The sequence below is a fragment of the Pleurodeles waltl genome, chromosome 3_2 (genome assembly GCF_031143425.1).
Source record: "Pleurodeles waltl isolate 20211129_DDA chromosome 3_2, aPleWal1.hap1.20221129, whole genome shotgun sequence".
In the NCBI taxonomy this organism is placed as follows: domain Eukaryota; kingdom Metazoa; phylum Chordata; class Amphibia; order Caudata; family Salamandridae; genus Pleurodeles; species Pleurodeles waltl.
In genome coordinates this window covers 126,548,908-126,620,996 of record NC_090441.1, presented here as the reverse complement: position 1 = coordinate 126,620,996, position 72,089 = coordinate 126,548,908, and positions in this window count along the sequence as shown.

Here is a 72,089-nt window from a genome sequence, read left to right as displayed (position 1 = left end):
TTGTTTATGCCTGTATATGTTACCGGTTTGTGTCTCATGCTGTTTGGGAGAATAGCTCAAGGGGAGCTATGTTCAATAGTATAGATGATTCTGCTTTTGTTTTTTTTTGTTTTTTCCACGTATTATCTATTTTCGCTAGTTGATGGCACTCAGGTGTGTCCGCTCCTGAAGTAGGCGAATGCCTGATTCAGGGAGGCCGGGTATCATCTTTTTGCTCTAGTTGTTCTATGATAGAGTCCCATATATCTGCCCGCTTGATTTCCACCCCGCTATCGCGTAGTGTCTGTAGCACTTGCATTTCTGCTTTGGACCAGTGTAGCATGTCTTGTGTCCAGCGGTGTGTGCTTGGTGCGCTGGGTGATTTCCACTGTATGGCAATTAGGCATTGGAGTAAGATGAACGCGAGGTCAGCGCTTCTGTGTTTTTGCTTGCCTGTGCCTTTTCGTGTGCGTATTCCCAATAGGCAAGATTCTGGAGAGGGGAGGAGGGGTAGTCTCGACCAGGTGGCTGTTTGTGTCGTTGCTTCCTGCCACATACGATGTATTGTGGGGCAGTTCCATGTCATATGTACAAAATCTGCTTCCGATGTCCCGCATCTAGGGCACCCTGGGTTGGATTGTGGGAACATGCGTTTTATTTTAGCTGGGGTGAGGTAGGTCTGGTGTGGCTAATTAAATTGCGTGTACCGGAAACGGGCATTGCGCGATACTTCTTTCGTATTTGCTAGTGCCATGTTCCATTTTTTTGTGGGTAGGGGTGCTTGTAGTGTCATCTCCCATCTACTTTTTGCTTGAGTTTGAGCCTCGTCTGGGTGCTTTTGTAATGTGCAATATATCCAGGATATATCTGTTTGTGTGCCTGCTCCTGTCAGCAACTTGTGAAGTATTGGTGCAGTATTAGGTTCATCATTGCTGTTGCTTCATATATTGCGTATTGCTTGTTGTAGCGCCCTATATGCAAGAAATTCGCCCTTGCCTAGGTTAAACCTGTCCATCAGCACTTCATATGATAAGAAGTGCCCTGTCTCGAATATGTCGCCTTTTGTATTATTGCCTTTATCTACCCATGTTGTTAGTTTAAATTGTCTTGATATGTTGTCTAGCCCTGGGGTAGCCAGTAGATTCTGGGTGAGTATGGTGGTTTACGACCTGTCTGCATTACATATCGGCGCCATACCCAGTCTGCTACTTCCAGCAGAATATTGTCAATGTGCGTTGGTTTATCTCTACCAATGAGCCAGTTTATGGCGTCTGATTGTCCCAGCAGGGTGTTTACCATACGCCCCTCTGATCCGTTTGGGTTACGTGTCCAGTCCATGATCCAGTGTATTTGTGCTGCTGCATAATATAATTCGAATTGGGGTACTCCCAGCCCTCCTTTTTCTAATGGCGGGTAAGTTATGGTTAAGGCTACACGTCGGCGGCCTGTGTTCCACGTCAAGTCTGTCAGCAGGCTAGCTAGGGGTGTGAAATAGCTCTTGGGGAGTTTAAGCGGTAATGCCGAGAAGTAGTACAGAATACATGGTAGTACTATCATTTTGGCTATAGCTACTCTGCCCATGGGTGAAAGTGGAAGTGAGCTCCAGAAGGGCATTGAACGTCTTATAGACCTGATCGTGCGATCTAAATTGCCTTCTCTTAGGTCATGTTCGTTATGGTATATTTGAACCCCTAAATACTTGAAAGTGGTGTAACACCACTGTAGCTTGTGTGTGGGGAGTGCCTCTCTTTGGGGGTCTGGAGTTAATTGCATTGGGAACAGGCATGATTTTGCCCAGTTTACTCTCTTAACAGGTGTAAGAGATCTGGTAGGGATTCCGAGCGATCACATAAGTATATTAACGCATCGTCCGCATAAAGAGAGACAATCTTGTGTGTTTCTCCGTGGGGAATGCCCCATTTTGGTGCCTCCTGGCGCAGTCTTGCTGCTAGTGGTTCGATTGCTATTGCAAACAATAGTGGTGATAATGGGCATCCCTGCCTGGTGCCTCTCCCTATTATAAATTCCTACGATATTATCTCACCTGTCTTCACTCTGGCTTTCGGGTCTGCATATAGTGTTTTTATCCATCTTATGAATGTATTGCTGAAACCCATACTTTTTAGGAATCTCAGCAGATATGGCCAACCCAGCGTCTCAAATGCCTTTTTTATGTCTAGCGAAACCGCCGTCCTTGTATAATCTGATTCTGGGGTTTCGGCTATGAGTCGTAATAGGCATCTGATATTTGTGTGTGTGCTGCGGCCGGGTATGAAACCGGATTGATCCGGGTGGATTAGTATTGGCATTAATGGGAGAGGGCGGTTTGCCAGCATCCTCCCCAGTAATTTACAATCGGAGTTTAATAAGGACAGTGGTCTGTACGACCGAACATCTAGTGGGTCGCGTCCTTTTTTGTGGAGGACCACTATGATTGCCTTGCGTTGTGATTCTGGGAGGTGACCTTTTTTTAATGCTTCTTGCAGCATTTCTAAATATGGTGCCGCTATTTGCGTTGCAAAGGCCTGATAATACTCTGCTGGGAGACCGTCTCCTCCTGGGGCTTTACTATGTGCCATTTGTTTCAGCGCCTGCTGGATCTCTTCCAGTGCAATGTGTTTTTCTAATTCTGATAGTTATTCTTCTGTGAGCTTAGTTAGTTGGGGAGTCTGGAAGAATGCCCTTATTTGGCGTTCGGGCGGAGGGGGTTCTGCCTTACATAAGATGGCATAGTATTGTTTAAAGGCCTCATTTATTTCTGTCTTTGTGTTAACTATGGTGCCTTCCTCTGTACGGATGGCGTTTATGGTGGAGTGTTGTTGCTCTCCTTTCAATAGCCAGGACAGTAGTCTACTGGATCGGTCGCCTTCAGCGTGTATTCGTGCTGTGTAATGCGGTAATCATATTTTCGCAAGCGTGCATCGGTTTCAGCCCATTGTTTTTTCAATCCAATCATATTGTCTTCGCTCTCCCCATTCTGTCCCGCTGCCCTTTCCGCTTCTCTCAATCCCCTCTCTATATCATCCAGTTCCCTGTGTAGTGTTTTGCGTACTCCTCCTGATGTGGACATGCACAGGCCTCTTATCACCACCTTGTGGCTGTCCCATTCTATTGCTCTTGACGACGCCGTGTTTGCATTTGTTTTAAAATATGAGACTATACCCTCTGCTAGTTCTTCCCGAAAGGGGGGGTGGTCGCACAATAGAGGCGGCTGTAGGCGCCAAGTGGGCGTGCATGTGCGTGCTCTGCCCCAGTGTATTGCAGTAGCTAGGGGGCAGTGGTCTGATATTGTTTTGGCCAAATAGGTTGCCTTTATTAGCGATTGCGTGAGTTCGCTTGTGTATAGTTGTAGATCTATGCAGGTGTGTAGTTGATGGACAGGGGAGAAGAAGGAGTACTCTCTGTCAGTGGGGAGTAGGTTCCGCCATGCATCTTGTAGTCTTCTGTCTGACATCCAGTTTTGTAATGTTTGGGATAGTCTTCTACTTGGGGTGCCTTCCAGTGGGGAGTGGGATCTGTCCATGTTAGCATCTGGTACGTAATTGAAGTCTCCCCCCCATATGCTGGGTATCAGTGGGTCCCATGTTAGTGCTGCATATGTGGATAGTAGGAAATCCGTCTGTTTAATGTTAGGTGCGTATATGCCCGTTATGCATAATTGTTTCCCATCCAGTTCCCCTCTCAGATGGACATATCTGCCGTCTTTGTCTATTTGAGTGTGTACCACTGTGTAGGGGACATTGGGTGCTATCCATATCAGCACGCCTCTTGTGTTCGTCGAGATGTTCGAACCGTATACCTTTCCTGACCACTTCCTAGCTAATTTGTTTAGGTCTTCGGCTGTGAGGTGTGTCTCCTGCAATATTGCTATATGCATTATATGGCGTTTGAGGTAACTGTAAATTCTATTGCATTTATTTGCTTTAGCCATCCCTCTAACATTCCAGGTTAAGATATTGTATGTAGCCATATAGTTAATTTTGTTATGTTCGATGGTGCCATTGCTGTGATTGTGGTTCCCTGCCTATTCATCGCCCTCTCCCTGGGTCCCCCTTCCCTTGAGTGCGCTGTCCGTGTCCACGGTTGGGATATATATACTGGCGAACTAATACTAATAAAAACCAAAACCATAACAAACTGTCTGGCACAACTGGTGCCATTCTCTACGTTACTTGATTTCAAGTCCATTTGGTAGTCCCACTGGTTGTGGAGGCGTGGCCAAAGGAGATCTGGTGTAACTGCTGTACGTGGCCCACATGGATGATCTTTGCATCTCTGCGCGTCTCTGTCGTTCGGTCTTGAGGGTAGTCTGTTCGTATCGGTTTATTCGGGTGTTCTTTTGTTGTTCTCGTTTCCGGGAGAATGTAGTCTCTCCTGCATGTATTGACTTTTATCAATCCTTAGTTACCCTGGTTAAGCTGTGCTACTTGTTTCTGTAGTACGTTCCTTGTTTGTGTAATGTTTCAGTTTTTGATAACAAGTCTTCACAGTTTCATATGGCGTCAGCAGAGCGTGGGGTTGAGGCGGGGCCAAATATTGGTGGTGAAGAAGGGGGACTTGGGCAATCACGTGTAGAATTTGAATCAGAGTCTCTGTTTTCAGTTCTGGGTGGTGATTGCGTGGATGCGAATGTGGTTGCTGCTTTGAGGACCTGTGCTTGCACATCTGCATCCTGAGATTTTGATGGTCTATTTTTGATCCTGTTGTTGGTTTTTCTCTTTCCTCTGGGACGTTGTTCCAGCCATTCGCCGTTTCCATCCGGTTCTGTCACTGAGTCTACTAGGCCTTTGGCGTGTAGCCATGTCCACGCATCATCTGCTGATGGGAAGAAGAGAGTCCTATCGCCATCGATTACTCTCATTTTAGCCGGGAACAGGAGAGAGTAGGCTATGTTCTTGTCACGGAGAATCTGTTTGACTTTGGTAAAAGTGGCGCGTTTACGTTGGACTTCCATCGTGAAGTCAGGGTATGCTGTTATCTCGGCATTCGCAATGAGGACAGGGCATTTGTTTTGAAAACTTTGCAGTACCTGATCTCGCTCCCTGAAATTTAGGAACCTTGCTATCAATGGTCTGGGTGGAGCGCCTGGTGGGGGCGGTCCACCCGGGACTCTGTGCGCGCGTTCTATTACCAGTGACTGTGATGCGGTTTGTGGCAGTACTGTGTCTCTGAGCCATCGTTCCAGGTAGTGTTCAGCGTTGGGGAGTTCTGTTAGTTCCGTGAGCCCTAGGAACCTTACATTATTTCTGCGTGAGCGGCTCTCAGCGTCCTCAGCTCTGCGTTGTAGCGATACTATGTCGCTCTCCATGCGTTGAATTTGAGCTTTCAGCTCGGCTATTGCTGGTTAGGCCATTTCAAGTACCGACTCAGCGATGGTGACTCTCTCCGCCAGTCTCCGTTGGTCAGTGCGAAGGCGATTGACTTCCAGTACTACTGAGTCTATTTTCCCTTCTAGTGAGGTCTTCGTGTCTAATACCGCTTGTAGAAATTTGTCAAATTGTGCAGAGTGAGCGGCCAAGGTTTCAGACATCTTTTGCAAAGCGTTATTTTGGGTGCCTGTTTCTCCTATGGGTGAGGTAGTCTCAGCTTCTGTATTTGGTTGCGGTTTCAGAGGTTTTGGTTTGCCCATGTTTATAATAGTAATGGTAGCGGTGTTTATTAGTTAAGGTGCCAGTTGTCCGGGTCTTATAGTTTATTGTGTTTTGCTCGGCTGTCGTGGCTGGTTGCTGTGTTTGTTTCAGGGCCTCACTTTTTTATTTTTTATTTTATGCTCCCTATAGCTTTATTTTGTTTCTCTTGTGGTTTGCAGCCTGTTCCTGAGGGGAGTTGTCATATTTTAATGTTAAGGCCTTCTTGTTTTCTTTGCCCTGCTTACTTTTAATATTTTCCTTTTCCCCCTTCTTCTTTTCGTCTTTGTTCTCACTTTCTCTGCTCCCTGTTTGACCTCTACTTCCTACTTAGCCTCGTCCTTCTTTTCTCTGCCTTTTTGCAACTTGTTTCTCCCACTTTCCTGCCTTCTTTTTTCCCCCTCCGGATCTTCTGTGTCCGCCGTTTCTGCTGTTGCGGGGTTCGGTCGCGGGAGCGCTGCGTACAGGCCCGCACACTTGTGTATTTGCACGATTATCGTTTCCGAGGGGCAGCGCCAGTTCAGTGTTTTTCTCGGGAGGGTGCGTTAAATTGCCAGCGGTTGTCTTACCGTTCGGCCCCCTCGTCGCGGTCTGTCTTCACCTCACGGGAGTGGCTTCTGAGAGCGCGAGAAGTGCTGAGAGGGCGCGTCGCTGTCCCCTCGGCTCTGCGCAATGCACAGAGTCCGAGCGCCGCCCCACACTGTTACCCTCAATGCTGCGCACTCTGGGGATGCCGCTGGTGTGTTGTGGCCCCTAGGAAGGGGATCGTACCTGTGTTCGAGGGGGGAGGACGCTTCACCTCGATTCCCCTCTCCAAACAAGTGCGGCGTTTCGTTGACTGCCGTTACTCTCGCCGCTAGGCTCCAACAGTCGGAGAAGGCCTTCCCCTTCCCAACTGGGCTCGCTGGAGGCTCGGCGCAGCGCTGCTCCGCTGGATCAACTCGATCCTTGGTTTGGGTGTCGGACAACTCCGGAGGCACTCATTACCTCTGTGCAACCGATTTCCATGTGCAGACGGCTGCAGGGATGCCCATTTTTCATCAATTAGTGGTGGGCCGCCAGCGGAGCTCGGATCATGCGTTCGCTCCGGCCGCCATGTTAACCACGCCCCGACATAAAGGTTGTTAACAAAATCTTTCAGCTAGAATCTGGAAATGCACTCCACATCTTTCACGACCTATATACTCTGTACGTGTCCACACTGAAAAGGATACTTAAACCAAGTGTTTTCACCAGTAATCATCAAGAACAGTTGCAGAGCCTAGATTTACAAAGTTCTGCCATTTATCTTTCTCAAGAGGATGTGGATCTTGGACTTGCTTTCCGTAAGAAGCTGGAAGAAAGTAAACTCACCCCCGTTTCAAAGGATGGCATTGTGAAAAGGTGCCTGGAGTTCTTGAAAGTATTGGCATGTGAATATCAATTTCGCCAGAGTCACTAAGCATGCTTAAAAAGTTAGAAGTTTTGAGTCCCCAAAAAGTGCTTGCAGATTGCAAACCTCCTGTAACTGACTTACCACATACATTTTTCACATACCCATTGAAAGTACTGGAGTCTCAGTGGAGAATTATATACTCATGTTTATTTCCTGAGACTTCTAACATGGAATCCTTCTGGATGGAAGTGCATAACTACACTGATGCTGCTGGCAAACATTGCTTTCACAAGCTTGCAATGGGTGCTATAAAAATGTTGACACTCCCGATATCCAATGCTCATGCTGAAAGGGTATTTTCCCAAATGACGCTGCTGAAAAATGACAGACGAAATAGAATGGGCCTAAAACTACTATGAAATATTCTCTACATAAAGTTTGGACTGAAACGCATTGGAATTGAGTCCTATTCATCTGTGTCCCCCGCAATTGCTTGCAAAATTTAACAGCAGTATGTATGATTAAAGTTGAGAAATTCAGCCCTCCCCCAAGGAATGCATGCAGCTTGGACCTGCCCTTGCCACTGTTGGCTGCAGAAGGAGCCATGCCTGCCAGTCCTCTAGTGACAGGACCAGAAGAGCACTTTCTCAGATCTGCCCTCGACCACTGTCAGCTGCAGAAGGAGCCGTGCCTGCCAACCCTCTAGTGACAGGACCAGAAGAATACTTTCTCAGACCTGCTCTTGCCACTGTCAGCTGCAGAAGGAGCCGTGCTTGCCAGCCCTCTAGTGACAGGACCTTGAGATTGGAAATTTAATAGGCATAGATGGAGCAAGCATCATGTGCAGAAAGTATCACTCAGCATTCACCTTGTTGAAAGACAAGCAACCTTCCTTGCATCTTGTGTGCTGCATTTACCAGTTTTTTAAGATCATTGCTAAGAAAGCAATAAGGAGCATTCTAAGTAATGTAGAATTGATGATCAGAGAAACTTACAACTGGTTTTTTCCACTCGCCAAAACACCGGGCAGACTACAGCTATTTGTGTCTCACATTGGATGGAGGCCTGTCCCTGACATTAATTTTGCCTTGTGAAGGCCTTGCGCAGGACTTGTGATGGCAGATTGCTTAGAGCGTTTAATAGAACAATGATACCTTAAAATTACACTTTAGCACAATATCCTGCAGGAAAGATACTCCAGAAATGTGTCATGATATCTTAAAATTACACTTTTGTATGGTGCCCTATGGCTAGCACTGGTATGCATCAAGAACGCGCAATAGAATTTATCATGAGCAGAAAAACCTATTTTTCCTTACTTCGATGAAGACCGTGTCATTGCCATGTATTAGCTCTAGGACAGTTATGCCAGTACAGATGTAGAGAGGATCTACTGTTGAAGTCCCAAAACAATTTATGCTCATTTGCTAAGACATCAGACCTGGTAAATTTATGAATGGAAGTGTAAAACTACACTGATGCTGCAGGCACCCATTGTTTCCATGAGCTACTTTAATGGATCCTCTGCCACTGTCATGTATTAACTCTAGGATCACCACAGTTATGCCCGGAGGAGATGTAGAGACTGACACCCCTATTTTGAAGAAAGGCTGCAACAAGATTTGGGAACATCTGGATATCTCTTTATTAATTGGTGGCTCTGTGGAAGTAGGTGGGGGGAGAAAACCCATGTGCTTGTGCCTAAATTACTATAGTCAAGACCATCACACAGTTGTAAGCGGCTACCTTAGCTTTATGGGATTAAAACCGCCCTGTACAGAAAATTTAGCAAATCTGGTACTTAACGTTCTTGCAACCCTTGAGTGATGCCAAGAGTCATTCGCAGTTTCCCGTTACCAGCTTTGTCTACTTAAAAGTACATCTTAATAATGATGTTGGACTTGCTTCCTGTCTAAGGGTGAAAGGGAATTACCCTTTTACAGCCACATCTCCTTGCATCCTTTGTGATTGAGATTTACAATTGTCGAACACGCCATCATTCACATTCTAATGCACCTAGTGTGTCTGCGATCCTTTTTGCTGCCACTTCAAACTATATCAAATGGCTAGAAAAGGAGAGAAATCAGAATTGCATCAGAACCTGATTCAATGAACCATGTGTAGTTTCCCTTTACCACCAGCCATGTATGTTATTCAAGCAATATGATGTCTTAAAAGGTACACTTTTCTGTGGTGTCCTATGTGTACCCCTGGTATGCATCAAGAATGCTCTACGAAACGTATCAAGAGCAGGAAAACCTTTCTTTCCTTACTTCGATGAAGACGGTGCAATTGCCTTGGATTAGCTCTGAGACTACCACAGTTATGCCAGTACAGATGTAGAGATGGTCACTTTGTCTCTTGCAGTTTCAGGTAGTCTCCAGTCGTCTCAACAAGACAGTTATTCATTGAGCAGGTTATCCCAGCTGTCAAGCAGTTGCAGGTTAATTATTGCAACATGGGCAGGTGGGCTCAATATAACAAAAAGAGTAGTAGAGGTTTCTGAATCAAAAGGACTGAATGCCCTGTAAAATGAGCTGATACCAAGGTTGCATTCAAGTACTGCCATAACAAATTGCATGCCCATTCCAATGATTTGAAACAACCTGCAGCAAACAGAGTAAGTGATTTAATGAACCATTCGCAGTTTCATTTTACCAATCATGTTTACTTACCGGTGCATGCCTCGCACTCTGAAACAATCATCTTGCGGTCTAGGAAGTGGCTACTGCCCTTCCTTTCTGCCTGATAGCAAAGGAAAATGATCTGCCTGCTACAAAGGGCTCCAATGCCAAAACTGGTGTCAAAAGGACTGCTGTGAAGTTGATAAAAGCAATGTTCAGCCAAAAGCTGTGAATCCTAGAAAGGATCAAACCGTATGTGACTGAATGAACCATTCGCAGTTTAACTTTACCAGCCATGTTTACTTACCAGTGCATGCCTCGCACTCTGAAACAATCATCTTGCGGCCTATGAAGTGGCTACTGCCCTTGCTTTCTGTCTGTAAGCAAAGGAAAATTATCTGCCTGCTACAAAGGGCTCCAATGCCAAAACTGGCATCAAAAGGACTGCTGTGAACTTGATCAAAGCGATGTTCATCTTTCTGTCTCTAAACAAAAGAAAATAAAGTAGCTGCTACAGGCTTTAATGTCAAAAGGTTTGTCAAGGAAGGACTGCTGTGCACATAATCAAAGATTTACGTGTCTCACCAAGTCCAGATTTCCTACTTGTTCCAATTTGCTGCTCATCATAAGAAGTGAGTGACCATTTTTCCATGTTTGTTTCCATTTTTAGTGTGTAATGCAATGAATAATCTAGGCACTGTGAGTTTCACATATTTGCTTACAATAGAAATTTGATTTCTGCTTTAAAATGTTTGCTTCAGCCTACGATTGCATTAGTTCAGTGTTAAAAGTTTGGGCTACTTTTTCACCTGGGACTTGTTCATTTGGGCTTCGTTTGGGCTGGTCGTTCAACAGCTTTGGGCTTCAGAAGGCTTTTAAAATCTGGCAACACTGGTTTGTCTATCTTTGCAGTGAGGAATAAAAGTCTTAACTTCAAGAATAAAACAGTCCTAACAAAAAGCTGAAAACTGGATCCAGCGTAGAATCGTCAGAGTCCAAAAGGTAGCAGGCCAAGCGACATGAAGAAACACGTAGTCCACTTTTGGTCCATCACGCAGTTTTCTGATTGGAAACTGGAATAAAGAAAAATAACTATGTAATATTCATTTGTATACTGTTTGAATAAACATATTGTACATATTCATTTGTATATGGAATTAAACATGTTAATGTATTTGGCAATAAATAAAATCAACATAAACATAACTGCAGACAGTTAGATGAACATTTGATTGCTCATAAGTCTTAGAAAAAACATTTCTGGGTGGAAATCTGAACTAATGGGCAGGATAATCCTCTCCTCCGTGTTCTTAATAGAATTGAAAATCCTTGTTGCGTATGCTAGAATTTTTTTTTATTCTATGTCAGGACCGGAGGCTTGGACTATGCTTGTTTAAAGCTGTTGTAAGACAACTGAGGGTACATCCAAAATCGGTTTCTAATAAAATGTTTTAAATGCAGAGTTGGATGACAAGTCTGCTGCCCTCATTATTTCCTGTAACTGAGAACCAAGAGAACATTTTTTTGATGCCATAGCACCCCGGACAGAGTGGGCCCCAAAAATGGAAGTGTCTATTCCTGCTTCAGTCAGAATCCATCGCACCAAAGGGGCTAAGGTAGCTGAAGATATTGGGTGGAAAGGCTTCTGAAGTGCAATTAGCAATTGACCCCCCCTGGAGATTGATGGAATTCCCTGGTATGGTCAACAAACTCCCTTAAACATTGTACCACACACAGTTTAGCATCTTTCGGAAACCTAGGGTAGGTTACTTACCTTGATAAAGTTTTCGTTCTTCTGGATATGGAAAATGTAACTCCATCTGGGGAGAGGACTCGACTAGAAAAGTCTAGAGCTTTCATGCCTGACACTCTTCTACATGATACTAGACACAATAAGATAGTAAGTTTAGCTGACAGATGCTTCCTAGATAAGTTGGCGTTACAAGGCCAGTGTCGTAAATATTCTAGGATGATATTCACGTCCCATAGCTGAGCATATGTTGGCTGAGGTGGGTTAGCCAAACGAATGCCCCTCATCACTCTAGACAGAAGAGGGTGTTCTCCTATTGGTTTTCCATCTAAAAACACATGACCCTCTGATGTAGCTGATCTGTATTTATTGACTGAGCAGAAGCTTACCCTGTCAGAAGCTATCTCTGCCAAGAAATTGACTAGAGAAGCAATGGGGGCCCCCAACTGATCCAAAACCTGAGAGATGCACCTACCCACCCATCTACGCCATGCCGAGGCATAGCGTTTATGGGTGGAGTCTGACCAAGATGCTGAAATGAAGGAGACAGACTGTTCCGAAAGGTCCGGCAGATGCCAACGTTGCCGGAAATGCATCAAGCAATGAGGTGCAGTTTGTCCTGGGTCAGAAGAAGATGTCACTGACCTGCTAGATCCAACAAGAGCCCTGGAACTGAAGGCATCTGAAATGGAAAGTCCCTGGACATTTCCAGGAGAACTGGAAACCAAGGCTGAGCTCTCCAAAGAGGAGTGATCCTAATCAATTCTGCCTTCTGAATGAGGGATTGAGCTGCTACTCTGGTTATCATTATGAAGGGGAGAAAAGCATATAGAAGAGGGTCTGTCCACTGTTGAAGAAAGACATCCGTGGCTATGGCCAAGGGATGGGGTCTCCAAGACAAGAACTGATGCTGTTTATGGGAGAGACGAGACGCAAACAGGTCTATGTGACATTGTCCCCACCTCCCTCGAAGTGCTTGGAACACTGGAGGATAGAGTTTCCACTCGCTGGTTATCTTTCAGGTATCTGGAGTTCCAATCCGCTATTGTATTGAGTTGACCTGGAAGGTATTCCGCTGTCACTGCAATCTGATTCTGAAGGCAATAGTGCCAAAACGCCTTCGCTATCTCCACTAGAACACAGGATTTCTTCCCACCTAACTTGTTGACGTAATGGACCGCTGATATGCTGTCCATGCGCAAGAAAACGCAACAGTTGGAACGAGGGGCCAGAGTTTTTACGACAAAAGAGCCCGCTAACAACTCCAAGTAGTTTATATGAAGAAGGGACTCCTCCTGTGACCATCGACCTCCTGTGGACACCGAGTTGCATCTGGCTCCACAACCTCATTTGCTGGCATCTGATTCCAGAATGATATCCGACGAGAGATGAAAATGGCTCTGCCGTTCCACGTTGCCATGTGATCGAGCCACCATTGGAGCTCACAGCGCGTCTCCTGGGTGAGAGGTATGAGCTCCGTGTAAAAGAGGCCCTTCTGAAAGTGATGAAGTTTTAGACGCTGCAGCGCTCTGTAATGCAGGGGCGCTGGAAATATAGCCTGTGTGGATGATGCTAGTAATCCCACTATCCTGCCCAAGACTCTGAGGAATGTTTAGGCCCACAGTACGACAATGGCGGTATAAGCCGCCTACCACTGCGGTAACGGCCACCAAAAGACCGTCACCGCAGCTACCATCCGTTCGCCTGATTACAACCACAGTCGAACTTCCACCACAAGAAGGGCAGATTTCCATCTGTGGCCATACTAGCGGATGGTGGTAAGGTGGCGCTGCTACCACCAGCACCACAACGCCAGTAGACCGCCGCCAGCTGTATCATGACACATGATACGGCCTGGTAGTGTTCTGCTGCCGGGAGCTGTTGGGCGGTGTTGTGTATGTGTGTGGGGTTGTGTGCATGAATGTGTGAGTGTGTGCATGTATACGACTGTGTGTGTAGTGTTGTTTGCGTAGGTGTATGCACATGTGAGAATGCGTGTACAAATGGAAATGTGAATGCGTGTCTGCATGTCAGTGTGAATGTGTGTACGGATGTGTGCGAGAATGAATGGATGCATGCGTGAATTAATGCGTGTATGCCAGTGTGAGTGAGTGTATGTATGTGTGGTGGGTGTCTGCGAGTGTGTGCGTCTACGGGGGTGAGGGATCGGAAGGGGGGAGCGTGGATGGAGAAGGGGCGTCTGGGGAGTGTTTAGGGGGTGGGTGAGCCTCCTACAGTGAAAGGGAAGGGTTGTCACTAGTAGGGCCTACCGCCATGGTTGCGAACACCACAAAAACCATGCCGGTAGGCAGGCTCAAAATGCTGCCGTCAGTACAATAGCGGACGCCGGGCTGGGGATTGTTATCTACGGCCCGGCGGCTGCTACCACGATGGCGGTAGGAATGGTAAATTGGCAGGTTGGCTGCAGCCAACCCACCAATGTCATAATGTGGCGGTATATACCGCCAGCCTGTTGGCAGTACTACCACCACATTATCACCTACCGCTGAGGTCATAATGGACTTGATCTCCTTCCAGATTGATTGTAACTTCTGGGCCCGAAGGGACAGGAGAGAAGAAAAAGAATTGATCTGAAATCCCAGAAACTCCATCTGACGGGATGGTGTCAGAGCGGATTTGTTACACTGATCAGGAAGCCCAGTTCTTGCAGCAACTGTATGGTCCAATCTAAATGTTGCATGAGACGTTGGGTGTCTTGGGCCATAAGCAACATGTTGGAAGTCTCCTGGCACGGAGATTTTCTACCACTGGTCACATAACCTTGGTGAAGCACCAGGGTGCGAACAAAAGACCGAATAGGAGTACTTTGAAGTGGAACCAGTGAATGTCCCACTTGAATGGGAGATATTTCCTGTGGGGAGGAAAAATTGGAAGCCTGAGAGAGGCATCCTTCAGGTCTAATTGTGCCATCCAGTCGCCTTCCTGAAGAATGTCTCTTAGGAGATAGATCCTTTCCATCTGGAAGTGCCGCTATAGAATCCAGGAGTTGAACTCCCTCCGGTTGATAACTAGACATGACCCCACACCTCTCTTGCTTACTGTAAAGATTCCTCCCCCCCCCTAGTGCCACTAGGGAGGGAGAAATCAAGCTTACCTTGAGATTTGGAGCCGGAATTGTAGTTGTTTCTGAAACCACCCCGGTTGGAGTGGGCTCAACCTGTTTGTGCTCTGGCAGGGTAGAAGGTCTTTCGGGGAGACGAAAATACTCTGCCTGAAGAGGTGTAGGATGGATGAGGGCTGTTTGAGATGGCACAGCTGGAGGGACGCCATCTATATCTGCCGGCCCTGGCAAAAATTTGATTCTGGAACACCTTGTTGAGGGATGTCCAGGCCTTATCCAGTGCTGCAAATGTATGGACAAATTTGGCCAAGTCCTTCACACATTTACTACCGAACAAGTCAGCTAGGGGACCTGGCTCCACGTTAGTGAGGTCTGCCAACTTGGGATCTATTCGTAGCAGAATAGGCCTTCTCCTCTCCATGGAGATAGCGCAATTAGCGTTCCCCAATAAGCATAGAGCACGTTGAGCCCATCTGGCTAGTGTGTCAGGGTCTATCTGAGAGCCAGACTCTTTTGCAGCCACTGCCAGGTCTAGGATCTTACACAAAGGAGCAGAGAGGTCCAGGACTTTGTCCTGGCAGGACTTCTAGGACCTGTCTATGCCCTTCTTAGGTTCTTTTGTGGAGCATTTGAGGAAGGTGGCTAGATTTGGGATTTGGGTCTAGCTCTGGGGTCAGGTACATCAGGGTGAGGGCATTCGGACTGGAGGCGACTGAGGACCTGGGGGATACAATTTCGTCCAGGTTAAAACTGAGGGAAGAAATCAGAGTTATGCCTTCATAGGAGGGTGGGGGGCCTGTCACTCGTCAGAGGAGTGCCTACACCACTTTTGAGGGTGAAAGTCATCGTCCGAATCGGACTGGGGGAATGAGATGCATCAGAGGCATCATCTGGGGGGGGCGGTAGGATAGAGCCTGGGCACTAGTGGATGGTTGCACTGAATATTGGTGGTCGGAAGATGCCTGAGATTTGGACAGACGGCCAATAGGGGCTTCATGGGGCCATTCGAGACCTGGCGGGGATCTTTCCTGACCAGTGGCAGTAAGGGGTATAAGGGTGGACTGAACATAGGGAGGGATCATCAAAGCATACCACTTAAGTTTTCTGGCGATCGGTTGGAGAGCGACCGTTAGGGCTCTATTGACGGATTGCGCCACTGAGGTGTCCAGGGCATGAACAATGCCCTCAGCGAGGAGCAAATCCTCTTGCTCCTTAAGGTAGGCAGCATCATCCTGGCTCTGCCATTTGCTCATGGTGCGCAGTATGAACTGAGCAGTGGTGGAATGCTCACTTTCCAATCTATAACAGGGGGAGCCCCAAACTCTTGTGGCTGTGCAGGAAACAGAAAGCTGGCCTGGAAGCCATAGCTTCAAAGACCTCTTTTATATGAGGTAAATGGAAATGAATAACTAACCCCCTCAGGAATAACCTGTATTAGCCGGTTTACAGCCCTGGTGAATGGGCGTGAGGGGAATGGTCTGCTCGACCGTCAAATATCAGTGGGAGCCGACTCAATTACAGCCGAGTCCGGTGGCGTGAGCTCGCTGTCAAATTTCAAATCTGAAATGGAGCTCGCAGCGTGGGCCGCACACTAAAAAGAGAACTACGGTCCTCGCGCTTCAGGCGCTTGTTCCTCTTTGCCTCCTGGCGCCCCACCGGTTATGTTAATTACTTAATACGGCCGTCCGCACGCTGTCAGAGAAGCTCTGAGTGGTCCTACACCGCGCGCTTTGGATTCTGGTGGCAGCAGTATTATACAATAAATAATCAATTACAATAAATGAAGAGAAAGAAAATTGAAGTACTTATCTCTTTCTAAGCAGCAAAGAAAGAGGAGCGGTTATGGAGGTTCTCGAAGATATGTATCAGTATGGACTGTGATTTGGGGGTGATGCTTTGACGTCATGTTTATGGGTATTGTAGTTTTCTCAAAAAGTTTTTTATTGGTTGCTGTGGTGTGTGTAATAATAAGCAGCAAAGAAGAAGAAGCATAATCCAAGTCTTCGGTCCTAACATAGAATTATGCTTCTCTTCCTTTGCTGTAATTTGCACAGCAGGCAATCACATTAACACAAAAAAGAACACTACAACCCCCATTAGCACAAGTTCGCATGTCACATAGTAAAAAATGTGTGGAAATGAACAGTTTATACATTGTAAGTATCAGAAAACAATATACTTATATCTTAAGTAGTAAAGCACTGACCTCAGAGTGAGATCATTCTTACCTCCATGTCCTTAACAGAATTGAAAATTATAACAAACAGCTAGAAAATGCTATATGCTATGTCAGGACTGGAGACTCTGATTATGCTTTTTCAAATCTGTGCCACCACCACTGACGACACATCCACAATTGGCTTTTAATAAAATGACTTATAAGTGGATTTGGTTGATCCTCTAAACTTTGACACCATGGCACCGCTCGCAGAATGAGCGCCACACACAGAAACATCAATGCCATCCATATAGCCATAATGGTCAATGATACTGGCCCAAAGGTTTCCGTAAAGCGAAGAGCAACTGTCCAGCCGGATCCACACGAAACTCACTGGTAGCCGCTTCACAGGCCTTGATACATTGCACCACACAGAGATTTTGGTCATTAGGAAAATTTTTTGGTTTTTGTCCTGCGAGATGTGGAAGAACCTACCCCTTCCGGAGGGAATTTTCTACCCCTGGGATCCAGGGCTCTGACGTCTGATAACCACTTGCAGGAGATCATGCATAACAGCATAGTCAACTTGGCCGATGATTGTTTACGTGACAAGTACTTATTATGTTATGTTATGTTACACAATTTATAGAGCGCATGGCTACCCTCGGGTTTCCCACCATTACTAAACCCTAACCACAGAGGGGATGAGAGTGATCCGCAACAAGAAAGGAATAAAAACAACTGGACCTAGAATAATCAAGTTTTCAAGGCCTTTCGAAATTCCAGTTCTTGCTCCATCAGCCGAAGATTAAGAGGCAGCGAGTTCCACAATTTGGCTCCTAAAAACATCAGAGAGGACCCACCCCATCTTGCTTTCTTTAATTTTGGTACGGTTACTAAAGCAAGAGTAGTGGATCTCAAATCTCTATTCGGCCTATAAAAAGTGGCCAAGTTCCTAAGGACCATAGGTCCTCTATCATGCAAAGACCTGTGGATATGACATAGAGCCTTAAATTTGATCCGCTGTACAACAGGCAACCAGTGCAAAGAGGCCAATCCAGCTTTCACAGAAGACCTTCTCCGGATGTTCGGTAATAAACGAGCTGCAGCATTTTGAACTCTTTGGAATTTCTTTTTAACATATACTGGGAACCTAGGAAAAGGCCATTCCCGTAGTCTAGCCTTGAAAGAATAACAGCTTGCACAATGAGTCTTCTAGCCAGTGCTGGAAGAATAACAAAAATCTTCCTAAGAAGTCTCAGTAAGGCAAAGCAAGAAGTAGATATGTTCGTAGCCTGCAGGTCTAGCGTCAGAAGGGGATCCAGACTGATCCACAGGCTCTTAACATGCTTTTTGGGAGGAGGGAACTCACTAAGTGCCAGGTTCAGGGCCCAGTATCATGAATTCCGTCTTCTCCTCATTTAGTTGCAATTTACTCTGAGTCATCCAGCTTGAGACCGCTTGCATACAAGTAAGGAAAGTGGCTCCTTCTGAGGTCTCATTAGCAGAAAAGGAAACCACCAGTTGGGTGTCATCAGCATAGGACACTAATGCTAACCCAAATGATTCCACCAAGGAGGCCAAGGGAGCCATATAAATGTTGAACAGTGGTGGACTAAGGGCAGAGCCCTGAGGTACACCACACCTGCACTGTAGTTTGTTTGATAGGAACGATCGATCTAGGACCTGAAAGGACCTGTCCTGTAGGAAGGAAGTAAACCAGGCAAGTGCCTGTTCCTTAATTCCGAGCTCCCTCATTCTCTGGATCAATACCTGCCGGTCTACTGTGTCAAAAGCTGCGCTCAAGTCCAGCATAATAATCACTGTGGTAAGACCCTGGTCAACCCTCATACTAGCCTCTTCCGTAACTGCAATTAATGCAGGACAGGAATTAAAAAAACAGAGCACCATGTCTACGTCCCACAAAGACGAGTATTTAGCCTGGGGAGATTTCCAAAAACGGATGCCTCTTATCACTGTACACAGCATAGGGTCCTCACCAACAGGGTTACCGTTAGCTGGGACAAGACCTGCAGAAATGTCAGATCTGTAATTATAAGCCAACCTGATTCCGCCAAAATTGACAGAAAATTGATTATTAGAGAGACATCTGCCCGAGAGAGATCTGAGTCCCTTTCTTTACACCAAGAAACCCATCTCTGCCAATCAGAAGCATATAGTTTGTGGATACCAGTTGCCTGGTCGATGTAGGCAGAAGCTTGTGGAGAAAGGCCTGACAATTTCCATCTTTTCTTGAAACCCTTCAAGCTACTAACCTCAATTGGTTCTACAAGATCAAGGGATGTGGTAGACCTGCTGGGTCCAGCAACAGATTCTGTTGCACCAGAATCAGAAGCGGAATGTTGCAAGACATCTCCAGAGCCATGGGAAACCAAGGCTGTACCCTTCAAAGCAGTGTTACCAAGATAAGCTCAGCTTTCTGGTAACGCGCCTCAATGAACACTCTGGGAATCGTGCTGAATGGGGTAAATACGTATCCCAGGTGGAGAGAGACCAGTCCTGTAAGCATGCGTCCATCGCTTGGGCCTCTGGGTCCGGCCACCCACTGAAAAGCCGAGGGAGATGATGAATGAACTGAGAGGCAAAGAGGTCTACCGAGCAAGGAGCCCATCTGCGATTGAGGAGGGAAAAAAACTTCGGATGCAACCTCCAATCACTGAAATCCCAGAGGTGGCGAGAGTACCAATCTGACACAGAATTCTTCGACCCTAGGAGGTGGTCAAAATCCGGTGTTGAAGGCAAAAATGCCAGAAGGCCTTGGCAATTTCCACCAACATCCGAGACTGTACTCCGCACCGCTGAGGTGTTATCCATCCTCAGAAAAGTGCAACAATTTGTCCTGGACGGAGATAAGCTCTTGACAGCATAGGAACCTGCTAGACGTTCCAGGCAACTGATGTGGAGCTGGGGTTCCTGCTCTGACCAACAACCCCCCATGGAAAGGGACCTGCAGCTGGCTCCCCAGCCCCACCTGCTGGCGTCCTATTCCAGAATTATGTCTAGGGCACTGCTAAAGATTGCTCTTCCGTTGCAGGCATCCATGTAGGACAACCACAAATTCATCTCCATCCTGGCTTCCAGCGTGAGCCGAATCTGGTCCGAATACATCAATCCCTTTTGAAGGTGTTGTATCTTGAGACATTGAAGGGGCCCGTAATGAAGGAGGTCCGGAAATATGGCTTGGATGGAGGAAGCCAATAGGCCTACAATCCGAGCTACTGACCCCAGCGATATTGTCTGGTCTCACAATGCAGATCTCAATTCCTTCTTTATAGTCTGGATCTTCTGAGAAGGAATATTCAACTGGGATAACAATGAATCTATCTGGAATCCCAAAAATGTCATCTGTTGGGAGGGGATGAGACACGACTTCGGCTGATTGATGATAAACCCTAGATCCTGCAGCAGTTGAATTGTCAAAGACAAGTGGAGGGATACTGTCTGAGGATCCTGGGCCATGAGGCTGATATAGTCGAGGTAGACGATCAACCTGATGCCCTTGGCGAGAAGAGCCTCTACTACCGGCCTCATCAGCTAGGTAAAACACCATGGGGCTAAGGAAAGACTGAAGGGAAGGACCTCTTACTCATAACATTGACTGAGCCAGAAGAATTGAAGAAAGCACCTGTGTGGTGCAAAGATTGGAACTGAGAGGCACACGTCCTTTAGGTCCAGCATGACCATCCAGTCACCTTCTTGTAGCAAATCTCCAAGGAGGTGAATATCCTCCATCTTGAAATGCCTGTATATGATCCATGAGTTGTACTGCTTTAGAATGAGCACCAGACGTGCACCACTGCCTCTTTTGCTGACCAGAAATATGGTGTTGATGTAGCCCCCAGGATGATGGATGGAAAGGCATATGGCATCTTTTTGAAGCAGAGAGGAAATCTCCTTTGAAGTAATTGCCCGATCTTGTAAGGAAAAATACAGCTCCTGAGGCGGGGACGTCTGCACTGGGGAGCTGTAGAATTCCAGCTTGTACCCCATAACAGAATTGAGGACCTCAAGTCTTGGGTCAGGAGATTCCAATTGTGGACAAATAATCGAATCCTGTCCCCCAAAATCACCTCTGACACTGATACAATTTTCACCTGAATATCCTTACTCCTGGGAGCCTCTCTGTTGTCCCCTGCCGTAGCCTCTACGGAAGTGTTGGTGACCCCTGTGAGCTTGTGTTGGGTGAAAGGTCTGATCCACAGACTGGTCTTGCCAACCTCCGCAGGGACGACTGAAGCTGTCTCACTAGGAGCCCTGGTACACAATTTGGCCAGATTAATGGGCCCTATATCGTCCATCTCTTCCAAAAGGGTTGTTTCTAAAGTCTTTCTTAAGTGAGAGTTGTGCCTTATCCAATGTATTATAGGTCGTAGCGAACTTGGCCAGATCTTTCACAAAGGGTCCTCCAAAGAGTAGACTGTGCACCACCGTTGCCACCTCCAAAGAAGCAAGGTCATTAAGCTTAGGGTCGATGCGCATCAAAAGACTTTCAGTAGAAATTTCCACATTGGCATTACCCAACTCGCACATCCAAACAATATATCTGGGTCTACTGCCACTCCGGATTCCTTGGATTGGGACCCCAGGTCCAGAATCTTTGTGTTGGTGCCTGAAAGGTCCAGCAACTTGTCTTGACAGGACCGCCAGGCCTTGTCCAATCCTTTTTTTGGGATCCTTGGCCCATTTTGTCATAAAGTTTACCATAGTGGGTCCACCTCTGGTGTGTCAGTGACTTTGCCCACGAGATCTGGTCTGGGGCACTTGGACCTGAGCCTCACCCTGACTTCCTTATCAAAACCCTGTCTGAGGTGGGATTGGACATAACCAGCCACCTCAGGGAGTGGGGTCCAATTGGTGGACTGAGGATGTACAATTTCCGCTGGGTTGAATGTCAAGACCTTAAGTGGAGTTGGACAGTTGTCCGATCCGTTTTCTGGATGCTTTCTCTTGCTGAGTCCTGGCACCTCTTTTCGTTCACTAATCGAGGAATCCTGTGAGGAATCACAACCCGCAGGTTCGAAGTATCTGAGTGAGTCATTTATGTGGGGATCACTATACCCATGCTCCTCCAGTACTGCCCATGATAACTGCTCAAATGCCTCAGAGTGGGCCCATCTCTTTGCTTTTTCTTTCGAAGGCTTAGGCAGCTGTGTTGCAGGCCCTGCAGAGGGTGCAAAAGGAAGGAGCCAGTCTTGCTGTCATACGAAACCCTTGAGATGGGAAATCAGGGAGCCAAGGACTTTGGCCAAAGCCTTATTGATGGAAATTTGTACGTTAGTATCTAACGCCTCCACAGCGTTCTCTTCGAAGGAGGACGATAACTCCTGAAATTCGCCAGCATCCTTTTCATAGGGATCATACTGATCCATGATAGCACAATGAAGTGCAGTCACACACTTATAATGCAAAATAGACAAGTAGCTGTAGTGAAGGGGGAATGCGACCCCAGAAGGGGCAGAGCAGATTATGAGAAAGTGGAGGAAGGCACCTGCAAATGCACTCTAGGCAGAGCCTATGCTATATTTTAGAACCCGGGGCACACTCTGATGCCTCAGGGTGTGGGGAGCCAAATAAGCACACACAGCAGAACTATTTCCAGTGAACTATGGGAATTAATGGTGGAGTGCACCGCCAAATGCTCAGCCAGTCTCCACCGCCATGTTCAAATGAAGCGCGACGATAGCGTTCATGCGCATGTGTGCCCTGAGTCCCGGAGGACTAGAAAGAGGACCACAGCCCACCCAAGATGTTGGCCGCTCCCACTCCCACTCCACAACTATAGAGGCGAGTGACAAGCTGTTGCGGCCTCAGAGGCCAAAGCGCTCCCCTGCAAGAGAAAAACTGTTGGTATGAAGGCGGGATTGGTGCCACCAAGGGCATGAGCGGCCAACACTGTCAATAGATCTGTGGATGACGCACACACCCAGCGCCTGTCTTGTACATACAACCACTGCACACACTAAAATACCATAATATCTTTCCACAAGCTACCGTACAATATTTTTATAAGGGAATAAAACGTGGACTTAAATGGCTGCCGACCAGCAAAGAAAGAGGAGGTCAAGATGGTGACAGTGGCTCTTACGTTTTCTTTTTCATGTTAATCTGATTGACTGCTGTGAAAATTACAGTAAAGGAAGAGAAGCATAATCAGGGCCTTCGATCCTGACATAGAATTAACTGACAGGCTGCTCCTTTTGGAAGTACGTTTTCTGAGAATGTCAAACTTCATTCTCATATGGCTGAGAAAGATAGTGTGAATTTACCGAAAATATGCTCTCATTTTAGCTTCTAGAGGACCTTCCAGAACTTCTATGGGAAAATCATCAGAAAACAGTTTACTCTCAACATAATTCATGAAATCCCAGCAGAAGGCTTTTTCATAGGGTACAACCACCTTAGAACACACCACAATTCCTAAAATTAGTATGGTACCATCAACAAATCATGTATATTGTAAATAAAATCTGTTATCACCCTTTATATATCTTCTCTTTTTTGTGATCGTCAAAACATGCTATTCACTACAATGGATTTCAATGGAGTGCTATCATGTATATGGGCCCAAGTTGGCTGCCAGCACTTCCTGGTTGAAGTGGTGACAGCCAATCAGATCTCACCAAGAGATCTGTGCTTAGACTCCCCCCAGATATCTATATTTTCTTCCTTTAATAACTCCAAAACTACTGAACAGATTTACACCAAATAACGAAAAGTAAGACTCTATACTGAATAAAGTTTCAAAGCTTTATTACAACCACAAAATCAATGTAATGTAATTGGTGAGTAAAACTAAGTTATAAACATACATGAAAACCATAGGCTGAGCAAAACATCTAAAAAGATTAAGGGCCATATTTATACTCTGCTTGCGCCGGATTTGCGTCATTTTTTTGACGCAAAGCTAACACCATATTTATATGTTGACACTAGCCCGTCTAACGTCAAAATATCTCAGTGTGCGTCATTTTCTGGATGCGTGAAACTGCCTTGCGTTAATGAGATGCAAGGTAGGCGTTCCCGTCCAAAAAATGACTTAAATACCCGTGCGCCATATTTATCCGACTGCGCAAAAATTCTGCACAGCTGGGAGGCGGAGTCGGAAAATGGCGCAAATCCCGATTTGCACCAAAAATTAACGCATGGGTCAGGGGAGGCGTTAAAATGGGGCAAACACACCAGTACTTGAGAAAACCCACAGAAGCAACATCAGAGCTCCAAAAGGAAGACATGAAGGTGCTATTCATCCAGCATGCACAAAGACTCAGAGCACAGGAGCAACAGGTGCAGCTTTCACCACACGAACAGGGACCCCAAAGGCAATGCCAAAAGCAGGAGAGGATATTCCGGACCAAGACAACCCTTCAGGGCCTCAGGGAACATGGCATCATCCAGAGGTACAGACTAAACTGGCAAGCCATACAGCAGCTGCTGCCCCACATTGAGCCGCAGTTGGCACCAAGCTTGCAGACACCCTACATCATTCCACCAGAGACAAAGCTGCTAGCTGTCCTGCACATGTTGGCAAGTGGCTCTTTTCAAACCACTGGTGCCCTGGTTGCCGGGATCTCACAACCCTCATTCTCTGCCTTCCTTCCTAAGGTACTGGATGCCATCATCTCCTTCACACCCCGCCACATCAGCTTCGCGAACACACAGCAGAAGCAGCAGGAGACCAAACAGGGCTTCTATCAAATCAATGGCTTCCCACACGTGCTTGGTGCCATTGACTGCACACATGTACGGATTGTGCCAACTGCTGCAACGGAGCATCTATACCACAACAGGAAGCACACACACTCCATCAATGTGCAAGCCATTGTGGATCACCAGGGATTGATCACCAACATCGTGGCAAAGTATCCTCGGAGTGTACATGATTAATTAATCTTCCGCCACAGCACCATCAATCAGTACTTTGAGGATGGACGATATGGCAATGGCCTACTTGTTGGTAAGTACAGAAACTTAGTTATATACACACAGCACAGCAACCCTGTAGGACACACAACACATACACCACTACATTGACACGTGGCCAGGAAGACACTGAGGTTGTGACACTGGTAGTCATGTTTGATATCCTGAGCCGATGCAATACACACCTATGGGCAAATGACAGAGGCAAATAACAACAGATGCCACTCCAGAGCCACAAGTGACCAATTTAAAACCACACAGTGACAGTGACATGGCCTTAACTGGCAGTACAACTTGGAAGATGAATCTTCCAATATCACATCAATAACACTCAATCAAACACCCTTCCAAGCAATACGTACTGTGTAAGGGGTGTGTAATGTGTTTTGCTGCAGGTCAAACACCATGAGACACATAGCATGATGATGCTGACTCTAATGAAGGTGACATGGAATTATTGAGGCAGTACCAACATCTCGCATCACTCCTGGGGTGACATTGCCCGCTAGCAATAAGGAAGTGGACTGTGCTATGAACACATATTGATGTGACACTAATGCAAAGTGCACACTGCTATACGTACGGATTGAGACAATTACAGATATATATAACAGATGTAAAGGCACACAGACCTTCTGACACTTAAACCTTTACCCCCACAACCAAGTTAGCCAGCTTACCTGGAGCAGGTTCAGTAGTGTAGGTACATGTTTGCACATGAGCCAACTCGGTGAGGGCACAAAAATAGGTTCGCCTAGAACTTGTCACACATGGGATATTTGTGCATTGTCAATTGTGAACACTTCAGTGCTGCCAACTTATGGAGATGTGTTGTACATTGTCACCTAGTCAAATTATAGGGCCTCACTGTTGTATTTCACATGCTATTACATATGTTGAATTGGATGGATGTTCAGGCCATATAGTACAACTGTGTTACCACCACAGTGGAATCAATTCTGTGTGGAAGCATCATGTCACCTCCAGTGAAGGCACATGGACACTTCTTTCACATGACATAATGCATGGGAGATACACAATGAACTGCAAGTTTACAAATATACCGCTGAGATCAGGTAAATCAGCCAAACACCAGTTTTGATAATTAAACAACCCAATGCAGAAAGAACATCCTAGAAGCCTAGGATTCCACACACTAACACAAACACAGATGACTCACAGACGACACAAGATAACAACTGCCATGCAAAGTGATAATCAAGGTGCAACTAACATCCAAATATTTACACTCATTTTCTCTTTCAGCTGATCAGGGTTACGGGATCCAGCCATGGGTCATGACCCCATTTGCCAACCCAAGCACAGCAGCAGGGCATGCCTATAAAGAGACACATCGGAGGACACGCACCATAGCTGAGAGGACTTTTGGCATCCTGAAGTCCAGATTCAGGTGCCTGGACATCACCGGAGGCAGACTCCTATATTCACCTGAAATGGTCTGCAAGATCATTTTGACCTGTGCCATCCTGCACAACATTTGTGTAAGGAGGAACATTCCCCTCTATGAACCAGACCCACAAATGCCTGAAGAGGAGGAAGAGGAGAATGCTGTCTGTGAAAATGAGGGGGACCATCCAAACACTGCAGCAGGATTGCATCGGAGACAACACATTGTACAAAACTTCTTCTAACTATAGTCACCATCACCATTTTGTTATCATATGTCATTAAACACCTACCTTCATCACTCAATCATGCTCTGGGTAATTTTTATGCATCACATGATCCCTAGGAATCATAATCAGAGTTTAGCCTCATGGAGCATGGCAGAAAAACAGATTAGGATACTGAAAAAGCCACATCACATTTGATGGGTATGAATGTACAGCCAACATCACACACAGTGTAAATGACATATCCTGTCTATTTCACATGTGAAGGGCAATATCAGAGGACCACAGCTATGAGACACACCCATGTTGCCAACATGGTCCATTGCAGCACATGACACACAACTAAGACACCATCAATCATAAAGAAAAAAAGTGTTTCATACACGACGCAGTGGATGTGCTATTGCATTGGTAACAGGAATGTATGACCAGACCCTTGACAGCAGTAAGTGTGACATCAGCTATCTCTGCAAAGAGCATGTGTGACAAACAGTCCATCTAGGCTGAAAATGGATTGCACGAGTGCCCCAAGTATGACAAGCATTACTCACAAAACATGCCCTGCGCAGTCCATCCCAGGTAATAAGTCCTGCCACTGCCATGTTTTAAGTCTCTCCCCACACTTTTCTAGGGGGCCCTGTAAATGGACTATCTTTACCCTGAGATTCCTCAGCTACACTCACCCATTCTGACTCCTGCATGCTTCCCACTTCAGGATGGGATGCCATAGTCATAGTTCATCAGTCTGCATGGACTTCAGGTCAAATAATGCACTTACTGGTAGTCAGTAAGACCTGTAATCAGCTGTTCATTGCTTCCCATGTGAAAGGTCTACTTGGCCCTTTAAACTTGATTCTCAACATCACAACTTGTGAGAGACTGAAGCTGCGCACACCTGTGAGCACTACCATGCAGATCAGGCATTTGACTCTGCCCTGCCCTTGCTGCTGCCTGGAACTGCTTAGAAACTGCCATTTTCTGAATCTCCTTGTGCATTGGCGTAGAAATCACTTGTGTATCAGAGCCCTTGGAGGATTGTGTAAGAGTGCAGACCACAGCAGAAATTGTTTTTGGTTTCCACAGTGTTGTTCCTGCTTGTCCCAGTCAGAGTCTGCTCACTGTGTATTTGCCTTGTTCATGTTTGTTCCTGACAGAGCCTGAATCCTGTTAGCCAGACTGGTTCCAGTCTTTGCATTAACCATAGAGCTTGCCTGTGACTACATTTGTCTCAGAGTTGCTTTCCATGCCCTCTGTCTCCTCCTGGGGTATTGTGTCTGGTAGGTCTACAATGAATCCTTAAACGTATAGTATAGTTTATTCATTTTAGTTATTGTATTCAAGGGTTGTTAATGTGTATGTGAGGACAAAACATGTGTGTGCCCTGACATTCTAGACACAGATTCACTTCTGCTGCTACCTTCTGATGGGGCTTGCGTGGTGACTAGCTGTGAGATTAATCAGCACAGAGGCACTGATGTTCCCTATTGCAATGGGAATTTTAGAGCCCACCCTGTGTACAAATATTGTGAAGAAACCTGCCTGTTTCAGATTACTGATCCATAACTTATTTGAGCACACCAAGGTCGGTCTGTCATCAGCCTTCTAAAAGTTCTGCTGTGCCATAGCTGGGCTATCACCATGTGTGTCGTTAGTTTATCTTTGGTTTTAGGGCAAATCTGCTTTGAAGGATACTCTGTTAATTGAGGGAATGGCTCCACAGACTCACGACTAGCCCTTCACATAACTATGACAACACAGAGGCCAATACTGACACAGGGTACACATGGCCACACACTTGAACTGGACACCTTTGTGCAATGAACCACTGTAAATATGTGAACACATGAAGCATGGTCTGCTGGTCCTCCACAGCCACAGGAGAAACATAGTTCATTTACATGACTCAAACTGTGGTGTACCAAAACTTTTTTGGATTGGAGTTGGGACTCTGTGTCATAAACACTGTACCGACCTAGCATGTTCAAATGCCTGACTCATGGGTAGTATACACACAAGTGACCATGAAGTGGTATCCAGCATTCCATTGGATGAGATGGCTTACATTTGTTACATAGCCATTATCAACCGTCCTCTATCTATCCTGTGCATAGTTTGTCATGGGAGATGTTTTGTCCCCAAAGTCATGGAAGTTCACACAGCATAAGACGCAACAGATATGACAAACACATATCATGACTGATGTACCTCAATGAATGGCATCTGATGGTTATCCACAATTACAACACATGCATACAAGCACATTATGCAAAACACGTCTTGTGACGTTCACACAGAGGCCCAACAACAATTGAAATAGCCAATTCACAGACATAAACACACAGGCCATGAGTGAATTTTTTAAGTTGCGTAGCCTTGCTATCCTCTATTGATGCAACACCTGCTCAAACTAGGAAATGCCAATTTTAATTCCAAAAGTTTGTGTTGCTGTTGCGTCAGTTAAGAGTGTTAATCCGGCACAACAAAATGAGTATTATGGTCCGCAGTAGTGTGGTCTGCCATATGTGCCCAAACACTAGAACACACACAGCAGGCCCTAACAGCTTATCGTTGTATAGTTATAGCCTTCCTGTATGTTAAAAAAGACAAAAATGATACCAACACAGTTAAAGACAGATATTTTGACGCAAAAGCATCAATAAAGACACGTATGCATCAAAATATGATGCACATGCGTTTAAAAATGACGTTCACACCCATTATACATTGATTGGTCCCTAGCGTTAATTCCAACACTGCATCCCATGAAATCGGTTATCCATGAAAAATATATTGATCCTTGAATGCGGGGGAATTTTTAAGCATATGTGTAAAAAAATATTGACGCGAAAGAAGCCGTAAGTGTCATAAAATTCCACGCATCCTAATAAAAACGCATCGCATTTGAGACAGGAAGTGATGTAATAGGATATCCTATTTACAGAAATGGTACAGTGGGTGTACTTTCACTTTCACTTTGCAGTCTGTGAATCTTCTAGACTGTGTGGCTATGTAGAGAGTTGTGTCTGTCAATATTGTGTTTTTCTCTCCTTTGTGCCATTTCCATTGTCATCTGTTGTTGTTGTAAGTGTCTCTGTAAATCAGTGTAAGTGTGTTTTTGTTATTTTTTGTGTTTAATTTTGTCTTTGTACTGTTGGGAGTGTGTAGTGGGTATTGTTAGTTGGGGTATTGTTGGGCTGTTTGTGGGTTCTTTAAGTTATTGGTATTTCCCTCTTTTCCCTTTCCTATCCCTATTCATTTTGTGATGCTGGGAAGGCCACGTCTGGGGAGAATGGGTAAGGAGGAGGAGCTGGGGGCTTTTATTTGGCTGGTGTGCCACTTCCTACTCCTGATGTTAGAAGCTGGTGGCAGGTTGATACAGGGGTATCACACTGAGGCTAGGAGGCTCAGGTGGTCCTAGGTGCTGTTCCACCTATAGAGATTGTTCAAAAGCCAGTGCAATGACCACCAACTTAAACATCGCTGGGCTGACCTGGTGGCCAGAGAGCAAGACCTGCTGGACCACCTGGGTGTGGTGATTGGTGGCCCTGTTGGTGAGCACAAATTAGACTAATGTGTACAGTAAAATGCTCTTTAGTGACAGTAGCAGATTTTGTGACATGCTGCATGCAATGTTTGTGGACATGTGGAATGCAAGTTGAACATACAGTGACCCTGATTTATACAATTTTTGCTACACATTACCATCATTTGTTGACGCAAAAGCTGCACAAATTTACAAAAGACAACTTGATCTTGTAAATTAGTGCTGCTTTGACATCAATAGATGATAGTAATGCAGCACAAACAAAAGTATTATTCAGGGCCTGTGAGTGTACCAGGAATGAGATGTATTTCACATGCTAATGCATGGAACCAATGAAGTCCTCAATTTTTTAAATACATGTCTGAACAGTATTCATGGCCATGCATACAAGGATATTCCTAACCTCTGGTAATCTCTTAGGCTGATATTTCGACTTGGTTTGTGCAGTATTTAAATTAATTATGGATGCCAAAGTAATGCATACTTGATAATATCTAAATATTTTGTGCTACTCTCCATAGCTGTAGCGTAAACAAATGAAGCAAATGCTGCACATAAAAAAAAGAAAATCTGGCCCTTCATTGTTCATTGTGTGTTTTATTTTGCCTTGGGCACAATTGCTGGTACAGAGCTGATGCATTTGCCATCTGTGTCACTTTATAGCCAAAGAATTTTCTAAAGTTAATGGGTCATCATGGGATCCCTGAACTTTGTGAATGCATGGTCACAAATTATTTATTTGCATGATGTTGTGCAAGAGACCCCTGACTACTACCATCATACATTTAAAGTGACAAAATAGTTTTGTAGTTTACGTTTGTTACACCCCTGCTGATCTACTGCAGCATATGTACAATTGTTAACTTCTCAGTATGAAGGCTATCACAGATATGGGTGTATGCTAAGATCAGCAGGCCAGCATTCCTGTGAGTGCTGCCATTCCCAAGGTGCATACAAATTGAGACCTACGTCATCAAGATTGCCACAGTAGGGCATTTGCTAAACCATGTTTCAATTAGGGGACAGTGTCAGTTCGTTGTATAACCACAAATCACCCAACTTGGCAAATGTAAGATAATTAATGTGGATAACTGTGATCTACAATACCTTATATGGGTACACAGGGCCCTGAGTGACACATTTCAGGTGCAATGACTACACCTGTGCCCATGCATTCTGTCACAGATGATCAAATTAGACACTGTCAGCATATATTTCTTTGTTGTTTTGATTTAGATAAATGGCCAATCCATGTTTATCGTAACATTGTCATCAAGTAACACACAGGATCCCTGGCATCATGGTGTCATGGGGGCATATACGGCTCTGGGTACACTGCCAATGTGTCATATGTAACCTACATACAACACAGGCACACATATAATGGACCATAGAAAGCACAATAATTCCTGAACTAAACTCAACCAACATGAGCATCACGCAGTTACTCATTGTCCCTTGATGCACAAGCCACAATACCTGAGTGACTGGTATTGCAGTGCACAAGGAATGTGGCTTTGCATGTCTCTCATAACAACAAATGAAGAAATGGAGTACCCACGAGAAATAATTTTGCACAGAATTGAGTATTTATGTTTGGCACCACATGATTGTTAGGGCCAGTGCATATATGCATGTGTGTGTCTATCACTCACTGGAGTGGCAGGGTCAATGCATGTTTGCAGTAGTATGTCTGTTGGGGGTGTCTACGTGCCTGAGGTGCTGCTCTATCATATAAAATGTCACACACAGTGATTTTTTGTTCCAAGTTTTGGAAGCAGACATTGAGCACATTTCACCCTTCCATGTTTTTACAGGTGGACCAGCCCCCTACACAATTGGTGAAGTGGCTCGATTTGCGGACCCAGACATATCAAGTAAGTGTTCATATGTTAGTCCTGTGTTGTGTTTGCAGCTGTTGTGTGATTGACTCCTGTGTGTTGGACACATTGCAAGGTATGATGTGCTGGCACATGATCTGATATGTGACTTGACTGAAGTTTGACATTTTGTTCCATGTTTGAGTTGGACAATCAGTGGCGGAGAGTCATATATTGGGATTCTAATGCTGCACTATAGGCATGGGCAGGTGAACAAGGTAATATTTGTTGCTACATGTATGCCAATGATTAATTTGGAGGTGGCCATTTTCATGATTTAGTCAGCAAGTCATACCCTGATTCACACAGACCAGTGATGCCGAAGTATGACCCACAGACTTGAGCATCCCTTTTAACTAATGAACATGTAGGACTGTATGTTTGACTTCCTAGCAGCATCTAGCTCCACATGTTGTGCTCCGTTTATGTGGCACTTGAGTAGAATGTCATAAGTGTGCATGCAGCTAAAGCCCAGATGATGAGATCAAATTATGTTGACAATTGGCCGCAATTAGGAACATGAATGTGGATGTGATTGTCCAATGTTTGAGTCAATCCTAGTCGGCAGCCCCCATTACCTGTGGTGGACTGACTAAACCCATGGACAGCTGTCCAAAGCTTCCTGGCTGTCCTTGATGTTTGAAAGTATGTGTTGCATGTCCATCACCCCCTCAGGCACAGGTTTAGGGATATGAAATATGTGTACTTAGGTGTGAGGATCCCAGTGTAGAAGACAGACATGTAATTCCAACATTCATTTGTTCCAACCTAGGATACCCCCTCATGATTAGCAACTGCATACCGTCCAGGCAAATCCATTTACAAATCACAGGTCTTGTGGGCCTTGATTGTTATTCAGAAGATATTCATTAGTTGGCCTGTCACATGTGGAGTACTTGCAGCATTTGTTATGTGACTAATAGCAGTACAATGATGCACAGATCATTTAAGTAGGTACACACCTTTTTGAGCATTGCTGTGCTGTTAGATAGTAAAGGTGTAGGCTGCATTGGCCTGTCATTCCTCAGGGACATTCTATGATCTGTACTGTGATTTGGACTGTTTCACCTAATTTTGAGGAGTTGTTACAATATCATCTGTAGATGAATCACACAATGATGTCACTAATGTTTGGCTTTCTCTATTTTTACAGCTGCCAAAATGGATGCCCATGAGATCAGGGAATTCCAGAGGCAGGCAATGCGTTACCGCCACATACTAGATGTGGAGTCTGAGTTCCGCAATATGGCACATCATTATCACCATGAGAGAGCCACAGGGGTCTGGAGGGCATTTGCCCAAGGGGGGGCCATCCTTGCCCACAACAGCCACCACCACCAGCACAACAGCTCAGACCACAGTCGCCCAAAGGATGACAGCCACTGTTGCAGGTCCGTCAACTTCATCTGCTCCAGGCCCACAGACAGCAACTCCTGCACCTCCCCCTCCAAGCACAGCACTGGCACCAGAAGTGCCCTCAACTAGTGGAACACAGACTACCCCAGCTGCTGTGATAGACAAAGCAGAATTTCAATCCATGAGACGTGACATGCACCGAATGTTGCACACGATGGACAGGCTGCAGCAGGAGGTGTCCCGCAATAGCAGGAGACTGCGGGGTATAAAGAAGATCCTGCGGAGGGCAAATTTGTGACTTTTGGACCCTCAGCCATGATTTCCTACCCTCCCTCTTCTTTCCTGGTTCTTATCTTTAGTGGGTTTAGGGGGCTTAGTGTTAGGTTAGAGTAGGCTGTTAGTTTAGTTAGTATAAATGGGTGGGGGTGCAGGAGGTTATATTATTACATGTGTTTTTTTTTTTTGTTGGATGATGTTCAGGTTTATATGTATAACAAAAAAATATATATATATACAAATATTTTAAAAAAAATCCCAAAACATATATATTTGTTTAGGATAAAATAGTATGTGTTTAGGTTAGTATATGTTGTCCTACATGTGTCCCGTCATATAAGGTGGGGTGGGGGTTGATGTTTAGAGTGTTTAGTTAAATGTGATAGGTAAGTTTAGATTAGGGTAGTTAGGGCCAGTTGTGGGTAATGTGTAGTTAGGATAGGTTAGGTTAGTTAAGGTGTTTCCCCTAGTTTTATTATCCTTTATTACTGTTAAATATATTTTTAGGTACTCCTTTACAGTATGTGTCATATGCTTGGCGATCAGGGCCTTGGCATGGGTGAACAGTGTCAATTTAGTATTTGCATTTGTGTTCCATCCTGCATCCGAATCCCATTATTGACATGGTTAATCACAATTCCTAATGTGCAGTCACATTGCCAGCTACACCACTACTTCTCTATGCATCTGCCATCCATTGCACCCACCCCCAAGGCTACTATGGTTCCCAATGTGTTGTGAAGTTTGGATGTGTTTTTAAATCTGTCCATATTTGAGACCTGAATTGGAATCTTGGGCATTGTGGGATGTCTGGCTGCAGCCTGCGGTTCATGTGAACCCTGATAAGCTGAGTGATGTTAGAATCTTATGTAGTATTGTATACATAACTCACACTTATCATTTCTTACATTGTACTCCAAGGTTACATATTTGTCCATACACTCGTATACATCCATTTGTGTTGTATGGTGTGTGTGTGTGGTGAAAGTTTATAGCCAGATGTCACATAGATAAAGATTGTCTTGAAGGGAATGTTAGCCACATTGATTTTCAGCTTATATTTACCTTGAAGCAGACTTTTTCAGTCCAACACAGCGTTGTACTGTTAGTTTTCAATTTACTTCAGAAATAAGCCTCAGGAAGTGCAGATGATGATACTATCCAGACCCCAGTACCCCAGTGCATAGTTATCAGCCCACAATCTTTCAACGCAGTTGTATTGACATTCTATAGTCATTGACATGTGACATACATCACTAATCTCCTACACAGTTGATGTGTCACATTATACAGAGACAAAGTAGTTGTGTAAGTGCTATTTAATTTAAAGTGCAGTAGTGCAATAATTACCTAGTCGAGGATTGTGAGTCCATTAGTGTTACACCTTCTATTGTGATGCAACACAAGTGCAATGGGACATGTCATTGGACATGCTGGGGTGAAGTGTCATACAGTGCAGAGGAACATGAATTGCCAATGAGGTAGTGAGAGACAATCACAGAGCATAGTGTCAAGGTAAACAGTGTGCTGGAGAACAGTGCATGTGACCAACTGTTGCAAGACTGGCATGTTAACAAGCACAGGACCTAGGAAATCAGTGCCCATGTGGCATGGACTGGTGCTACAGGGTACTCCTACGGGTGAAGGTGATCTGTTCCACGTCTTCATCTTTTGATGTGTGTGTCGTCTCCTCTGCCCTTGGTGGTGGTGGGCTTGAAGGGGCAACACACACTTCAGTGTTTGAAGACGTGGAGTCAGAATGCCTGGTAGCTGCCAACCGTGGGGCTATTAAGGGGATTACTGCAGCAAGGAGGAGCTGCTGGTTCTTGAGTATAGCAGCTACATCACTGTGGTAGGCAGCCAGGTCGACCCTGAGGGGGTTATAATTGCATTTGTGCACACAGTGAAAGGTTTGGGATGCCAGGTGTTGTGGCAACTCCCTTACTGCAGTGATGAATTCCCTTACACATTATATCTAACAAGATGAAATTATGATGACGGAAAGGCGGCAGTGTAAGGAAAGTTGTTCTTTTGTATTTGTATGGGTATTGTACAGAGAGACATACCAAGACTAGTGTATTTTTTAGTATGCTTAAATTGTTGATTGAAGTGGTAAAATTATCTGGTACTAAACAAGTAATAATGTCAAGGACAGTATGAATTACAGAATGGTATGTCCAAAATTAGGCAATATCTTGAAGTTTGAACATAAGGAATAACATGTTTAAAGATGGCCGCCGTATATTTGTAATGTTTTGTAGTCCGTTTTTTATGTTTAGTTAGTATTTGCAATGTTAAATGGAAACTGAAGTAGGGACTATTGCATATCATTCTGCAACAAATTGACAAGTCTTTGCAGTTACCCAGGGAAGCACTTATTTGGAATAACAACAGACGAAACAAAAGTTACAGAATCCCATTTGTGGTTGACTATCATCCATCAGCTCCCAACTACAGAAATATAATACAAACAACTTTTCCCTTACTATCTACTTGTGAAAAATTGCAAAAGCTTTTTCCAAAACCTCCAGTCATTGCTTACCGCAGAGCTCCCAATTTACGATCACTTATTGTGAGAGCTGAACTTAAGCAAGCTGTAAGTTCATTGCTGTGATTCCAAAAGGTGCATCACATGTGAATACCTTTTACAAACATCATCAGTAACTAGCTCTGTTACAAAAGGGACCTATGGAATAAGGCAGCATCTTACATGTCGCTCAACATGCATTATTTATGTGATTCAGTGCCAACGTCAAAGCTGTAAAAAACAATATGTAGGTCAAACTGTGAAGGACCACCGTACAAGGTTCAGGAACCACAAATCAGCAATAATTAACAAGAAACTTGACCAGCCAGTAGCCAACCATTTTAACCTTGTGGACCATTTACTATCAGATTTGAAGATTTTCCCTGTGGAACATGTTTTAGAGGAAGAACTACTGGACATCAGAGAAACTTTCTGGATGTACCGTTTAAAATCACTGCATCCAGATGGACTGAACATCACTGACAATACCACTTGATTTCTGCATATCTGAAGAGTTCTCAGGACTGCATTGATTCCACATTCCAATTCGAATCTTCACTCATGATGCTTTTTGAAAATCCACCAGTGTCAGCTGTGCAGCCACTGAGCAAACCATCTTGTACTACCTGAGGAAGGCGGAAGCTGAAACGTTGTAGTAGAAATATATTTTTGTTTTTTAGTGAGATTAGCTGTTTGAGTCACTTCTTTCTTGGATATTACATTTTCTTGTGACTCATTGTATCCTTTGGGATCCAAATTTTTGCCCTGCCTGGCTGTTGTTTTCTTGTGATCCTGCATCTTCCAGTGTCCTAAATATATATATATATATGTTCGACGGCATGTGTAGCTTCAGAAACACAAGCTGTGCATTATCCTGCCATCTAGTGTTGGGCTCGGAGTGTTACAAGTTGTTTTTCTTCGAAGAAGTCTTTTCGAGTCACAAGACCAGGGGACTCCTCCCTTTCGGCTCCATTGCGCATGGGCTTCGACTCCATCTTAGATTGTTTTCTTTCCGCCATCGGGTTCGGACGTGTTCCTCTTCGCTCCGTATTTCGGTTCGGAAAAGATAGTTATCCATCGGATAATTTGACGCTATTGTTTGCGCTCGGTACCGGGTTAGTGCTAGCACATCGACACCGAAAAAAGAAGAGCTCCGGCGGCCCTTCGGGGCTTCCACTCCTCGGCGGGGCCTGGTCGGCCCGACCGCGTCCATCTTCAAACACAAAGAGGATACTTGTGAGGCATGTCGGGCATTTCGATCCAAGAAAACACTGCGAGATCGAAGAGCTCGAAGACTCCAGATGGCGTTGACACCGGCCAGGCACATCGGCGAAGAAGAGGAGAGATTCTCCATTCGAGATTCGGACGAGTCCGAGAGTGAGCAGCCGAAGACCCAGCAAACCGTGAGTAAACCTGCCCCGGCAAAAACTCACTCCAAAATAATGAAGGCCAAGGGGACGCCACCGCAAACAGGCCATGGCTTAACCCGAAAACACGGTGACCAAACATCGGCACCGAAAAAGGCCTCCCAGCAGCCGAAGACATCCGACTCCGGTCGAGATACCGGCTCCGACCAAACTCGACACCGAGAGTTCGGCACCCCGAAAGTCAAAATGGTTTCCTCGGAGCTGAAGAAGACTGTCGAAAAGACTTCGGTGCCGAAACATGCAGCCTCGGAGCCGAAACCAGGCTCCTATACAGAAGAACAAGGCCTTTCAACTCAATTACAAGGTCACAGATTCGAACAAGAACTGGGCATGGGAGAGCCAGACCATACCCAGAGGAGGTTGCATATACAAAAGGACACGGGGAAAATACAAATTCTTCCTCCAATAAAGATGAAGCGCAAGCTCGCATTCCAAGAAACGGAAATGCAGCCAAAAGCTAAAGTGGTAAAGAAAAGACACCATCACAATTCTCGCCACAGCAATCACCAGCACATTCGTCACTTCTGTCTCCGGTAGCAACACCCCCAATGATGCAGTCACCGACACACACAGGGATGTCCCAAGATGACCCGGATGCATGGGATTTGTATGATGCACCGGTCTCAGACAATAGTCCTGATTGCTACCCCGCAAGGCCGTCACCACCTGAGGACAGCACTGCATACATGCAGGTGGTTGCAAGGGCAGCTACATTCCATAATGTAGCATTGCATGCAGAGCCCATCGAGGATGACTTTTTGTTCAACACCCTGTCATTTACACACAGCCAATACCAAAGCTTGCCAATGCTGCCAGGCATGTTATAACACGCCAAACAAGTGTTTCAGGACCCAGTAAAAGGCAGAGCCATCACGCCTAGGGTGGAGAAGAAATATAAACCTCCCCCTACTGACCCTGTTTATATCACACAACAACTAACTCCTGATTCGGTGGTAGTGGGAGCAGACCGGAAAAGGGCAAATTCGCAAACCTCATGGGACGCACCACCGCCCGACAAGGAAAGTCGGAAATTCGATGCAGCAGGCAAGAGGGTGGCAGCACAGGCAGCCAATCAATGGCGAATTGCCAATTCCCAAGCTCTACTGGCTCGATACGACAGGGCACATTGGGATGAAATGCAACATCTCATTCAACACCTTCCCAAAGAGTTCCACAAACGTGCCCAACAGGTTGTTGAGGAGGGCCAAGCTATCTCAAACAACCAAATAAGGTCGGCTATGGACTCAGCAGACACGGCGGCAAGGACAGTGAACACGGCAGTAACCATTCGTAGACACGCATGGTTACGAACCTCCGGATTTAAGCCAGAAATCCAGCAGGCTGTGCTGAATATGCCTTTCAACGAACAACAATTGTTTGGGCCGGAGGTGGATACGGCAATAGAAAAACTGAAAAAAGACACAGACGCGGCCAAAGCCATGGGCGCGCTCTACTCCCCACAGAGCAGAGGCACTTTTAGGAAGACGCACTTTAGAAGAGGGTTTTGTGCCCAAACCACAGAGCCTTCCACCTCACAAGTCAGACTCACATATCAGGGCCAGTATCAGAGAGGAGGTTTTCGAGGACAATATAGGGGTGGACAGTTCCCTAAAACAAGAGGGAAATTCCAGAGCCCAAAAACCCCACAAACCAAACAGTGACTTCAATGTCACAAGCCCCCACCACACAACACCAGTGGGAGGGAGACTTACAGATTATTACCACAACTGGGAACACATAACTACGGACGCGTGGGTCCTAGCCATTATCCAACATGGTTATTGCATAGAATTCCTACATTTACCACCAGATGTGCCTCCAACAGCACACAATATGTCCAAACAACACTTAGACCTGTTACAACTAGAAGTCCAAGCATTGTTACAAAAAGAGGCAAAAGAACTAGTACCCAACCATCAAAAAGGAACAGGGGTTTACTCCCTGTATTTCCTAATTCCAAAAAAAGGCAAAACATTGAGACCCATATTAGACCTCAGAACACTGAGGAGGTCATTATGACCCTGGCGGTATTTGACTGCCAGGGCCAAAACGACGGGAGCACCACCAACAGGCTGGCGGTGCCTCCCTGAGTATTTGGACCGCGGCGGTAGAGCCACGGTCGCACCGCCGGAGCCGGCGGTATACCGCCATTTTAGCCCCGGCGGTATACCGCCATTTTAGCCCCGGCGGTGCTAATCCGCCAGGGCAGCGCTGCAAGCAGCGCTGCCCTGGGGATTATGACTCCCCTACCGCCAGCCTGTTTCTGGCGGTTTGCACCGCCAGGAAGAGGCTGGCGGTAAGGGGACTCCGGGGGCCCCTGGGGGCCCCTGCACAGCCCATGCACTTGGCATGGGCAGTGCAGGGGCCCCCAGGCAGAGCCCCGTCGCGCATTTCATTGCCCGAATTTCGGGCAGTGAAATGTGCGACGGGTGCTACTGCACCCGCTGCACATCAGTATTGGCGCCGGCTCAATTACGAGCCGGCAGCAATGTTGATGTGACATTTCCGCTGGCCCAGCGGAAATGTCAAAATAGGGAGCCAGCCATCCCTCCAGCAATGGCTGTATTCTGGCGCCCGCAACCTCAGCGGTCTAATGACCCCCTGAATCTTTACATCAAATCAGATCACTTTCACATGGTGACACTTCAAGACGTGATTCCCTTGCTCAAACAACAGGACTACATGTCAACATTAGATCTCAAGGATGCTTATTTCCACATACCCATACATCCTTCCCACAGGAAATACTTAAGGTTTGTAATCCAAAGCGTGCATTACCAATTCAAAGTGTTACCATTCGGCATAACAACAGCCCCAAGGGTATTCACAAAGGGGGTCATTACAACCCTGGCGGTCGGTGTTAAACCGGCGGTAAGACCGCCAACAGGCTGGCGGTCTTACTTTGGGGAATTATGACCATGGCGGTTACCGCCATGGTCATCCGCCGGTTTTCCGTTCCGCCCACCAGGGCGGAGACGACCGCTGGGCTGGAGACCTGGGTCTCCAGCCCGTCGGCCGTCACAATACCACCGGCGGTATTTGGACCCGGCTTACCGCCGTGGATTTCCAGCGGTTTGAACCACCATGAAATCCACGGCGGTAAGCACTATCAGTGCCAGGGAATTCCTTCCCTGGCACTGATAGGGGTCTCCCCTACACCCCACCCTCACCCTGACTCGCTCCCCTACACCCCCCACCACCCCTGCCACCCCCCAAAGGTGGCAGGGCCCCCCTCCCCACCCCGACCCCCAACATCACATCACCCATACCCACACGACACGCACGCAGGCACCACCTACACCCTTACACGCACACACGCTGACATACATGCCAACATCCACACACACACAGCCAGACACGCACACCCACATTCAGACATACATGCACACATCCATACAGACATACCCACAGACATACACGCACTCATTCCCATACACACAACACCCCGCAAGCATACACGCCCTCTACACACCCCCTCTACATACACAGACGCACACCCCCATGCACCCACACAACACACAACACCCCCCCAACCCCCTCCCCTAACGGACGATCGACTTACCTAGTCTGTCGATCCTCCGGGAGGGGATGGGAGCCATGGGGGCAGCTCCGCCGACACCACACCGCCAACAGAACACTGCCACGGCGAATCACAGGACGTGATTCGCTGGGTGGTGTTCTGTTGGCGTGGCGGTGGAGGGGGAGCAACCTCCACTTCCCCGCCACTATGGCTGTTGGCGGCTTACCGTCGGTAAAAGGACGGAGAGCTGCCAACGGTCATAATAGGCCGAGCGGAAAACCGCCACCACTGGCGGTCTTCCGCACGGCGGTACCTCGGCGGTCTTCAAAAAAGACCGCCGAGGTTGTAATGACCCCCAAAATGCCTTGCAGTAGTAGCCGCTCACATCAGGAGACAGCACATGCACGTATTCCCTTACTTAGACGATTGGTTAATAAAAACCAGCACTCAGCAACAGTGTCTTCTACAAACAAAATGCGTCATAGAAACCCTTCACAAACTAGGGTTCTCTATAAATTACCAAAAATCACATCTACTACCGTGTCAAATACAACAATACTTAGGAGCAACAATCAACACACAAAAGGGGATTGCCACTCCAAGTCCACAAAGGGTACAAGCCTTCCAAAATGTAATACTAAACATGTACCCAAACCAACACTATCAAGTGAGGTTTGTAATGAAACTCCTAAGCATGATGTCTTCATGCATAGCCATTGTCCCAAATGCAAGACTACACATGCGGCCCTTACAACAGTGCCTAGCAACACAATGGACACAAGCACAGGGTCAACTTCAAGGTCTAGTGTTGATAGACCGCCAAACACACTTCTCGCTTCAATGGTGGAATCCTATAAATTTAAACCAAGGGCGGCCATTCCAAGACCCAGTGCCTCAATACGTGATCACAACAGATGCTTCCATGATGGGGTGGGGAGCACACCTCAACCAGCACAGTATACAGGGACAATGGGACATTCAACAAAGGCAACTGCATATAAATCATTTAGAGCTGTTAGCAGTGTTTCTAGCATTGAAAGCATTTCAACCGCTAATAGTCCACAAACACATTCTTGTCAAAACAGACAACATGACAACAATGTATTACTTAAACAAACAAGGAGGGACACACTCATCACAACTGTGTCTCTTAGCACAAAAGATTTGGCATTGGGCGATTCACAATCACATTCGCCTAATAGCACAGTACATCCCAGGGATTCAAAACCAGTGTGCCGACAATCTCAGTCGAGATCACCAACAGACACGCGAATGGGAAATTCATCCCCAGATACTACAAACTTACTTTCGACGCTGGGGAACACCAGAAATAGACCTATTCGCAACAAAACAAAACGCAAAATGCCAAAACTTCGCGTCCAGGTATCCACACCCTCAGTCCAAAGGCAATGCGTTATGGATGAGTTGGTCAGGGATATTTGCCTACGCTTTTCCCCCTCTCCCACGCCTTCCTTATCTGGTAAACAAATTGAGTCAAAAGAAACTCAAATTAATACTAATAGCACCAATCTGGGCTCGCCAACCATGGTATACAACACTACTGGACCTGTCAGTAGTACCTCATATCAAACTACCAAACACACCAGATCTGTTAACTCAACACAAACAGCAGATCAGACACCCGAATCCAGCATCGCTCAATCTAGCAATCTGGCTCCTGAAGTCTTAGAGTTTGGACATTTAGACCTTACACAAGAATGTATGGAGGTCATTAAGCAAGCTAGAAAACCTACTACAAGACATTGTTATGCAAACAAATGGAAAATATTTGTTCATTACTGCCATAATGATCAAATTCAACCACTACATGCTTCTGCAAAAAACATTGTAAGCTATTTATTACACTTACAAAAATCAAAACTAGCATTTTCTTCTATCAAAATACATCTCACAGCAATATCTGCCTATCTGCAGATTACACATTCAACATCACTCTTTTAAAATCCCAGTCATCAAAGTATTTATGGAGGGTTTAAAAAGAATCATACCCCCAAGAACACCACCAGTTCCCTCGTGGAACCTCAATATTGTATTAACACGACTCATGGGTCCACCATTTGAACCCATGCACTCTTGTGAGATGCAATACTTAACCTGGAAAGTAGCCTTCCTAATAGCTATCACATCTCTTAGAAGAGTAAGTGAAATACAAGCATTTACTAGACAAGAACCCTTTATACAAATACATAAACATAAACTGGTTCTCCGTACAAATCCCAAATTCTTAGCAAAAGTCATATCACCGTTCCACCTAAACCAAACAGTGGAACTCCCAGTTTTTTTTCCACAACCAGACTCAGTAGCCGAAAGAGTGTATTACATTGATAGAACAAAACAATTTCGCAAGACAAAACAATTGTTTGTAGCCTTCCAAAAACCTCATGCAGGGAATCCAATATCCAAACAAGGCATTGCCAGATGGATAGTGAAATGTATTCAGACCTGCTATGTTAAAGCAAAAAGAGATCTACCTATTACGCCAAAGGCGCACTCCACTAGGAAGAAAGGCGCCACAATGGCCTTTCTAGGAAATATACCTATGACAGAAATCTGTAAGGCAGCCACATGGTCTACGCCTCATACATTCACAAAACATTACTGTGTAGATGTGTTAACAACACAACAAGCCACAGTAGGGCAGGCTGTATTACGCACATTATTTCAGACAACTTCAACTCCTACTGGCTAAGCCACCGCTTTTGGGGAGGTAACTGCTTACTAGTCTATGCATAGCATGTGTATCTGCAGCTACACATGCCATCGAACGGAAAATGTCACTTACCCAGTGTACATCTGTTCGTGGCATGAGACGCTGCAGATTCACATGCGCCCTCCCGCCTCCCCGGGAGCCTGTAGCCGTTATAAGTTGATGAAACTTATACATTTGTAAATTTTTAAATATATACTATTTTGTTACACATTATGTACATACATACTCACTCCATTGCATGGGCATTTTTACTATATACACAACTCCTACCTCACCCTCTGCGGGGATACAATCTAAGATGGAGTCGACGCCCATGCGCAATGGAGCCGAAAGTGAGGAGTCCCTCGGTCTCGTGACTCGAAAAGACTGCAGTGTCAGTGTGTGCAGTTTTAAACTGCCAATTCGCCTTGGCAGGTGTACCCACTTGCCAGGCCTCAACCTTCCCCTTTACTACATGTAAGGCACCCCTAAGGTAGGCCATAGGAAGCACCATGGGCAGAGTGCAGTGTATGTTTAAGGTAGGACATATACTAGGGTGTTTTATATGTCCTAATAGTGAAAAACGGCCAAATTCGATTTTCACTGTACAAGGCCTATCTCTCTCATAGGTTAACATGAGGGCCGCCTTTAAATATCCTTAAAGCTCAGATTCCCTTTGAGAGCAGATAAAAATGTGGAGTTTAGGGTCTCTGAACTCACAGTTTAAAAATACATCTTTTAGTGAAGTTGGTTTTGAAATTGTCTGTTTGAAAAGGCCACTTTTAGAAAGTAGGCATTTCCTTGATTAAACCCTTCTGTAACTCTGCCTGTTTGTGGATTCCCCGTCTGGGTCAGTTCACTCCTCTCCTCTAGACAGTGACACAAATGGTGCGGGGGTGTAGTCTGCATATCCTGATGAGCCATCTAAGCTAGAGGGGAGGACGAGTGGTCATTTACACCTGAAAGGACTGTGCCCGCCCTCACAAAATGCAGTCTCCAACACCCTGGTGTGTGTGTCTGGGGCCTGGCCTGAACAAGGAAGGATCTTGCAAACACTTGAGACTTTGCTTTGAAGTTTGATAACTTCAAAGGCAGAAAGGGGTAGAAGAAGAAAACCCCAAACCCCAGACTTTTATAATCTTTCTGGAATCAAGAGGAACCTCTGCCCAGGAGAAGAGCTGAAGAGCTGGAGGAGGAGCACTGTCCCTTTGCTGTGTTGCTTTGATGGACTGGCCTGCAGTTGCTGCTTCTGCCTGAAAAGAGTGCAAAGGGTGAACTTTGCTGTGTGTCCTGCTTGAAAAAGTTCTCCAAGGGCTTCGAGTACAGCTTGTCTCCTGTTGGAAGTCTTAGGGTCACCAAAGACTTCAGTTTCCTCAACCTGCAGCACTGGGAACTGTGTGTTTTGTGCTGCTCAAGAGGAGAAGCCACCACGACGCTGTTGGCCTGCACCGTGACCAGCCGTCGCAGCATGGAGTTGCATTGCCCCGCTTTGCACCACAATTCTGGTCTCACCGCCGCCGTCATCAGACGACTTCACCGAGCCGCTGCTCTCACTGCGACCTGTGGGCCCCGCACTCCGGCATCGCCTGCTCACACCACAGCCTGGGAATTCCCGACGCCGCCGCTCCTGCTGACATTGGGTCCACTGCCTGCACTGTGGCCTGTGGACACCGCTCGTGAGGTATACGAAGCACAGTACCATCCCGCACCACAGCCCGGGTCCATCGATGCCAGCATCATCGACTCCTGTGTCGTCACCAGGCATCCTGCCTGCACCGTGGGCTGTAGACACAGCTCATGAGGGTCACGAAACGCTGTCCCATCCCGCACTGCTGGCTTGGGCCTACCGAGGACACTGCTTCAGCAACAATGACGCTACTGCCTGCACCGTGGTGACACCGCACGTCGCACTGCCCCGCTTCACACCTCAGCCCTATTCTCACCGACGCCGCTGGACACCATCACCGAGCCGCTGCCTGCACCGTCACCTGTGGGCACCACACGTCGCATCGTCCCACTTCGCACTGCAGCCCCGATGCCATCCTCGCCAGCCCACCTGATTTAATCAGCCCGATGTTCGATCCCTGAGGTGCGTGACTGCAAGGGCCCTACGACTCCCACACCGACTCTGGAACTGACACCATGCCGCCAGCGACCCCGCTCTCCGGAGCTCACCGCGAGGATCACATAGCCCTACAAATCCAAGGTACTGTTTGCGGGTCTTCCTGAAACCGTAGCTGGCCAACTGTTGGTTTTGTTGCTCACGATGCCGTGATAGCCCCAGGTGGAGCTATCGACTTCAAGGAACTGTATTTTTTTTATAAATCTTACAAAATTAATATCTTTAGCACTGTATGTTGGTTTTATTTCGTTTTTGTCTTGTTTTACACAGATAAATATTGGCTATTTTTCTAAAACTGGTGTGGTGTCCTTTTGTAGTGTTTTCACTTATTACTGTGTTTTATGTGCACATGCTTTACACATTGCTTCTGAGATAAGCCTGACTGCTCGTGTCAAGCTACCAAGGGGGTGAGCCGGGGTTATCTGAGCAGGTATCTACCTTATCCTGACTAGAGTGAGGGTCCCTACTTGGACAGGGTGCAAACCAACTGCCAACTAGCGACCCCATTTCTAACAGTATATATATATTCACTGAAAAAACCAAGGGTTACATGGACGTTATAGTTAGGTTCTGAATTTAATCATACAGAACCGTAGAAATTCAGCAGTTTTAGGTACCTCACCTAACTATAACTGGCGCTCCCATAATGTACTGCTTATGACCTCACATATTACATCACTCATGACATGGTCAGTGACATCACTGGTGACATCTCATATTTCAAATAAGGTGCACCATGGTGTAGGGTAGGGGGCAATAGAGTCACTTTTCATGACGCTATTGATGTACTCTGCAGGAGTAGCACCAAAATATTGGCACTACTCCTGCAGAGTACATAGGGGTGCATTAAAAATAATGGAAGCCCCCTTTTAACAGCTGCTCTGAGCAGGCGTTAAAAGTTCTGTACAAAATGACACAAGGAAATCTCTTAGATTTCCTTGCACCATTTTTGCGGGCCCACTATCAGGTGAATGCACCCTTTGCATACATTATGCCTGGCGCAGGCATAATGTAGCGCAGAGGGTTACAAAGTGGCGCAATGCATGCATTGTGCCACTTTGTAAATATGTTGCTAGGATTTTGGCCTCGTTTGGCCACATTAACGTAAAAATAAATAATGTGGCGCAAGGTGGCGCTAGGGGCTTATGCCCTGTAGTGTTTCCTGCAGCCAAGCCACAGCAAACAGCTATGTCCCGGGGTGTGCACCCTGGGACATAGCAGGAGCTGGCCCTGGAGGGTGGCGGTCCCAAGGGCCATTAGAGGCTCCTCGAGGGGGGCTGCAGGTCCCCCCTCCAAGTAGATCTTAGCCCAGGAGGTGGTGGGCCACAGGGCTCCCAGCTTTAATTACAAGATCGCCCCAGGAGGTGTTGGTGCTCGGGCCGGGAGGGCCACAGGGACCCCGCTTTAGTTACAAGATCGCACCGGGGATGTGGTGGTCCCCATGGCACAGGGGGCCACGGGGCCCCACTTCAGTTACAAGATCGCCCCAGAGAGGTGGTTGTCCCCAGGGCAGCGGGGGACTACAGGGCTCCCCTGCTTTATTTACAAGATCGCCCCGGGGAGGTGGTAGTCCCCAGGGCAGCGAGAGGGGGCCAGGAGCCCCCCATACTACAATAATGCCCTGGGGAGGTGGCATCCCCAGGGCAGCAGAGGGGGGCCCCATCCCCGTATTAAAAATAAAAGAGCCCAGAGGAGGTGGTGGTCCCCAAGGCAGCGGGAGGGGTGCAGGAGGCCACCCACTTTTTTTTTTAACAAAAGCCCCCGGGACTTGCCCCCACCCCCCCCGGGGGGCATTAGAATTACGTTTGCCGATCCACTGCATCTTCGCTTGTAAAATCAACAAAAAAAATGCTTTTTAGCCCCAGGGGGTCCCTTTGGGAGCCCACCACCAGCGCTGAGGGGTCAGGTTGTTCGTACCCTGGCCCCTTTTTTTTTTTTTTTTTACTGTTTTTTGGGAGTTGGCTGAAGCGGAGTCCCAAGATGGCAGACAACACTTCAACAGCATCTGTTGTTGAAGTGTTATCAGCCAATCAGATCTCAGCACGAGATTGTTAGAGGTCGTGAATCATTCGCATCCCTAGATATACAAATTTGTTTTCCCCTTAATTTCTCAAAAACTACTGAATGGAATTACACCAAAACAAAACATCAATCTTTCTGGACCAGGACGTACCATCCTGCCAAATTTGGTGTAATTCCATTCAGTATTTTTGGCGCTAACACTGTTCAAAATCCCTATGGAAAAATGAATGGGAAAATGTGTTTTGGGACCCCCCTTTTTTCTGCTGACCCCCCCATGGACAGATCACCCAGAAACTTTCCAGGCAGCAGCTGATGGAACTGGCAAATGTTTTGGGAAAGTTTTGTGGAGATTCGTCAAGCGGTGCCAAAGATATAGGCAAGTAAAAAAATGCTTTTTGTATTGAAACATAATCCTACCTATAACTACCTAGTGGCGACCCCCGCTTGGTAATATATATATATATATATATATATATATATATATATATATACATATAAAATTTATTTACAGTGGTTGGCCATGTGTGGTACTTGACACATTCCAAGCCTGGGTACATTTAAGTTTATTTTGACACCATTAGGGCTGTTGAAAATTTAGAAGTAATTTTTAGGTAAGACAGCTTATGTGCTGACACATGTGAGACATTTTGTGTTAGCTTAGAGGGGGCTTGGAGCACGCTCATTGTTTATCATTCTTCTTTGGCTTCATTGTCACTCTTATTTGCTAGCTACTGACTGTCAAGCATGAGCTGCTTTCTTAATTTTTTTATTTATTGTTTCAGCTATCAGCCTGACAATATTTTAAGACAACAATTAAAAACAGGAATCATACTAAATCGTACAACAAATAAAACATATATAGAGCATTCCATTAAATAGCAAAAACTATTTAAACACTTCATTCCAATCCAGAGGAAAATCAACAGACTCATTTAATATATAAAAATGCAAGTGCAAGGAGACAATAAAAATGTACAATCTAATGAAAAGCTTCTAGCCACAAAGCACATCTGCATCTCAAACAATTAAGAAACCTTCAGAAGCTATATTCCTTTTTAGTGTAAATGATCTACCATCTAATAATAAAGAAAGTGCCGGAGTTATTGAGGGACCTTGAAACTGAAGGAATAGAAGCAGGAGCTAGCAGCATAATATATCCTTAAATATGCAGTAGTGGGCAGCTCTCTCAGGAGAGACCATGTAGCACAAAGAAATGATGCTACGGAAATTACTATATATGCGTTGTCTGATTTAAATCATAGCATCCTGGCTGGTTTATCGTATCGAATCGAATCGAATTGTTTATCGTATCGAGCCCCAACGGCACATATTTATACTTTCTGACGCAAAACTGCACTGACGCAGTTTTGCGTCAATAATATTACCGCCGGCAAACGCCATTTCTGTGCTCCGTGCGGGCGTCAAATTTATACTTTGATGCACGGCGGCGCAAACCACAGGTGTGAGTCATTTTCTTTGACGCACACCACAGCGTCATGTCGTAAAGGAAAAGGACGTTCACGCTGCGGAAATGACTGCAAACCGGATATAGACAAGGGCATGACGGTGTATGGGCACATGTGACACAGACAATAGATGTCCAAACGTGTGGCCTACATACATGTATTACATAAATTGGGCACTTTTGGCGTCAGGAGAGGATAGCAAGGTGACGCACATAAGTACAATACCTCAATGCCTAGGGCTCAATGTGTGTGCTTCGGCTACTAATATTGCTGTTGACTCACTGATGCATTACAAGATGCATTATTGCAAATATGCTTGTATGCATGTCGAGTCAATGTGTTCAACCCTCAGATGCAAGTCAGTGTGGAAATGAGATAGGACATGTGTTAGGCATACATGTAGCAACAACTGCTGTGTGCACTTTCTAGTTTTTGGGTAACATAAACACCACGAATGACAAAGCATGCACCGGATAGATAGCAGACGGTTGTTCATGTCAATGGTCCAAAACTTGGCCATCACATGTCCTGGAATTTTGGATACTGCTTCCTACGCACTTGTTGGTGCACCCACCATGAGTCGGGCACATGTACATACTAAGTGGGTACAGTGTTTGTGACACAGAGAGCCAAAGATAAACCACATTTTTAATGTCATGCCACAGTTGAGGTCATATAACTGAGCCACAACTCTCCTGTGGCAGTGGAGGACCAGCAGACCAAGCAGCACGTGGCCACATATTTCCAGTGATCAATTGCATAGAGGTGTCTGGTTCATGTGTGTGGGCCAATGTTTATCCTGTATATTTTTAGGGGTCTATGTTGTCACAGTTACGTCCAGGTCTAGTCATGAGTCTGTGGCGGCTATTCCTGCATCTACTGAGTATCCTTCGAAGATCAATGGAAGTAAAGCCAATGAGGATTTGAGAACCCACATGGGGATGGTCCTACCCTGTCACTGCAGACGTGTTATGAGACTGTCAACAGGGCAACCTTGGTGTGCTGAGTAAGATCATATCTCAGGATTCTTGTACCAGCAGGTGTCATCACAACATTTGTACACAGGTTGGCCTATAAAATTCCCACTGCATCTGGGAACATCATAGCCTCTGTGCTGATTATTCTTGCAGCTATTCACCACGCACGGCCCATCAATATGTTGTGAGCAATGTGAATCAGCGTGTGAACTGTCAGGGTCCTAACGTGTGGACTTTTCATGCACATTATCTGACATTGCTGGTTCTGCTGGAGGCACCATACCCTATCCCTGAATACGGCCATGGTACACTATCACAATTTGTCGCTCATGCATACATGAGACCCAGACAAGGGATAGGCCATGATTTGGGTATTTGGAGACAAGTTCCCAACTATGGTACGATAAATAAGCAGATTATGCTATACAATGTATTTGAGTATGCATTGAAGAATTACCTCACAAAGTCCCCCAGGAGGAATGTGAGGGTTGGGAAAGCAACTATGATATATATGTAGCCACAAGGAACCTTTAGGGTAACACACAGACAGGTGCCAGTCAGGCTAACAGGATGCAGGGTCAATCAGTATCCAGCAATTTCACAAGGTACATACTCAGTGGTCTGACTGAGACTGGTCGGAGGAAAAACAAGACAGTTGACATGGAAAACTGTGTTTGTCCTGTGTTTTGGAAGGTGACACATTAACCCAAGGGCTGTGTTACACGGCTGATTTTTATGGCAATGCATAACAGTGTAATCCATAACATGGTAGCTTCCTTGCTGTTCCAAGCATCTGCAAGGGCAGTGCATGTTCAAATGGCTGGTCTGCATGGAGGTGCTCACAGGTGTGTACTGAATCAGTCTCTCACAAGTCCGGTAGGTGAGATTCTAGTTCAAATGGCCAACAGCACCTTTCACATGAGAAGCAATCTACAGGTGATAACAGGGCTTAGCGACTGCAAGCCAGTGCATTATTTAACCTGACGTCCATGCAGACAGATGTACAACGACTATGGCATACCATACTAAAGGGTGAAGCACAGTGGATTAAAATTGTTAGTCTGTGTGTGTGTAGAGGAGGGAATATCTGGGTACACATATTACCATTCCAGGGACCTCTTAAGACGGGTGGAGTGAGACCGGGAACATGGGTGTGTCAGGACTTAGGACATGGGCTGACATGTACATGGAATGTCATAGGTGTGGCACTTGTGCTATCTAGGTTCTGCTTATATGGACTTCTAGTCACACATGGTCCTTGCAAAGATAGGTGATGTAACAGTTACTGCTGTCAATGGTGTGGCCATACATTAATGTTACTGTTGAAATTGCACATCCCCTGCCTCATGTATGATGCTTTTTGTTCCATCATTGACTGATGGTGTCTGAGTTGTGTGCCATATGCTGCAAAGAATCATGTTGCCAAAATGTATGTGTGAAATAGGTGTGGTCCTCTGCTAATGCCCTTCAAAGGTGAAATGTACAGGATATATGTCATTTACAGTGTGTGTGAATGTGACTGTTGATTAATACGCATCACAATCGCTTTGGAAATTTCTGTGTCCTGATCGGTACATCAGCAATGCTCCATGAGGCTACACTCTTATTCTGATAGTTAGAGATACAGGTGAGCAAAAATGATTACCCAGACATGATATGGTGATTATTATAGGTGTTTATTTACATATGTTAACACAGTGGCGATGGTGAGTTGGCGCCTACGCAATCCTGCAGCTGTGTTTGGTTGTTCCCCCTCATGTTGATGGCCAGCATCCTCCTCTTCCTCCTCTTCAGGCATTTGTGGCTCTTGTTCTAATAGGGGAATGTTCCTTCGTACACAAATGTTGTGCAGGATGGCACAGGTTAAAATGATCTTGCAGACCATTTCTGGTGAGTATAGGAGGCTGCCTCCAGTGATGTCGAGGCACCTGAATCTCGACTTCAGGATGCCAAAGGTCCTCTCGACTATGATGTGTGTCCTCCTATGTGCCTCATTGTAGGCACGCTCTACTGCAGTGCTTGAGTTGCCAAATGGGGTCATAATCCATGGCTGGATCCCATACCCCTGATCAGCTGAAAGAGAAAATGATTGAGATCATGTTGATGTTGCTTGCCCCATTAATATCACCTTCCATGGCAGTAGTTCTCTTGTGTTGTCTGTGACTCATTTGTGTTTGTGCTATTGTGTCGATTCCTAGGCTTCTAGGATGTACCATCAGCATTGGGTTGTTTCCTTGGCTGAACGAGTGTTTGGCTGCTGACCGGTTGTTAGCAGTATATTTTGAGAGTTGCAGTACAGTGTGTACTCCCTAGCATTGTGAGTTGTTATACAGGTGTCCCTGTGTCTTCACTGGGGGTGAGATGATAGTTCCATACACAGAATCAATTCGACAGTGGTGGAAACACGTTTGCATCTATGTACCCTGGACATCCCATACATGTTGACATATGCAATAGATTAATTTAACCATCAGTGAGACGCTTACATTTTGCAAGGTGACAATTAGCCAAACTTCTCCATACGTTGTGATCATTGACGTCTTAACATTTGACTGTACACTAATTTCACATGTGTGACAAGTTCACTGCAGACCTATTTCTCTGCCCTTGGCAAGTTGACTCAGGCTGTAACGTCTACCTAGACTACTGCACATGGTCTAGTTCAGCTGGCTAACTTGGTTGTGAGGTTGTTGTTTTGAGTTTCAGAAGGTCCGTATGGCAGTACATCTGTTGTGTGTGTGTTAATTTGTCACATTGCGTATGTGTAGGAATTTGCACCTTCCATATAGTACCATCAAGATGTGTTCTTCGCACAGTCCACTTGCCTCTTGGTAGTGGGCAATGTGAGAGCAGGAGTGATGTGAGATATTGGAATGGCCTCAATGATTGCATGTGACCTTTATTGTAGTTATCATCATGCTATGTGAGTCACGGTGTTTGACCTGCAGCAAATTACATTCCACACCCCTTACACAGTACGTATTGGCTGGAAGGGTGTTTGATTGGGTGTTATTGGAGTTTTATCTTCGCAGATGTAATGCCAGTTGGCACCATGTGTTTGTCATTGTGTTGTTTTAAATTTTTCCCTTGTGTCTGTGGAGTGGCATCAGTTTTTATTTGGAACGGTACTTTGTCCCTAGGTGTGTCTCCCATTGGGTGAGGATATCAAACATGCCTAGCGGTGTCACAACCTCAGTGTGTTCCTGTTCACATGTCGCTGTTGTGGGGTATGTGTTGTTTGTCCTAGAGGGTTGCTGTGCAGTGTGTATATAAGTAGGTTTCTGTACTTACCAACAAGTAGTCCATCTCCATATCGCCCATCCTGGAAGTGTTGATTGATGGTACAGTGACGGAAGATGAATGAATCATGTACACTCCCAGGATACTTTGTCACGATGTTGGTGATCAATCCCTGGTGATCCACAATGGCCTGCACATTGATGGAGTGTGTGTGCTTCCTGTTGCAGTATAGATGTTCAGTTGCAGCAGGTGGCACAAGGCATACATGTGTGCAGTCAATGGCACCAAGGACGTGTGGAAATTCATTAATGAGGTAAAACCCCTGTTTGGTCTCCTGCTTCTTCTGCTGTGTGTTGGCGAAGCAGAGGTGGCAGGGTGTGAGTGTGATGATGGCATCCAGTACCTTGGGCAGGAAGGCGGAAAATGATGGCTGTGAGATCCCAGCAACTAGGGCGCCAGTCGTGTGAAAGGAGCCACTTGCTAACATGTGTCGTACAGCTAGCAGCTTGGTTTCTGGTGGGATGGTGCGGGGTGTCTGCAAGCTGGGTGCCAACTGTGGCTCAATGTTGCGCAAGAGCTGCTGAATGGCTTGCCAGTTCAATCTGTACCTCTGGATGATGTCATGTTCCCTGAGGCCATGAAGGGTTGTCCTGGTGCAGAATATCCTCTCCTGCCTTCTGTGTTGCCTTTGGGATCCCTGCTGGTGTAGTGGAAGCTGCTGTTGCTGGTCCTGTGCTCTGGGTCTGCGTGCACGCTGGATGAAAAGCACCTCCATGTCTTCCTTTTGGAGCTCTGCTGTTGCTTCTGTGTGTTTTCATTAAAAACAGGTGTGTTTATCCCATTTTAACGCCTGCCCTGACCCAGGCGTTAATTTTTGACGCAAATCGGGCTGTGCGTCATTTTCGGACTCCGCCTCCCGGCCGTGCAGGATTTTTGCGCGGTGGCATAAATAAGGCGCATGGGTGTTTGTGTCATTTTTTAGACGGGAACGCCTACCTTGCATATCATTAACGCAAGGCGGTTTCCCGCATCCAGAAAATGATGCACACGGCGGGATTTTGACGTCCGCAGGCTTGGGCGTCAAAGTTTAAATATGGTGCACGGTTTGCGCCGAATGTGCGTCAAAATCTTTGATGCACATTCGGCGCAGATGGAGTATAAATATGCCCCAAAGTGTTTAAAAAGGGAAAGAATCCATTGCCGCCACACAAAATCATATTTGTTCCAAAATAAAATGGGTTAGGTTGTTAATCCCTCCAAAGTTACAGTCAGTGCTCAATCTTACATCAAGCATGTCGGTTTGTTTAACATAATTCCTGGTTGGTAAAATACCCCGCTGAAAGGTTATGTACAATGTTCGCTTCACTTCTGGGTACAACACATCCAGGTAATCAGAGCAGGGGGCCATAGGTGTTGCTAAAATAATTACTCGAGATGGAACCTGGATTCAACATCAGGTGTTTTTTCAACTGCATATGTTCAGAGTACCACTCTTTATTCTAATTTCCGGTATCCTGCTTGACTCTGACAGGGGCTTCCCACAGGGATGCCTTCTGCAGCGCATTTAAAATTTTCTGTACATGGTATGACCATGCAAGGCCCCTGCAGGAACGGCTAGCTGTAACTTCTTTTAGAGTTTGCAGATAAAATGCAGCCTTAGGGGTTCTTGCCAATCTAACCCAGTAGTGAATAGGCCTGAGGGCTACAATTTCTGATATTTGTGTAAACGTTAGCTCTGGGTAGAGTGCCAGGTCCAAACCCCAGCAAAGCTCTTAAAAAATGATTCTCTGCTGCTCGAAGTATTCGGACGTTTGTGTACCCCCAAAGATCCGCCCCATGCAATGCCGGCACCACAGCCCTTTGCTTGTAAATGTCCAAAATTACACTAATGTTTCTGGCTCCGGGCTTATACTTAAACTTTGAAACTGCACCTGGCATTTGTTTCAGTACAATACTAATGTTGCCTTCTGCATAGGACTGCCCCAATACAAATTCTTGGAAAATCGTATTCCCAAGTAATGAAACTGTTTAACAATTTCCAAGGGTACCCCTTCAACTGAGGGCTTCCGCTCACAACTGGGAGAGGGCCTCAAAACCATGGTCTTTCTTTTCCTGGCATTAATAGTCAGTGAATTCTGGCAACAATATTCCTCAAATCGTTTTAACAGCCTATGGGTGGAGTTTTCTGTTCACGCCATCAGTACGGCGTCATCCGCATAACGTAATATCGACACCTCTTACCAACCATAGTGGGGATATCCAATGAATCTCCCACCAAAATGTCCGCTACTTCATTTAAGAAAAGGCTATAAAGCAATGGTGCAAGCAGACACTGTTGCCGAACACCCTCTCCAAACAAGGACTTTTCTTTTCAGCTTCATTGGAGCATGGACCAAGCACTGATTGCTTTCTTTGTACTAGTGTTGTTCTGCTGCTCACGCTAGTGGTGGGGTACTTTTTTCCCCTTCTTTCTCTGTCATCATCATTGTTGCTTGATCCACCACCCCCCTCCCACATCACTGCGTGCTCCCCTCCTGCATTGTTGCTTGCTTTGTTGTTGCTTCTGCCTCCCTTCCTGCATCATTGCTTGGCCATTGTTTTTGCTTGTACCGTGCCTCCTCCTGCATCATTCCTGACCACTTCATTGCTTTCTTGTTGTTGCTTCCACCGTTTTGGTTGCTCTCCCCTCCTCATTACCCCATTTGTTGTTTGCCCCATGACACCCACCATCATGGTTTGCTGTGGCATTATATAGTTATGTACGTCCATGGGTAACAGGTATGGCTCACAGTAATCCTAAAACCATAATATGCAGGCGTCAGCAAGTTGTAACTTTTACTTATTAAATTGACACAAGGCATATGTGCTATGAGGGTTGCCCATCCACGGCACTGTACAGCCAAAAACCAAACATCACCAAATGCACAGTCATGGATTAACTGAAGAGATCTGTCACACATTACTGTACGGTTTTGCAGGATTTTAATATGGTCTATTCAATGCAGGTTCCAAAAATCTATGCAATCTGACCGCGTCTTTACAACTCACATATGGGAGGATAATAAAAATGCCCACCCCAGCAGACCTCTCCACTGCTCTCACCCTCCATCGTGCCAGCTCAGGACCACATCTATACACACAATCACAGATTTGACAACACAGTGCAGTAATCAGCTAAGCAGACTAAGCCACATGAAATACCATAAAGGACCTGTAGAGCTGTTCAAGACTACCGACATACTGAAAATCAGACCTGCCAACTTTCCCAAAAACATCCTGGTTTGAGGAGGGGTTGGGGCCTTCAAGGGGGTGTGGCCTCATGCCGAGAAGCACCTAGAAGGCACTTTTGCCCCCACCCCGGCCCCAAAACCCCGATAAAAAAAATAAAGGCTTGCTGAGGCTGTTGCCAATAACCTGGGGGTTATTATTGTTAGACGTCAGCAGTTAAATGTTTCCCTGCCACCCTGTGATATTGGTGCATCACAGGGTGAATGTGTGAGGGGAGCTAATATTGTGTATCATATGATAACACCATGTAAGTTGGCAGGTCTGGAAAACCACTGAACTGCACGTGTCTCTCGCACTTCATCATCCAACACACTGCTACACGCTGCACCCCACAACACGATAACCAAACCTCAGTGGTCATCACTTCAGGCTGCCCATGTGGCCTGGGAGTTGTGCTACCATGTGTTTTAAATCAACGGATTTGCCACTGGTGAGGAGGTTTGCGTGGTGTATGTGGCTGCGTGCAATTTTTAGGGTTCCAAAAACTAGCAATCCCTAACCCCTCTGTAGGAAAATACCCTCTTTTTTCCAAGGTTACCCCCACATTTTGCCTATTGTCAGTATGTTTTGACTGTGTTCACTGGGATCCTACTAACCAGGACCCCAGTGACTATGCTCTCTCTCTTTAAACTTGGTTGCTTGGACCACAAACACCCCACATTTGGCCTACTGGTGCCCCCTTATAAGTCACTAGTATATGGTACCCAGGGCATTGGAGCAACAGGGGTTCCCCCATGATCTGCAGCATGTATTATGCCACCCATGGGAAGCCCATGCAAAGTGTATCTGCAGGCCTGCCATTGCAGTCTCTGTGAAAGGGTGCATGCACCCTTTTCACTACAGGTCACTGCACCAGGTCACTTTAAGTCACCCCTATAGTAGGCCCACTTAGCCCAGAGGGCAGGGTGCAGGTACGTGTGTGCAAGGGCACCCCTGCCTGAGCAGAGGTGCCCCCAAGAACTCCAGCTCCATTTTCCTGGACTTTCCTGAGTGTGAGGACACTATTTTATGTGTGTACTGGACATAGGTTACTACCTATGTCCAACTACATATTTGTAACTCCGAACCTGGGCTTGTTTGGTATCAAACATGTCTGAATCATACCCCAAAACTGTTGCCAGTATTGAAAGTATGATTCCATGCACTCTGGGGGCTCCTTAGAGTACCCCTAGCATTGCTCCTACCAGCTTTCTGGGGTTTTCCAGACAGCCCACGCTGCTGCCACCCCTCAGACAGGTTTCTGCCCTCCTGCTGCTTGATCAGCTCAAGCCCTGGAAGGCAGAACAAAGGATGTCCTTTGGGAGAGAGGGGTAACACCCTCTCCCTTTGGAAATAGGTGTTACGTGGCTTGAGAGGGGTAGCCTCCACAAGCCACTGGTATGCTTTGAAGGGCACATTTGGTGCCCTCCTTGCATAAACAAGTCTGCACCGGTTCAGGGACCTCCAGTCCCTGCTCTGACGTGAAACTGGACAATGGAAAGGGGAGTGATCACTCCCCTGTCCATCACCACCCCAGGGGTGGTGCCCAGAGCTCCTCCAGAGGGTCCCCTGATTCTGCCATCTTGAATCCAAGGTGGGCAGAAGCCTTTGGGAGCATCTGAGTGGCCAGGTCAGGCAGGTGACGTCAGAGACCCTCCTGAAGGGTGGTCACCTGGCTAGGGGGCCAACCCCCCTTCCAGGGCTATTTAGGATCTCCCTCTTGGGTGGGTCCTCAGTTTTGATGAGCAGGATTCCCCTGTATCATTTACTTTGACTTCTGGCCACTGGAACTGCAACTGGACCCTCCAGGAACCGACAATCTGCATCCACAACAAAGACTCTCCTTGCAACATTGTTTCTTCGGCTCCTTCCAGCTTCTGCAACATTTCTCCAGCTGTGCATCCTTTGAGGGCAGCAAGTCTTCAGTCTGCATGAGAAGGAAAAAGGAATCTCCCTTGGAGTGAAGGAGTCACTCCCTTGCATCCGCAGGCAGCAATTGCAATGATGACCGGCTGTGTGGATCTCCTCTCATCCTGAGCTGCGAGGATCCTGCATCACAGGTGGTGGTCTAGAATGGTCCCCTTAGTCCTCTCTGCCAGCTGTCGAAGGTAAGCACTTGCCTTCCCACGCAAGACAGTATCCTGTGCACCACGGCTCTTACAGCTACCAAGGATTGTTGGCATCTCCTCCAAGGGATCTTCAGGCTACGTGTAGCCCCAGCCCCCAGCACTCTTCCCTGTAACGCACAGCCCTCTGCATGCTTCTCCTGCGGCGTGGGACCCTTCTTCAGTTGTGCTGTGTGGCCTCTCTGCAACTTCTGGGTCCTCTTCCAGTGGGTCCTCTGTGGGGGGTCCCTCTTCTTCTGTGGACTCTCCACGTTGCTGAGGGTCCCCTAGGACTCCCCTCCATGGGTTTAGTCCTCCTGGACCTTGCTAGTCCCCGGCAGCTCCACTTTTCGTCTACCACGACTCTTACCTTTGCCAAGGCTTGTTGGTGGCTTTTTCATGCCACAGACAGACTACAATCTTCCATCCAGCATGGGATGTCAACTGCATCCTCCAGGAACTCTTCACCGACTCCAGACTGCATTGCTGACCGTCTCCTTCCTACCGTCTACCAACTCCTGCAACCACAGACGGGTGGGTAGTGGCTCCTGCCACCACCGGACACTTCCACAAGTTCTGGACTTGGTCCCCTTCTTTTTCAGGTCTTCATTCTCCATGATCCACCGCTGATTTCTTGTCTGGGTGGTGCATTATTCGTATTTTCAGTCCTTTTGGTAGTTTGGGGAAAATCCAGTAACTTACTCCTTTCTTCCTGGTCGCTGGGAGGCACTGTGGTACTTACCTTTTGAGGTTCCTAGTTCCTCCAGCTCCCCTCTACAGATTCCACTTACCTGGGTGGGAGTCCTACATTTGCATTCCATTTTTTTAGTATATGGTTTGGGCTCACCCTAGGGTCACTATTGTCTATTGCTATTGCACTGTTTTCTATTGATATTTATGCATATTTCTGATTACTAGTGTACATATTTAGCGTGCTTACTTACCTCCTCTTGGGGTATTGCCTATCTAGTATTTTTGGTACTGTGTTACTGTAATAAAGACCCTTTTGTTTTTGTAACATGGAGGGGCATATTTAAGAGCCCCCAGCGCCTCCTTGTGCCACATTTGCGTAATTTTGTTAATGCAAATGTGGCCCAACGACGCCAAAAACACCATGCCATATTTACAAAGTGGTGCAATGCTTGCATTGCGCCACTTTGTAACCCTTGTGCCATATTATGCCTGTGCCAGGCATAATGTATGCAAGTGGGGCGTTCCGGCGCTAGGGGGTCCGTAAAAATTTCGCCAACAAATCTATGAGATTCCTTTTCATCATTTTTATCGCCGTTCTTTACTGCCTGCTAAGTGCAGGCATTAAACAGAGGTTTCAATACACATGGAGAGAGTATGTGGGAGAAGGGGATTTTGAACGGAACAAAACCGTACTCAGCTCCCCATATAACTGAAAACACACAAATGGAGTACGGGGTTCTTCTTATGCGTCGAGGGGTAAACACCAGGTGCACCAATTGTGCCCTAGGTTCCTCGTGGTCCTCTAATGGAGGAAGGGGGTCAGTGTGAAGAGGGAAAGCAGTGGGAATGGAAAAAGAAAGGTTGATTACAATGGGCCTCTGTGTGCTTTGTAGGATTAGCGTCATAATTTTTTACACTAATCCTACAAAGCGCCAGACTAACCACTACTACGTTGGTGCGCCGTATTTTAAATATGGTGCTACCATGGTGGCGTGTTGGGGGGGCGCTAAGGGGCGCAAGAAACGTGGCACTGTACTAGGTGCAGCACCACTTTTTATAAATCTGCCTCTGAGTGTTTTCTTTCATGTGTGTGAGTACTATGTGACTACAGTGGTACTGCATGAGCTTTGCATGTCTCCTAGATAAGCCTTGGCTGCTCATCCACAGCTACCTCTAGAGAGCCTGGCTGCATACACTTCACTAACAGGGGAACCCTGGACCTGGTATAAGCTGTAAGTACCACAGGTACCCACCACACACCAGGCCAGCTTCCTACACCGTCCTCCGTATTTATTTTCCAAAAGATTATTCCCAAACGAGGTTTGCATCTGTGCACCCAGGTCTAGGCCTGTGCTGGATCAGAAGCCAGATTATCCAGCCTCCTCAACACGCTCTGCCTCTGGGCTGATGTGAAGAGAATTCCAAGACGGACAGCAGGCAGCTTTTATTTTTTTTAATGAAAGTTAACTTTTTTCCTGTCTCTTGATCTGTAAAAGAAATGTGATTCTGTAATCCATCTCTCTTAACTCTTATTGTGAATAAATTAATTTTAATAGAATAAATCTCATCAAAATCAACGTGTCAGAACAGGATGTGCTACACCGGGATGGCTCCGATGCTTCGCAGTTATTACACACTCGCTTTTTTGAGTCTGCTCGTTTCCTCGCATAGACGCGCCTCTTGATGGACCTTGTTACGTTACGGAGCCGAAGTTACTCGCGGAGTGTGGTGTCTTCATTTCATGTTACATCTTCAGTGCATGAAACCATTTCTTCGGTGACAGCTCATCTCTTTCGTACAAAATGTCGCAGTTGAGAGGAACAAAGGGCCAGATGTAGCAAAAGGTTTTACCCATTCTGTGTCTATGGGAAAATTGGTTGGTACATATGGCCCAAAGTCGTCTAATTGGATTGCATACACGTTTATAAACCCGGCGATGTCTGGTGATTCTAGCATCATCCTCTCTCTTGGTGCTCGCCTGGAACCAGGCAGAGACGTATTAAGGCATGGGCAAAGTGGATTCTGTCCCAAGGCCCCCACCTTTCAAGAGCCCCCCCGCCTTAGGTTTTGTAACAATCCTAGATTGTTTGAGTTCATATATACACACAGTTTGTTTACTTACTTTTTCATTTACCGGCCCGGTTGCCCAGCCATTCTGGTCCTTACATGAGGATACTGAGGGCCTGATTTAGAACTTGTCAGATGGGTTACTCTAGCACAACGGTGACCGATAGATTACGGAGGATGGGATAGCGGTCACCTTCTTGACATAGTGTCCCATCCGCCAAGTTCTAAATCAGACCCTGAGTGTTAAAGAAAAATACATATTAGTTCTGGTTAGATTCAACAAGCACTTAACATTTTAAAGCGCATATGTCCAGATCAACTGCATGAGACTTTGCCTTTATGTAGTATGTTCCACTTACTGTGTAATCAATCCCTCTGTAACTGCAACATGCCTGTGGCACTACTGCCAGACTGGTGCTTCACTGACTAGTGCCACTGGACTCCGCTTACCAGTCCCACATAGCGGGGGCAGGGAAGTAAAACAAAAGCCAAACAGCACCATACACCTGAATGGTGCTGATAGAAAGTACACCAAGATGGCTTGTTGACTACTAGTCTTTCTACTTTTCTGTCTCAGTCTAGGTGGAGACTGCTTGCGCCGAGGTAGGGCCACAGGGTAGACCACATGTAGAACACATTATATGCTCCCTTCTTGATTGCACCATCCTTGTAGAACCACTGCTGGGTGGTGCGATCAAATTATAGTCCCAACTGACTGAAAATCCTTGTTTCTCGCACTGCAGGGACTGGAGTGCATTAAACAAAAATGCAAACTCTGTATGCACAGCCCCAAAGGAGTAGACACCAATCCCCAGCACCACATGCAATAGGCTTGTTCATGAGTTGGCACTGGCCAGTCAGAGATGGACTGTTTGTTGTATGGTTGTTCCCAGATAGAGGTTGTCTAAGGAAGAGGTTTGACAGTGATCCCACAGTAGTTGCAGAGGGTGTGAATGAGCTGAAAATGTATTCCAAGTTTAAAATTGTTATGAGCAAGGTGGCCCCAAATTTTGTTTTTGGGCCGTGGCCCGAAAAATCCTTAGGATGTTCCTGGGACCAGGTCCTGGCTTTCCCCACTCAAAGGTACATGTCGGCGACTCCTATACAACCCTAATATAGAACAGTAAACTGTTATCAAAGAGCTGCATGCAAACTGCATAAAATAGGTTTGGACGTTATGTTTCGTTTTCGCCAAGTCTTTCGTTATCTATTCCTAATGATGCTAAAAAGGTTTCGTTTGGGTAGATATACATTCTTATTAGTAAAGCCAACCTCTACAGGTGCTTTTAAAACAAATGAAAAAAATTAAATGTATGTGAGAGCGGGGCTAGAGAGAGATGAGGGGTACGTTTACCAAGTGATAGTAGAGGAATACCAGAAGGAGATCGGGGTGAGGGGAGGGTATGGGGGCGTTTGAGGGAGAGGTGGAGGCAAAAAAGGTTGTCCCACCAGGTGCCACCAGCACGAAAGCCAGCCCTGGCTCTGGCCACATTACAATATCTGTTGAGTGAGGGCCGTAGATCAAAGGCTTCCTTTGGTACATGGCTATTCTCTTTGAAACAGGTAGGACAGAGGTAGGACAGGAACATGTATTAAGATGGTGCCATCGCCATTTAGTGCCAAAAGGAAGAGCCGTATGTGACTCGATTAAGTGACGCCTGATTAGCTGAACTGTGCCCCTTCAAGGCCGAACACTCACTATAAACTTTTGAAACAACTCCTTTGCCATTCCAGAATAACAGAAGACCTATGCTGGTCGTTGGTTTCTGCCCACACTCCTTAGAGAACATGCATGATATTGCATTTTATTATTATTTCACAGGTTTCCTTTACAACTGTGATGGTGTCAGACTATAGACAGTCTTTCCTAGCATTTTCCTCTTTGAGGTCTACAGATTTTGTTTTCTTTTCAAACATTGGCAATCCGCCAAAAAACTACTGCTTTCTTGAGTTGCACCACTTTCCCCTTCTCCCAAAGCATGTATTCCTTTACCTAAATGACTGGCTGCTCAAGGGTGGCTCTTTGCAGTCAGTCCTAGACCACCTCCAGATGAGGGTCGAACTCCTGACATCTTTAGGGTTTTCCATCAATGAGCTGAGGTCCCACTTGTGCCCCACACATTGGATTTCCTTCACTGGGGCTGTTTTGGATAGGGTTGTGTTTGATGCTCTTCAACTTTTGCTGTGAGTCTGGGATAGTAAGGATATGATCCTGATATTTCGAGCTCAATCATGAGGGCGGTTTTGAGGCTTCCTGGACTTTGTGCACCCTCCTTGTCCCAAACACCAGCATCAAGGCTGCCTCTCTGACTCATTCAGATCTTACAGGAGTCTGCTCAGGATTTTCTGTGGTGGCAGACAAATGCCAACTTGACATGCAGCAGGCTACTCTCCCATCCCCACCGGGACTTCAGAGTTGTGACAGAAGCACTGTTTGGGTGGTTGAGGGTCACTTGAGAGATGTGAAAATCACAGACTTATGGTGTCTGGTGGAGAGCCAGCCCCACATCAATCTTTTGGAATCCAGAATCCATACTGCCAACCATTAATGGTGGTGCACGTCCTCATGGACAACTCGACTGCCATGTGGTACTGCAACAAGAAGGGTAGAGTGGAGTATTAGGTCCTGTGCCATGAGGCCCTATGCCTATGGAAGTGGGTGGACCAGCAGAGCATCTTTCTGGCAGCCGACCATCTCAACCATCTGACAGAGTGCTTGAATGCCAGAGCAGACACACTTAGCAGATGCTGACTGGGAGAGTATGAGTGGAAATGCCACCCTGATGTGGCAAGAGAATTATTTGACCAATGGGGCACTCCCTGATTAAAAATGTTCACCACTATCAAGAACAAGCAGTCTCAAAGCTATTGCACACTGGAGTTTCCTCTAGGAAAGTCACTGGAAGACACATCCTGACTCCCATGGGACACAGGTCTACTGCATGTATTCTCACCACTGTTCTGCCTTGAGTTCTCAGGAAAGTCAAGACAGACCAGGCCCAAGTCCAGGCACAAGTCATTTTAGTATGTCCCCACTGGGCCAGTGTAGTATGGTACCCAGAGCTCCTGAGCATGACCATTTGATCTCCGACAAGGCTACCACTTTGGAAGCACCTCCTGTCTGAGCAAAATGGGATCATCTTGAAACAAAGTCTCTGCAACCTATACTTTCATGCATATAGATTGAGCAATGGCTGTGAAGTGCATTCAATCTGCAAGCCGCAATAATCTATGTTATACTAACAGAAGATGCCCTTGACAAAGTCCCTTCATGCTGGATGTTGTGAGAGGTTGATTCCTTTTTGTGGCACTCATAACACTGAGCCTTTGCAGGACAAACTATTGGATGAATTATTGTTTGTACTATGGTTGGCCCAGCACAGCTTTGAGTGGGTACAGACCAGGGGTTATTTATTACCCCTTTTAGTCTTGTTGTGCTTAACTGAACTGATCTACCCTCTTTGTTTGAATTCTCTGTTTTGATGCATTTTATCAAAGGCCTGACTCGTATTTTTCCCAAGGCTGTTCATCATGCCACAATGACATTTTAATTTAGTGTTGACATTTTTGTAAGTTAATGCCCTATTAGCCCATGCATAGCTAGTCACAGTGACTTCTGATGCTCAGGACAGTTTTCCTGGTTGCCATCACCTCTGAATGTTATGTATGTTATATTATATTGTGCTGATCTGTATAGCACACTAAGAGAGAGTATCCAGTCACTTAGCAGGAGGGTAGGAAGAGAACTCCCTGTAGGTTATTCAAAAAGCCAGGGCTCAGCTTCTTGTGGAACTCAAGAAGCAATGAAGAGGCACTAATGTGCTGTGGGAGGTTGTCCATGCTTTGCGGCAAATGTAGGAAAAAGAAAGATCGCCTGCTCTGCTACTGTGTATGTGGGGAATGTGTGCAAGTGAGAGTCTGGTTGGGAGGCGGTGTCTGGAGGATTGGTGGAAATGTATGCAGCTGTTGAGGTATGCAGGGCCATGTTATGTAGTGCTTTGTACATGTGGGTGAGTAGTTTGAAGTGGGCACATTTGTGTATGGGGAGCCAGTGAAGTTCTCTGAGGAGTGGTGAGATATGTGAGCAGTGAGGTAGGTTGAGGATGAGTCTTAATGCTGCGTTCTGGGTAGTTTGGAGCCCTAAACCACTTTCTTCCAAGACAAATTTGTGCTGAGAACCTGAGCAGACTTACATATCAGCCTATCTACTAGACTGGCAGATTTATTTGCGCTACCTCTTTGAAACATGAGGAGAGGCACCACTGGCTCGACCCTAAACGGGCTTTCAGTTTCAACACACTGACTCATTGAAAAAACATTTTGTGGATGATCAGCTCTTTGTGGAATTCTCTGGTGAAAGTGGTGCACAAAATTACCCTGCCAATGTGGACAGTCCTCTGCATTAAAAATCTGCTATGCCCCGTCCAAGATGCAATCCCCTGAATACCTGTGTGCTCAGTCTACTGATGGCATTGGCAAGGGGTGGTGGCAATACCAGACATCTGTAGGCTGCGGCATGGTCATTGGTGCACACGTTCACAAAGCAATACTACTGTGGCAGTCAGGTCTGACAGGAAGGCCGTGTTATCCATTTGGTCCTGCAAGGCTTCCTCATCTGATTCACTCTTCAGACTGTCCACCTTTGTTACGTACTGGGGTGGTATCTGATGGTGAGGAATCTGCAGTGAGAATTATCCATTAGAAGACAAAGTTACTTAATCTTGGTAATGCTCTTTCTAGTGGATAGTCTAGACAACCACAGATATCCCACTACCCTCCCAGCTCCCTTTTCTGAAGAGTGGACTCCTGAACATCATGGCAAAGTTCCTAGTTAAATTTTGACACACTGTCACCTGCAATTTGTTCAAAATGCTCAGTGTTTGAGGGTGCAAAAGAAGAAAGATTACAACACTGATGGCAGCGTTCCAGGGTGGCCCTTATATGCAGTTCCCCTCTGCTACTTTAGGGGCAATATGGAGTTACAGCGGGCCACAGACTGCCACCAATAGTCATAGGACATTGTTGCACGATTCCCCGGATCCATTCAAATGCCGAAGAATATAGGGCCTAATTTAGATGTTGACGGACAGGGTACTCAGTCACAATGGTGACGGATATCCCGTCCGCCAAAATCTGAAATCCAATGGCCTATGATGGGATTTGGATTTCGGCAGATGTGATATCTGTCACCGCTGTGATGGAGTAACCCATCCGCCAATATCTAACTCAAGCCCTAGCTATCTGACAGATGGGCATTCGCAAAGGTAAGTAATTTTGCACTATTATTTAAAATTGGTTACACCCTGCTCCAATCTCTTGGTTCCTATGTTTTTCACTACATATATTCATTGTGGTGAATTGAAGAGCACTATGGAATATCAAAAGTTCCACTAACTGTTTCAGCTCCATTGAACCCGCTAACATTTTACTTTACAATTATAACTAAGGTTGGCAGCGGGCAACCAAATAATCATATGCAAGGGGGTGCTCGGAATTAAAAAGCTTGAAAAGCACTGGCCTATGGTTAGGTATACCGTCGGCAGTAGAGGCACTGAAAAGATATCTCTAAATGCTAAGGCAAAGGAGATGTTGGAGGGCCCAATTCCCAAAAGAAAGGGGTAAATCTTTAAACTGCAGGTCTGTGACTTTGTATTGACATAGATTTCTGACTTCCTAGAATTTCTACAATTTCCAAGAGTACTGTTGGAAACGTTATTTTAATTCAGAAGTACTTAAAATTGTGTAATTTTACATAGTGTATAATTGTACATGGGGAACTTGCCAATTGCACAATTGCACTTTTCTGTTTTTGCTCCATAGATAAAATATTTGTTGCTGTGGAGAAACACATGGCATATAAGTAAATGCAATTACGAGTCACAAGGTCAAATTCTGTACATTACTTACAAGCGTAAATTGGGTCATTTGCACATGTGTCAGACTTAGACACAGACATTTCTTTGTGACTCAGGCCCACGGTCTCTAGTGAGAACAGATTGGACCTGAAGCTCTGGAGCATGCGTAAACTGGATATAGGGGTTTACTGAATCTAGTGTATGAATAATCATGTGGGTGAACTAGTAACCTCTACTTATTTTCTTTTTAATGTTTTTCTTCTGGATGCATTTGTGAATTGTATCATAGAAAGGTGTGAAACTTGAATATGTAGCTTTTGAGGAAAGCTCTGGTTGTAGCAGTGCAGACATTAAGGAATACATTATTAAGGGTGCTTGAGCAAATGATGAACTATGGAGTGTCTCATGATATCAGGTTGATGTAGAAGAGAACAAATGGAGAGAGCTGAATAGTGGTGCTGGAGTGGTGAGTAAAGGCTTGAGAGAACTAAGGGGCATATTTATACTCTGTTTGGGCCGGATTTGTGTCATTTTGTTTTACGCAAATCCGGCGCAAACTTAACTCCATATTTATATTTTGGCTCTAGACATGTCTAGCGCTAAAATATTGGAGTTAAAGTCATTTTTTGCTAGCGGAAAACTACCTTGCGTCAATGAGATGCAAGGTAGGCATTCCCGGGCAAAAAATGACTTTAAGGCCCTAACACCTTATTTATCCTCCCGTGCAAAAATCACGCACGGGGGAGAGGAGGGGTCAAAAAATGGTGCAAAGCTTGCTTTGCACCATTTTTTAATACTTGGGTCAGGGCAGTCGTTAGGGGACCTATGAGCCTATTTCCATGGTGGAACTCCATGGAATAAACCTACAGGTGCCCTCCCCAGGCCCCAGTGACACCCCAACCCACACCAGGGGGACAGCGGAGAATGGGGGACCCAATCCCAGGTAAGTATAGGTAAGTATTTTTTTTGTGCCATTGGGGTCCCTGAAATGGCACCCCCCCCCCCACGGCACAGGGTGCAATGGCCATGCCAGGGGACCCTTGTCCCCTGTGCTGGCCATTGGGGTGGTGGGCATGACTCCTGCCTTTTCTAAGGCAGAAGTTATGCGGCATGGTAGGTTTAGTGCCATAAAACGACGCTAATCTGGTTAGAGTAATTTTTTTTTTACTCTAACCAGCCTAGCATCAGTTTTTGGTGCAAAACACCCATCTCCCATACCGCCACCCCTACCCGGCTAACGTCAATGTTTTTGATGCTATCCCACCCTTTGCACTGGATTGTGGCATCCTGGAATGGCGCAAGCCGGCGCTATACTTTTTGACACAAACCTGCGTTGGCGCAGGTTTGTGTCAAAAAGTATAAATATGGGCCTAAGGGGCTTATTTACAAGCTCCCATGCGCCACCAGAGCACCACGTTATTGACACAGAGCAGACCCATATCTACAAGGCCAAACAAAGCCACACTGCATAGCTTTACATGGCCTTGCAGATATGGTGTAAGTCAAAGCAGCACAAGTGGCTGCGTTGCCTCACATTGTGCCGGGGAGGGGTGCCATGAACATTGCTGTGGGTGTTCCCATGCAACACCCATGGTTTTTGACACTGCCCAGATTTACAACACAACGCAAATCTGGGGCAGTGCCAAAAATGTACTCCTCCCCAGAGCAGGCGTACCTAGGAGAAATGCTTACAGTTCTCCTCGTTTTCTCCTCTTTCCATGTGTGCTGCATTATGCAGCACACATAGAATGAGGAGAATGCATCTTGCCATTGCTTTTGGGCATAAAGGTGCTACTTCCTGCACAGAAACAATCATGCCAACAACACAGACACCCTTGCACCATGGGGCAAGGGTGCCTGCATTGGTGCTTGCCTACAATTTGTGCACAAGTGCTGGCTACAAGGACAGAAATGCACCATATTGTGCAGGTATGGTGCATTCCTGCCCTTTCGAATTGGCGTAGGGCAGTGCAGCAAAATGACTTGCGGCCCGAAGGGTCAAATTTAAGGCCTGGTTTGAGTTGCTCTTGCACCACACAATGTGGTGCAAGAGCAACACAAACCTTAAGTGAGATTTATGAAGCCAAGCAAGGCTACCTTGCCTTGTTGCTTCATAAATCTCGAGTAATGTAACGCAGAGCAAATCGCTGCGTTACATTACTCTGCCTCTATGAGGCATTTCAATGGGTGTTGTTTGGGTGTTCCCATGCAACGTCCATGGATTTTGATCCATCCCCGGATTTACAAGAAGTTGTAAACCTGGGAATGCACCAAAAAAGATTCACCTCCCCAGGACATACGGAATGAGGAGAAATATGTTTATTTCTCCTCGTTTTTTTCTCTTTCTATGTGTGTTGCATTCTGCAGCACACATAGAAAGAGGAAAACGCCTCTTGGGATTGCCTTTGTGCAGGAAGGTGTCCCTTCCTGCACAAATAAACCCTGCATGTAATGCATGCACCCTTGAACCATGGTGCAACGGTGCCAGCATTAGTGCTAGGCAGCCAAAAGGGTGCAGGTGCTTGGAAAGGATTCCTGTCCTTTCTCTGTGATACAGGACAGCGCAGCAAAATGACGTGCTGTGCTGCTCTGCGCCTCTAAGCCCATAAATATGGGCCTAAGTATACATGAATGAATCTGGCTTCATTCTCATTCAATAGTTTGCTTATTCCCAAGAAATACAAAATACTTGAAAATGCACAATGCAAAAAGCTAATACTTTTAATTCTACTTTAGACATTTTGGGCCACATCTACGTAGCTTTTTGCATGTCGCAAACAGCGAATTTCGCTGTTTGCGACATGCAATAAGCACATCGCGATGCACAAACCCAGTTTTGCGATTCGGTAACCTGGTTACCGAATTGCAAAACGGGTGTGCGACTCGCAATTAGAAAGGGGTGTTCCCTTCCTAATTGCGACTCGCAGTGCAATGTAGGATTGTTTTGTGACCGCGAATGCGGTCGCAAAACATTCGCAGTTAGCACCCTTTTCAAATGGGTGCTAACCCATTCGCAAAAGGGAAGGGGTCCCCATGGGACCCCTTCTCCATTGTGAATGCCACTGAAAACATTTATTCAGAGCAGGCAGTTGTCCGAAAACGTCTCATTTTTTGTTTTTGTAATGCATCTCGTTTTCCTTTAAGTAAAACGGGCTACATTACAAAAAAAAAAACTGTTTTATTGAAAAGCAGTCACAGACATGGTGGTCTGCTGTCCGCAGCAGGCCACCATCCCTGTGAGGGTCGCCATTCTCAAGGGGGTCACAAATTGCAACCCACCTCATGAATATTCATGCTCTGAGCATTTGCAAGCCCCTTGCGAATCACAAATGGTGTCAAGGACACCATCCTACATTTGGATTTGCGACTTGCAAATTGCGAGTCGCTCTGACTCGCAATTTGTGGGTCGCAAATCTGAAGCTACGTACATGTGGCCCTTTAGCACCAACACAATTGAAACTCTAGCAAACAGATTTGTACTTCTATGCAATTACATCAGAAATAATATATTCACATGTTCAGTTGCTACTTTCCAAGAATATTATTAAGATTTCACTTTAGATTTCTGCTGGAAGGCTGCATGCAGTCCTCATAAGTGGACACCTTTCGCAATCATACACAGTGTCATACTCTATTTGCTTGTTACATTAAAAATGCACCTGGACAGACAGAATCCTCACTTGAAATTCAAGCCAAGCATTTCAGGAAGCTGCAGTGGAAAGGGAAATATTTCAGAAGATTTGCAAATTGATTTATCACAAATTAAGGCGCCGAAGGGGAGTATTTCAGATCATTTGCAAATTGATTTGTCGACAAACATGTAAACACCTGTGAGCATTTGGTGAGTGCATGATGGGCCAGCTGCAGCTTATTTAATTATTGCATATGAACATTTACCTGAGGCCAGTCAAGCAAACATGCGTCACACAGACTGAAACCACTTACTAAAATACTCACTAAGAAGATTTATAACCATCAGTGGTTCCCTGAGGGAACAACAGAATTAAAGAATTCTACCAAGGAAATCTGAAAGAATTAAGAGGCACTTCAAAAGAGGCGGACAGAGCAGAGCCTGTAAACAGGCAAAACACTATCTGCATTTAGTTTGTGGATGAGAGCTACCCCATACTCGACAGACATCAAAAACTTTAGGAGTTGTCCAAGCATAATCTAAACAAAAAACCCTGCATTTTGAAATTGTTTATTGTGTTATAAAGAAATACTAAATACTAAATTGAATACATTGAAAGTTAGAAATAAGGAGCATATATGATACACAATGGGTGACATGCTGGTCCTTGTACTGCAGCTCTAATTATGAAAATCATGATGTATTTGATGTGGCAGGAGGGAAGCCCCTCAAACAACCAAATAACAATCTACTGCACTCAACCTTGAAGATAAGGGGGTGGGGGCTGAGGTCCCTGAGGGGGTAAATAACTACTTTATTAGACAAGGAAGACAAACTTTTTTGTGGGGTTTTTATACCTCTGGTAAACATCTTGCAGAGATGAAAGTATAGAGAGACCTGTATACAGGATCTCTTGCTACCTGAAATCCATCCAGAGGAGAATGTGTGCTGCTACACTGATTCCTTTTATGCCTGGAGGCCTGCCATGAACTGCCAGGCCAGAAGCTGGAAGGAAGCCCTGGGAGAAGACACCTCCCTTATCTAGGTGGCCTAAAGCCCGCCATCTTTCCTCCTTGGGCTTGTGTCACAGTCTCTGCTTACATAAAATAGCAGGTCATTCACCAATTATACATTCTTAGCCTTTGTCAGGGAGGTGGAATACAGGAAGCCCCATGCCTTTTAGCACAAGTTGGGAGGGGGCAGGCTAACCGCATTGGCAGGTATCTGCAGACCC